The sequence below is a fragment of the Haliotis rubra genome, unplaced genomic scaffold (genome assembly GCF_003918875.1).
Source record: "Haliotis rubra isolate DU_JTF1 unplaced genomic scaffold, ASM391887v1 Scf985, whole genome shotgun sequence".
Lineage (NCBI taxonomy): Eukaryota > Metazoa > Mollusca > Gastropoda > Lepetellida > Haliotidae > Haliotis > Haliotis rubra.
The window spans coordinates 292,715-353,928 of NW_025767729.1; the positions used below are offsets into that span (position 1 = coordinate 292,715).

Here is a 61,214-nt window from a genome sequence, read left to right on the forward strand (position 1 = left end):
ATGCTAAATAATGACGTTGATCGACTCGGTAAGAAGAATGTGTGGTGAAATAGTCAAATCATATTATTTAAAGAGTTAAATCGGTAATCTTCTGTCATAACATATAAAAAGCTCGCGACTGTGAAATATCAACAAAACATTAGAAAAATAGCTCACATCCAAGCCTACTCCGAGTACTCACCGCCAGCGAAGGTTTTCCGTCTTGAAATGTAGCAATCCACTTTTTCGTGTAAGCCCGATAGGTTGCAAAACTTTATATTTTGATAGTACTGAGGGCTTGCTCAACCTTTTTAGCAACAGTCATGTGTAAGCCCGGGCGCTTTTTTTATAATGGGAGCAATGCCTCTGAATGTCGAACGCCTCACTAGTTGAGACATAGCTGAAAAGATCTAGATCATTAACAAGGTTTTTTTTATGTAACGCGTAGATTATTTACTATTTGTTGTTTGTGTACACAAAAAAGATTGGACTACACCTGCTCACGACCTTATAATCCGGACATCCCGCTTCCATGTTCCGCGAACCTATTCACTGCGCATGCGCCATGAGCGCCGTGTAACGCGGCGCAGCACAGCTGTTGAAACCACTTTTCACCCCAGCTGGGGTGAATTTAGTGAATTGTTGGAACTCCGATTTCGCGGGTTTTTTTCTATCGCGTTATTTTTCAACTTTATAAGTTGAATTTGCATTTTTGATCATTTTTTACTGTAAGTCCATACCGAAAGGTATCAGAATCTGCAAAGTTGTGTTTTACGTTGCATGTGACCTTTAAGTTATACATTTAAAGTCTCTGGTACTTTCGTTTCATGTTAATCAGCGTGTCACCAAACATCACTGCTGATGTCCACATTGTGATTGTATAAAATGTAATTGTTATATGTCAGCTCATTTATCCTGTATACCTCTTCAGAATGGCAGATATTTTGCTATGATCATGAAAATGTTTGTGTTCATTAGACAAGATGCTGCATTGTACAGTAAGTGATACCACCTGGATAAAACCGGAAAATAGACATGGTACGTTGACAAAGATGTTCAGGAATGATTGCGAACTTCACGTTGTGGGACCGAACAATCAACAAGGTATGGTAGCGGAAGTAATGAGTGAGTGAGTTAATATGTATCGTCACATCGGCAATATTTCAGCCCTAACATGACGAGAACAATTAAGTATCAGTAAAGATCAGACATACATACAGACCGACAGTTTATTCAGTATTTCAGGCCAAACGACTCATAGCACACTTACATACTTATCACGTTTTACATATATATATGAATACATTTTTAAGAAAACGAGCAACAGAGGTAATAACATCTTCATTCGTTGAACTTAATAGATTTATCATCCAATGTTGATCGTTTTACAGTGTACATACGTTTGAAAGATATTTATTTCGCAGGTCTCGATAGTGCTTACACACAAGTGACACATGACATTCATCTTCGACCTGGTTGATATTGCATTTTACACATAAAATTTCACTTGGATTCAAATATTTACTTTTTCTCTCAGAGTTTACATTGACATCATGCAAGGATATTCTCAGTTTACAAAAAGCTCATGTAATACAATTAAATATATTTCTGGCTCTAATACCGATTTTACAAGAGCATAATGAGAAAGATATTTGGATGAGTGTACATGAGAATGCCAATCTTGGTAAAATATATCTATTAGTCTTTGTTTAAGAATGAAATTAAACATATTTTTATCACCGACATCCTGTAATATCCAAACATGAGAAAACCACACATGAAAAATGTTTTATAATATCAGACACCCAGCTATTTTTACCTTTGTCATCTAATTGTTTTAACATAACATAACACTGATATGGGTATCTATAAGCATCCACACGTATTAACTTTATCCAATAGCTGACTGCTCTTAATTGTGTTGGAACAAAAAAAGAATATCTACCTGTTTCGCCAAAAATCGCTTTGTTGGAAGCATGATATTAACGACACGTAAGTATTTCTTAAAATATAAAGTTTGAATTTTCTCTATAGAGTCATGATATTTTACACCCTATATTTCAGAACCATATACAAAGGGAAGTAACTCGGTGCATATACTGTGGTTTCAGCAGTACGAACGTTCACTATCGGAACGGGTTTTTTTAAAACAAAGTGTTCGTATTAACGAGGTCTGACTGTAATAGAATGGGTGCAATAGAAGAAGCTACATTAAATGATATAAGGTCATTTTGCTTGAACAAATTATAAGCAGGCATTATTGCTTTAGATGCGGGAAGTGCTAATGGCTTACATGCTGTAGACCATACTAGTCTAGAAGACATCATAAATCCTAAATACTTATATGAAACTTTCTTTATAGTTGTATTACAATACGTCCATTTTCAAATCCATTTACAATACCACCATTTCTATAAACACTCACATTAGATTTATCTAAGTTCACCGTTAAGCCCTATGTGGAACAATAAGACTGTAATACATTTAATTGTTTCTGTAAGCCACTAACTCAATAAGATAGCAAAGCAATATCATCTGTAAAAAGAAGCATTATGTCTACAATTTCCCGAGAAACAAATACACCATGATCACAATGAAACAACGAGTTGTGAGATATATATGGTTTATGTTCAACCAAGCCTGTAGAAATCTGTTTCTTACATCGCACCATTTCAAAATCAAATCGATGTGTATTTTCCCAATTCTCATAATCATGAGACATGTGTTATACATCCAAATGTCTGACGTGATATGCTGGTGAAGTGGTGCCTCACTCGGAACGTGAGGGTTCGAATCCCATATGGGACTGATAGTACCAGCATTTGTACTTGAGTAAGAATAATCATGTGTTAATTCATGTGTTACGTTTTACGTGTAAAAGCTTTGTCTATCATACAGTCATTCCATGTTTAAATGGATGATAATTGATATGTAGTACATATTTGGTGTGCAAAATACCATAGCACTTAAATAAGGGTACATGTATATTGTGTGTATATACGACATCGCGACCTTTAATGATGACATTCCTCCTATTATTTTAATGAAAAATTATGTTGTATATGTCCAACAAATGTTCACAACTCGAGGTTAAGTACGATTTCCCATAGGTCACAATGGGTCAATCTCACTTACTCACCACCCTAAAGTTATGATGCTTGGCATTTAACATATGTTCCTCTTTTATAGGTCTCAGAGTGACGAATCCAGACATATGAATTCACGATTGTGCAATCTTAAACAGCAGTTTTTGGCTGGCAACATGAATGTGTATGCATATTGTGACGCAGTTTCTCATTTAACTGAGTATTGAATTGTATGAAATGTATGAAATGTGTTAAATGTGTGAAATGTATGAAAATGTATTTTCTACATGTATTTGTCACACCTTCTGAGAATCACAATGATGGAGGGGATCTTATTTCACGGGGAGCAAAATCTAAGGGACATCTCTTGTGTAGCAGCTTATTCTGCTTCAGTGATTTGCCCACCTTGAACAATAGGTGGTGGGTAAACGAGAAGACCCCGTCAGAATTTGGTTATATTTAATTTATGTTTTTGTTTAAGGGCGCATTACCACTACAGTATACACCAGCCTTAGTTTCGATAATGTTACGCACTGATTATGCGGGATACCAAGTGCTATGATTCAGGTATGATACAGTGTTTGGTTAATTGCTGATATTTGACCACGTACCACGAACATGCAGTTTGGGTGAATGTTGTGAAGAAAACATCGTTAACTTAAATGCTTTTCTTTGTTAATGGATGCATTCCCTAGTAGCATGCATTTAGCCGTGTTGAGTTAAGAGCCTTGTATTTGCTTGTGGCTGTGCATGCCAGTTTCAATGGGGGTGGAATAGCAACACCTCATCAATATTTGTCAGTTTCACCGAAGTAAAGTTTGCATTATTTCATTGTTTTCTCCCTTATTAAAGTGACATCAAGTATGACTGAAATATTAGTCTAAGCGCCGTTAATCATAGTCCCTCACCTCCATGTATTGTCCAAACTACTGGAATAACGTTACTGTGCATTATTAGATGTTATGCCATTTGTAATGCAAAAAGTGGCATGGTTTGTCGTATTTTCCTGTTATTCCCTGTTGACTGCTGACAGGATAATAGCAAAATCTGTATGATTTGACACAAGGCTTCGTGACAATGAACGGCTGCACATGAGGTGTCTCAGACCTGTCAAGTTGGGTCCGACAATGAGATGCGATATCTCCACATACCATAACACTCTCGCCACCAAACTGTCGACGTTGAACACTGCAAGTGTCAACATATCGTTTACATCGCCGCCTGTACACCCTTGCTCTGCCATCTGAGCTGTCCAGTTGAAATCGCGACTCGACAGTAAACAAAACATCATTCCAGTCTTGTCCCCTGTACCGTAGACGCTGTCTGCACCAGGCAAGACGTGCCTGTCGGTTACGTTGGAGCAAAAGTATTGCGTGGCCCATGTCGTTCCCCCTCAGTCGGTTCTGTACAGTCCTGGAACTGATTGGATTTAAGCCAGGAATGGTCCGGGCAGTCAAACTGGCAATCTGGAAACTATTCTTTAGATGGGTCAGCCGAATGTGGTTGTCTTGCTGACGTGACGTCACGCGTGGCAAATCTCTCATGTTCCCATTTTGTTGAACTAGAGATGAGATCGTGTTTCGATGGACACCAGAATGTCTCCAGCATACCTACGGCGCATAGACGCTGATTTTCCGTAAGCCGTGGCATGCTGTACACGCAGTTTAGGTTGAAATTAACGTGTTTTCTAGTTTAACAGATATTTCAAACTTTCACATCTTAACTACATAAAATGTAGATATAAATGTAAAAAACAAACAGTTATTTTTCTATTTCCGACAGTATTTAAATATGAATGAGGCTTAAGACAAGGGGGATATCCCCAAACTTCCCTGACTCCTTAAATGTAAGGTGAGTTAAAGCATGTAATCGCCTGTATTAACAATCTGACTAACATTAAACAAGATATGTATGACATTTCAAAACATATTTACATTATTCACTCAACGCTACACATGTATATATACACGAAAGATATCAACTGACAGTTAGAGGTGTAGAACAAATATGACCTTCTCCCCTTGCCCTACATTGCTACAGTTCCCTGTCTCTTTCAGTGAATATATATCATGGCCGACGACAAGAAGACCTCACTGCGGAATATTGACAGTGTTCTACAACTACTGGGAACATTGGGTCGCTATCAGCTGTTTCAAGCTACCCTGCTAGGTATTGGAAACCTTTCAATTTGTTTCCACCTCCTCAACTTCGTCTTTATAGGTATGTTTATATCATGAATTTGAGAATGGGTACACTGAGCTTTAAGCTGTCGTCATGATCACTTGTAGTGCATCTTTACAAATGTGGACAAAGCGATAGTAGCCGTACGAGTGTCATAAGTGCATGTTAAAGTATGGTCACACTGAAACTAATGTATCCAGTACAACCCATGCAAGTATAGATTTCTGACATCGCAGGTGTCTGAAAATAACGTGAACCACTTTACCCATTTTTATGTATTTTACATGATGTTTAAATAATTTAACATAACATAACATATTTTCTCTTCAAAGTCTATGGAACGTAAAGAAGTATTGGTTTATGTGTTACGCAAACAACAAGTGACACATATTTAAACCATTAAATGTTATCGTATTACGTTCAGATTTTAAATAATGTGAGTGTACATTGAGGTATGTAGGAATACTTTGGAGAAAATGCACTATTTCTTACCACGATGATGGGATTACCAGGTTCTGATATTTAACTTTGAAAAGGATGTGCACTTGCCCAATGTGTCATTATGTCTTCTCTCATTTGTATTTTGTCTTGAGCTATGTCGTGCATGTATAACCTGTACATTGCTAACCAGAGATGACTGCAGATTCTATCCCAGGCTGACTTTGAAATAACCCTTATATTATACCACGTGAGTATCGTATCCATTACGGTGTAAATACACATGTGACACTTTGTTGACTTTGAACGAAATGTAATATATCATATGAATAGAAAACACGTGTGTCTTTTTGTGGGTACTTTTTTCAACAGCTCAGCCCGTGAAACAACAATGTGCTGTGGCGCCGCTTTATGGCCACGACACCAACACCGACTACGGCAAATGTGACGTGTTAGCACGGAACACCACCACCAATGACACGTCAACACGTGCATGCAGTAACTGGACATATGATGTGCCGAAAGATCATTCCATTGTGTCGGAAGCAAGTGATATTATGTTTCTTAAAATATGTTATGATATCAGTTTCGTTTATACATGACCGTAGCTATTTACGACCTCTGTATAAACGAAACATGGCCCATTCTAGTTCCGTGAAAGAAATTAAGTAGTTGAATAGGATAGGAATTGAAAGTGAAAAAATAATAATTCTACATGTCGTTTGGTAATAAGTCTTCATTCCTACAGGGGTTGTGTAAACGGTTCTGAGTGTAACTACTAACAGTGGATAGTACACCCATAACAGTTTGCATGCTCACCGACTGCATCATGCCCATATACATATATGCATATACCACAAAGCAGTACATTGCTGCTGGCATCAAGTTGTACGAATCCAATTAGATCATGACCTTGCGTTTATATATCACAATCAAACAATACCAGGTCCAAGACATACCTGACATTCAAGTGAAACTTTGTGACCAATTTTGCTTGGTTTGAATGTGCCAATACGAGATAAATTCTGAATGATATGGATAGAGACAGTGATGGGACATTACAGGAGCAGACTCGGTCCCCGAAATGATGCCTATATCTTGCTTTACTCTCCTATCACCAAATTGCACACATATGTTTTCTATGAGGAAGCAGACAGTCCACCTGAGTTATCCTCAGATGACAGCTTTCAATTTCTTGATTCTTTTTTATTTCATTTCTTGGCCATAAATGTCACAACATCGTGTCCTGTTAGATGTCTCATGAAAACAACAGATATGTCAGTTATGAAATCTCGCAAATAAAAACAAGATACTTTTCACATTAACTAACTGCAACAAATAAGGTATTATGAACAAAACATTGTTCGCTTATAAACTTAAACTACTCGTGTGAGAGTAGAATATTAAATTATTTTGTTTCAGTGGGATCTTGTCTGTGGGAATGTCTACCTCGGTCGCCTCCCGCAGTCACTCTTCATCGTAGGACAAGGAGTTGGCGCAGCCACGGTTTCGGTGATGTCGGACAAATTCGGGAGGAAGCCTTTCCTTGTCATGTCACACGTGTTGACGGCCGGTGCAGGTCTTGCTTTAGCGTTCGCTCCTAATATTGCAGCTTTTTCTGGTCTGAGGTTGGTGAATGGAATGTTCCAACAGGTAATATTCATATATTCACTTACTCTCCACAAAGAAAGTGCTGATGGTATTATCACTGGTATTATAAACGGGTTTAGATTAACACACAGGAACATCCGCATTACATGTCTATATCCTCAGGTGTCGACCAGTACACTGCAAGTTCTCTTACAATAATTTGTCAAGTGTACTTTACCTTCAGTCACTCCAAGCCTGTGTTTATCAGGTTCATGGAGAGTTCAACGGGAATGTGGTCGGTGGTCATTAATACAAGCTAAGTCAACTTGTTCAAGTAGAGAGAAAGGCAGCAAACCATATCATAATTACCTTAAATTCCGTATCCACATTTACTGCTGTAGGGGGGCCACTAAGGGATCGGGTTGTCTGTCTGTCTGGTTGGCTGGCTTGGCTGATTCCTATCATGGTATCCATTTGACGGTCACATTTTACATATGTGTTCCCAAGTGAAATATGTTTTCAAAAGACAAAATAAAATTACTTCCAAAGTCTATACCTTTGCCTTTTCTTCCCTGTTGTTTGCTTAATGTCAGAAGAAATACTGCCGACTAGACTTACATTAAACTCACTCACTTAAAGTCCAAAGAGTATCAGCTTGATTGCTTATCTGGTAAATAAGATTCAAATATCAAGAGGGTAACAATAACGATATTGCGCTGAATCATATCCAAAAATGTTTGCTTGACTGAAACGGCGTATAAAATATGAAAACACTACTGACAAAGCAAGCTGATAGCAGTCTGACTGACTGAGTTTGGTTTTACGCCGCTTTTAGCAATATTCCAGCTACATCACGGCGGGGGGACACCAGAAATGGGCTTCACACATTGTACCCATATGGGGATTCGAACCCGGGTCTTCGGCGTGACGAGCCTACGCTTATAAGCACTAGGCTACCCCACCGCCCCTGATAGCAGTCACCGCATTAGCTGGGGACATGTGGATATCCGGGCTAGAATTGGGTTTCAGCAACCCATGCTTATCTTAAGAGGCGACTGACGGGATCGGGTGGTCAGGTTGACGCATGGCATTGTATCCCAATTTGGTAAATCGATGCTCAAACTGGAATATTGGAATATTGCTGAGTGCGTCGTTAAGCAACAAACACACAAAGGAAAAGCATTTACTGTGTATGGGAGTATGTGAGGTAGATAATAACTGCTCAAGGTAGTATCCATGTAGAGTGAATTCGAAGCCTATAGCACTTTTCTGTACAAACTGAATAACCTGTAGGGATTATTTCTTAAATGAAGTTCGTATAAAGAAAGGTTGTAGGCTCGCTGTTTCTACAAATCTCATTTTCTTTGTTGATCCAGGGCATTGTTGTGACAACATTCACAATGATTATGGAGGAGTTCCCGATGAACCGGCGGGTAGAAGTATCGACAGTGTTAGCTTTGGTGTGGAGTTTCTGCACAATACTCCTCACAGGGACCGCCTACTTGTTTCGTGATATGGACTGGAGAACTCTGCAGCTCTGTTTCGTGTCGGTGTCCATCAGTGTCCTTCTTCAAATCTTGTGAGTTCAGGTTGAGTCATATCCGGGGAATTATCAGTCTATTTAATTCGGCGACATAACACTCACAAAGGCAAACAATGCTGCGTCCCTAATTATATCTGCTGACGGTGGAAAGGTGTATTTGTTTTGTGGAGCACAGGGATTAACTATCCATGTGATGTATGTTATCGTTCATTTGAGGCCTTTTCGTTGTCCATTGGATACCTAAAACTAGGCCATTTAGTAACGACACATAAACAAAAAACCCAAACCAACCTGGTATAGATATCTCCTTGCGGATTAGAACAGTGAAAACCAAACAAGTTTATTGGGAGGACTAAATAAAGCTATATGAACAAGATACATGTATAGTGCTAAGAATGGTTTTCATTCATATATTGTTGTCCTTTGGATGTACAAGCTGAATCGCCTGTGAATGCGTGTGCTGCTCATTAACATTCTAAGTATTTCTTACAATCGTCTATCAATAAAGAAATATTTGTTTGGGTTTATTCTGAGGCTAAATTCGGACAATAACCAAGTTCCAAGGGAAAGGTGTGAATTCTTCTGGGTTTCATGTAGGTGGAAGAGGTACCATAAGTTCAAACCGTCCCTGGAGTGTTAAACTTACCTTTGTTACTGGAGAAGTCTTATCAAACCGTCCCTGGAGTGTTAAACTGGATTTGATTGATACCTGTCTTGTTACTGAGATGATACAATGGGTTGGCAGAAAAGTCGAGGAATTCCGTCACCGATCATGAAACCTGATTACTGTGTCATAGAAATTTTAATCATTGCCAGATAAGTTCTGTGTCTGTTTCCTAATACACTGAAATTCTGGTGAAAAACATTTGTATCAGTGCCCAAAGTACAGTCCGAAATTTAACGTGTGGGGTGGCATATCTGTGTTAGGGGCAACGCCCCTCTGTGTATTTGAAGGGAATATGAACAGTGAGCGGTACACAGATATTCTCGAGGGACATTTACTTCCATCTGCTCACCTGTTCTATGGAAAGTTTTGGATTTTCCAGCAGGACAACGACCCAAACCATCGTTCAAAGCATTCACAGGCCTGGTTTCGGACCCAAATTATGACATTATTAGATTGGTCAAGCTATAGCCCTGACCTAAATCCAATAGAAAATGTTTGGGGACTTCTGAAGGAAAGTGTCATTAAGAAAAATCTGCCAAATATTGCTGAAATGAACGAAGAGGTGGTCTGATATTGGGACAGCATGGACCACAACTTTCTAACTACTTTGATCAGTAGTATGCCCCGCCGCATTTAAGCCATTGCTGCCCATGGTGGGTGAAATACTGCCAACGTGCCTCAAATTTAAATTCTGCTTAATTCCTCTTGATTTTTAAAAATTATTTAACCGATCTACGGCATCGTCCATAAAGACAGCATGCACCAGACTGATTGATGTACTCAACGAATGAACCAATAATGGTTGGTTGGTTCGTTGTTTAACGCCGCATATAACAATACAACAGCAAGTTGTATTTGAGTGAAATAATTTATTTTGCCAAGGTAACATATTGGGCTGCTTAAAAACCAACGGGAATTCAACAAGAATTGGCAGTTTTTGAAAATATAACAAGTTAACAAGATAGGTACACTCTTAGAGAATCATAATACTGAAATGCTCGTTATAACAAGGGATAAATCACCTAAGCCGATAAAATAACACGCACCTAGAAAGCAGTCATGGCCCTTATAAGCTAGCTTGTGAGACCATGTTTCCTAAAAATTGTAACTGTGTTCTTGCGAGGTAGACTTACTCATTCCCAGCAAGTTCACGGCAGGATAAAACATACTGAACTTGCAAACATTGACCAAGCTGTGTGAAAACAAACTTTATGAACGCAGGATACACATGAAACAAAATGCTATGAAGAAACAAATACTTTCAAATCCTCTGAAATTTCAATCATAAAACATATGTGTCATCTATTTAAGGAGGAAACATGACTTAATAGTTTCCCAACCACTGTATATAAACCACTATATGAGTAACGAACATTTTAGGCAACGTCATGTCTTCAGAAACTCTGGCTTGTCTTCAGATAGATATTGAAACCTGAAAACAGTCATATAAAGATTTAATAAGCATGTTTGGGAGCTATTTCGCATGTAAAATTATGTATGCCACTTTCAATGATATAGCTTTCTGGGAGAGTCCCTGCGATGGCTGATTACAAACAAGAAGGCCAAGAAGGCCTTGTCGACATTCAACAGAGCAGCCAAGATCAACAACATCGACGTGTCAAATGTAGCATTACCCGGTATTGGAACTGAACAAGCACCTGTTGAATTGACCCGTACGGGCAGCAAATATGTGGAACTACCATCAGAGAAGTCGACAGAAGTCGTGAAATACAACTGCCTTGATTTGGTGCGGACCAAGTTTATGCTGAAGATAAGTGGTGTTGTATGGTTCTCCTGGTGAGTATATCAAATATATTTCGTGTTGCACTCACCGTTCCCATTCAGAGAGTGCTGCACTCATTTGTGCTATTCGAAACGTGTGTCTACATATAAAACATTAACGCCATTGCGTACATGGTCCCAATTATCTGCTGAGATTTCACATTATATAAAAGGCACTGAAAATCAGAAAAGAATATAACAATACAATACTTTTGTATCACATTCTCATTGCATCAGTGTATCCGTGTGCGAGTTAGTCATTTTCATCCAGTGCTTATATAAATTTTAATATCCAGTTGACCCCAGGCATGAAACAAAATGCTGCTTGTTGTAACGGTAAGGGGAGACTAATTTGGATCGAGTGGTCTGGCTGAGTGATGTTGTTTCTTTAAATACGCCATGACATCAAAATAGGATCTGATCGTGATATGTAAGATATTTGATATATGCACAGGACACATATATGTGTGTTTGTATTTGTTGTTTACCGGCACACACAACGATAGCACTGGTATATGAAGACAAATATTCGAATCTGGATAAGACATTCCAGTGATTGATATTGTGATCAACGAGCCACACTGTCAGCAATCCGATCCACTTTACCTCCTGAAGTATATTTTCCCAGGGACTAATTCTAAGCTTTTCTAATCCTGAAATCCAAACTGGGTGTATGGTATGTAAGATATGTGGTAGTTGGTGTTTACGTATAATATTTTACTATCTTATTTCGTTTTAAAACATAAAAAAGCACACCACATGAATCATAACTTTTACACACCATCATACCGGTTTTAAGTTCAACGGTCTAACGCATTAAATGGGCTACTAAACCGTCCAAATTATGACAGATGAAAGGTGAAAATGTTGCAGGTTGGTTGACAGCTTGACGTACTTCAGCCTCTATCTGACATCTTCATCCCTGCATGATGACTTCTACTTAAACTTCTTCCTCAACTCTCTGGCTGAAGTACCAGCAGGGCCACTCTACTGGTATGTCGGAAGAAGGTACATATCTTGTTTGGAGTCACTCTTCTGACTATCATTATCATGACAATCCATTACACGTCTTCTTGAAAGACTGGAAGCATAATGTCTCGCGATTTGTTGTGCCTTTTAGCAGTTTCATTGGTCGCCGGTTCGATTCCAGTTTCATCACGCTTATGTTTTCTCAGCTTTATTACCGTGATAATGTTCATACTAATGTGGCCAAAACCTGCAATCCAGACACACGTCCTCTATCAATCCGGCTCTCCTGTTAAACTGACCCAGAAACTTCTTTGAAACAGTTGACTGGTATATTGAACTGATGTCTTTCTGCACCTTGTTGATTACAACATTGTCTGTGTTATCATTTTCATATTGCAAATAATCACTCTGAGTGGAAATAGCATTGCTTTAGAAATATTGCTCACTCTATGCAGATGGGGAAGAAGAATCTTCTTCATGAGTTTCCATACTCTCGCTGGGATATGTCTTCTCATCGCTACAGTAGTTAAAGACTTGGCTGGTGAGAGTGATTGATAGCTCGACATGTATGCAGAAAGAGCAACAATTTGTCCTCAAGAATATATTATAATAACTATGTTATAAATTATCAAATACTGACCTCAACATTATATTTTGTCTCAACTTACTTGCATGTACGTATCCGAGTTGCACCAGACTCATTTGCCCAAACCCCTCTCCTCCATGCAAAACGACCTCTGGAAACACAAACCCTTGATCAACACTTCACATGTTTCAGTCGGCCCAGTCGCACTGACATCAGCTACTATCTTGGCCTTTATTGGAAAAGTCGGCAACGCCGCATGTTTTAACGGGATGTTTTCGTACGCACCGGAGATCTACCCAACGAATCTCAGGTTGTTGTTTTAAACAAATAAAAAGCTAGCATACATGGTTTTAGACATAATAATGCATTTGACCTTATGAAAGTTGTGAGACTGTTTGTGCACAACAGCATGATATGGGGTTCTATTGTGGTTTATTTCATAAAAGTAATATAGGCCATAGGCCCAGGTTACACTTTGAGAAAATATGTTATAATGAAGACTGTCTCAGTGACATAGCTTGATATATATATGCTGATACATGTTTTAAGATGCTTGCATTTGATGATTGCAGAAGCGTATTAAAGTTTTGGATTGTTGGATATTCATAAAAGTGTAAAGGGATATACAGTCGCCGCAATGCTTGATATTTATTACAAATAAGTAAGAAGTGATATTCATCTTCTATACATGGCAATTTACAGATATTACATAATCTGTCATTTCTAGCCTCACTAATATACCTGCCAGTTTCTATTTGTAGTTTATGAGACCCCGATATGGTAAAAGTGTTGTGATATTGTGAATAATTCGTAGAGCTTTCTATCGGCAGATCTGTTGGCATGGGATCGGGATCGACAGCTGCCAGGGTTGGAGGAATGATCGCACCTTTTGTATCTCTGCTTGTAAGAACTAATGAAAAACTTCTTTAAGTGGCATTTTAGAATTTTGACTGATGAAGAGGAACAAGTTTTATGGAAATATATTGACTTCAAGAACAAAGAAGTTGTCAATCAATATAACTTGTTCCTCTTCAATGAAAAACTGTTATACAATTATGTTACATTTTCCCACATTTCAATTAATCTTGATCAATAATCAATGTCTGTATATTCCAAAGAATGTAACGTTTTCATACCCGCAGTATATACAACTGCAACGCAATATACATAAAATGCATATGAATGGATTGATTCCTACTGTCATGATTGTGGTATAATTCAGTATGTTTTATTTCAGGCAGAACAAATACCCTGGGCCCCTGGGACAATTTTCGGGATAGCGTGTCTGGTAACAGCTGCACTCAATTATCAGCTCCCAGAACCAGAGGGACGAGAACTTCCCCAGACAATAGAGGACGTCAAGGCATGGGATAAAACTCCTGCAAGAGGTTAACACTACCCCGGAAAATCAATGCGTTTTCAAATATTTTATCTCTAACGAGAATAGTGTAAACATCGTCAAAGGATCACCAGCATGAACAATATTCAGACATACACAGTGTTATTCAATTACTAGTTTCCGATGAAATGTGATAAATGACATCGGTAGTCAAAAGGAAATGTATACCTAAACCGACATGTACCCACAAGTATATCAGTTATGGTTACAACGTTATAGTCTGTTCCTCAAAGCAGCCTTCAACTAAAAAATGGGGACATTTCTGAGGGAAAAGGAACGAATTCAATATGACATTTTATGTTTGCTTCAACAAGTGTATTAAGCGTAAAGTTTGTTCCGCTTAACGCAAATATGATTTTCTCCTCTTATATTAATATTCACTGTAGATGATGATTATGTCGATGTTATGTGTATTTTCGCATTTCCAAGGCTTTTTTTCCATCTATCTGCCTCTCTGTATGTCTCTGTCTGTCTGAATATTTTCTTATTTTTTTCTCCAACGTTTTTTGTTGTGAAGAATTAAGAAATATACTTTTATGTCAATTTTCACATGCCAGCATTAATATACACACACGATGTTTTTATCGAACATCGAAAGGGAGGTTATAACAATCAGTATATTGCACACATTATTTCACAAAAAAACGATATCATCATTCTCTGCATGCATTAAAGTTTCAATACAAGTCTAATTAGTCTATATGTACTACACAAATATTTTTTTAAGAAATTGCGATTCTTTCATATTACGTATACTATACTGAGCAGCAAAAAAACGTCAATACGAATTCAAAATTAGATAGGCACTGTAATCAAGTCATTACAGAAATGGACATAATAAGCGGATCAAAAACATTTTTTGTGTACAATATCTTGACACATCAATGAATAACACATTTCAAGACATTACGTGAACGTTTGCAGTCCATTCAAATAACGGCAATAACTGCAGCACAGCGTCTATGCATAGAGTGCACCAATCGATTGATGAAGGCCATTGGCACCTTGAACCACACCTTGAAAGGCCTGGCGCAATAAATCGGCTGTGTTCGGCCTTGGTATGACATTATTCAGTCTCCTCTAAATTTCATCCCAAAGATGTTCCATTGGGTTTACATCAGGACTATGGGCTGGACACGGCATAATGATGACACCGTTCTGCTGTAGGAAATCCCGTGAAGCTCTGGCAGTATGGGCCCGGGCGTTATCATGCTGGGAAATGTTGTTCCGGTGACGTGCGAAATGTGGTATGACGTGGGGTCTGAGAGCTTGGTCGATGTAGCGCACCGCTGTGATGCCGCCTCCTCTCCCTGGACCAAGGTTCTGGAACACCACAGGACCCACTCTCTGGTTCAGGGCCCGTGAAGATCCGGGGTAGAATAGGTCTTCAGCAACCCATGCTTGCCGTACAAGGCGACTATGCTTGTCGTAAGAGGCGACTAACGGGATCGGGTGGTCAGGCTCGCTGACTTGGTTGACACATGTCATCGGTTCCCAATTGCGCAGATCAATGCTCATGCTGTTGATCACTGGATTGTCTGGTCCATACTCGATTATTTACAGACCGCCGCCATATAGTTGGAATATTGCTGAGTGCGGCGTAAGACTAAACTCACTCACTTACTCACTCACTCTCTGGTTCAGGTCTATTCCACCCCATACCATGATGCTTGCACCTCCCCATGAGTCTCCTGCCATAACACATCGGTCTGAGTAACGCTGGCCACGTCGTCGCCATATTCTTGTTCTGCCATCTGCAGTCACTACAAAAATGACTTGGTTTCCTGAAATCTGGAAACCATCCGTATACTGGGTAAATGGGGAATCCAGTTGGTTTCCATTCACTGAAACTGAGTAACTGAGTTTCCAACTAGATTCCATTTTGGATTCTTTGATTTTTGCATTTCAGTAAATGGAAACCAACAAGAAACTAAGGCTATAGGTTTCTTGGTGGTTTCCATTCCTGGAATTTGCAATTGAAGGATTCATGAAATGGAAACCAACATAAAACCAGAAAATGTAGTAACTTAAAATTTGCAAGTATCGTCGCCATATTCCTGCACTGCCACCTGCTGTTGATCATTAGTACCGACTCTCATCTGTGACCAGAACAGGTCTCCATTGCCTGTATCGCCAGTTTTGATGTAGTGAGGCACACTGTAGACGTTCACGGCGATGACGAGGGGTGAGGATAGGTCCACGGTAAGGTCTACGGCAATGGAGGTTCCCGCTGTTAAGACGTCGGCATACTGTATCAGTACTGATTGGTCTTCCGTGTGTTCCCACTGTCTGGCGTGCTGTGTCGGATGCCTGCATGAAGGGATTCTGTACATGCTGTCGCACAACATGGCGGTCTTGTCGTCTTGTGGTCACCCTTGGTCTGCCAGTACGGGGGCGATTATTTGTGGTGTTGGTGGCCCGGAAACGTTGCTTCAGCCTGTAGATGGTCCGAAGGTTGACCTGGAAGTGATTGGCAACGGCTTGTGCAGTGGTGCCAGCTTCAAGTCTTCCTAGCGCCTGCTTCCGCTGAGTTGTCGTGAGTCGGGGCATCCTGCTGACGTTGTAATGTGAATGTTTCAACCAGGATTGGGGGTGCATTTTATAGGGCTGGTCCTTAAGAACAGCACGTGCAGCATGACTTGCATGAAAAACATGGAGAACACCGTACCATCTCCGTGATCAGGTTGCGTTTTTCAGACCATTTCCTGAATTCCATTCTGAGTTTGGGAAGGAATGTCTTTGCTCAGGTACAGTTGGAGATGTCGTCAAAAATATTACAATCAAAACATTAAATGAGTTTACAGTTATCCGTTTCTGCAAAAATGAAATTACAAACTGACGTTTCTTTTGCTGCTTAATATATGTACTAGGTAATCTGTTGTGCCTTATTAACTACTGTAAGAGTAAGTGAGTTTAATTTAACGTCACCTCGGCAATATTTCAGCCATATACTGACGAGAAATGTTTTACATAAACAATAAATTAAAGTTGCTAAATGATAAGTCATCAAGGACTGTAAAATAACTAGAGTATCACAGATGGAGTCTAAAACTAGCATGAACATGTAAAACTATTTGATTTACGAAGACAATACAATATAAAAACGGGCTAAAGATCGCCAACAACTGAAGGTAGATCACTATACTAGGAACCATGGGGACTTACATTACTTTTGCTACCTGCATGGACCCTAGCTGGACTTACACCATCCCTTCAGCTTTGGCGATTGTAGGAAAATTAAGCCACAAATTAAAATGGCAAGAATACTACGTTTAAAAACACAGGACGTGAAAATTTTACTTTGAAAGTTTTTGGGACTTACGTACCTAACTACTGTAAGAAAAGAGAATCGAATGGCCCTCATCATTTTAGTGTTTTTGACACACAAGTCCATGCTAGAGCAATCCGCACCCGACAGTTGCTAGCACGTGGATCACCTTGGACCAGGGTATGTTGCATCACACTTCTTTCAGCTTAAACTCGGAATGAAATGGTATTGTTTGTTTTCGTTTTGTTTGGTTGTTGTTTAACGCCGAGCTCAACAATATTCAAGCTACATGAGAGCGGTCTGTAAACATTTATTCCAGTGACTGACATTCTGTGATCTGTTCTACGCAGTTTCGAAACGATGGCATGCATTAACCAACTAAGCGAGAATGACCAAACGATCCTAAAAGGTCGGGTCTAGCAACAAGCATGGGTTGCTGAATTTCTAACCTGGATTATCACGAAAGGGCATTCGACTTGATTGTATTGTGAATCGCCATTACGACCGATAGCCTTTTTACGTAATAATTTCGTAATGCACTATTTGTGTTTTCAAAGTGATCAATCATGTTGAAGATTTTCAGGAGCAAAATTCACCAAATTACAAGTCAATATTCAAACGTGAAACATAACGATGTGTTATGTGCTAATGCTGGTCACAGTAACCGATGTGGTCTAATAAAGGACACCACCTTTTTACTTCCAAAGACAGAAGATGCACAGAATCAGGTACATTTTTTTAAATTTTTATTTTATTTTATTTATTTGTTTATTATTATTTTTATTTTATTTTATTTTATTTTATTTTATTTTTTTTTTGGGGGAGGAGGCTGCCCCACAAAAATAAGAACATTTAAATGGAGCGCTAACATTTGCCTTATTCAATCTACCCTTTTGTCTGGGTACCAAACTGGTGTGCGTGCGTGCGTGCGTGCGTGCATGCGTGCCTTTGTGTGCCAAACATCCATTTTGCCGCACATACGGCAAGACAGTAAGACTATGAGGCGTAGGGAACTGTAATCAATAGATACATCAGGAATACATGACGTGTCCTGAGTAAGATTCATTTCTAAACATGACGCATCAGCGACAAAAACGATATCCGATGCTATTCACTATTTGTGGCCTGGGCCATACATTCCCGACGTTTTTCAGCGGAATAATTTACTCGCCTTTGCATATGTTTATGCTAGTGGATGTGCAGGATACTGTCACCATTACACGTTTTTAAGAGGAAAAAGTCTTCGACCGGTGTCCCCCCATTACGCAGCCAGGCAGTTCGACCAACATCTCTCGGGAATATGTTTCTTTTAAAGTCAAGCCAAATCTCTGGGCATTCTAATTAAGAACCTGTATGGATCTGCTTCATACAGAGCTAGCTTAGCATTTGCATATTGCATTTTTCAGTAGCTGTCAGAAGCGAACGAACCAACATTTGCTTCAGGTTATGTGAAGATGGAAATGTACCGAACTAACAATATCCATTGGCCTCTGTATAGTTACCTCATCATTATTGTTTGGATGATTCATGGTGTTGCAGAAATCACAGGCCTTCCTGGATTGGTGTCGGCTAAAAGGTTCTGATTTACATGATAAAAGTCTCCAACCACTCTTTCTGGGTGGCATAAGAAGGGGTGTCCTATAGTGTTAATATTTTCATGGGTGTATTTCTGCTGTGCTAGGGCCTGTTTTGCAGGTACTTGATCAGTGCCGTTCCTCACATCTATCCAATCTCCTGACTTATCAAAGCAAATTGAGTATTGAGTATTTGTTGATATATCTTCATGAAATTATGCAGTTTGTCAACAAAAGACCCCGTAATACGTAGTTTCAGTCCTCCCCCATGCTGTTTATACGACGTTTAACCAAACTCCCTCACTTACTTACGACATATGGACTATGTCAACCAGAACAAAGGATGAAATATTCAGTTTCTGTTTTCGCTAACTGGTAAACAGAGCCTCTGTCCGGATATGAACAAGTCGGTTGTCATGCCTTCTAGTTACGTCTTACCAAGATATGTATACAAGCTCCGCTTGCTCTTACCCTGCGTGTCGCCATTTTTTAACAGGTCTCTTGGATAAAAGAAGAACTGCTTGGTCTGTTGGTTGGTTTCTGTTTAACACCGCACTCAGCAGTATCCCAGCTAAACGGCGGCGGTCTGCAAACAATCGAATCTGGACCAGACAACCCAGTGATCAACAACTTGAGCATAGATCTACGTAATTGGGAACCGATGACATATGTTGACCATGTCAGCGAGCCTGACCACTCGATACCGTTACTCGCCTCTTGGGTTGCTGAAGATCAGTTTTAACCCAGATCGTCACGGGTAAAAACACACAGAACTGGCTGGCTGTGGGACCATAATGCTTGAATAGGGACATGCTATACTGTGGCACTGTGTCCGAGCTGGCTAACTAACAGCGACAAATACGTGCACACAATGAAATAATATTAAATGTGACGTGAAACCCTATCGCAACTCACGTTACCTATAAATTCGCCAACTCGGTAAAATACACGTGCCGAACCTACACATGTGAGATTTTATTGGTCCGCGTGATCCTCATAACAAAACACATTTCTGAAGAGAGAAAATTCTTTTATATTCGGCCACGAAGGAAACAATCTGGGTTTCTGACTGGGAACAATAACTTTCATGCAACCCGCTACGCAACAAAAAGTGCACTGATTTTTCGAGTGGAATTTTCGAATTACGTGACACGGCGAGGGAAAACCCGGCTCAATCAAACATGCTTTTTATCAATCTATAGCTTGTTGTGTTTCTTTTGCAACAGCAGTTTGAAACACGAAACTTTACGCTTGACACATAAAACCAGACATACTCTTTGTCGTACTCACCTTAGCCTGCAGCAGTTCAGAACATCTTTAAAAATATACGAAATTTTTTCACAGTGGAGCTGTTTTACGCCGGCGCCTACGTATGTATGCATGTGCAACTGCATTATCAGTTGCATCTACAGGATAATGTGTGAACAGACTAAACGCTGCTTACAGTCCTTAGGCATGTGATATTCAAACATTTAAGGTCACGTTGGGCTGTTTACCTTCCAAGTCAACACGACCTGTGTGGTTGTGGCCTTATGTAGCCACAAGACCGCCGTGTACAGTGCATAGGTATTGTCTCAGGACTTGTCTGTGTATCCGTTCGTTCTTTCACAGTCAGCTGTCTGCACGGACCAGGTATATCATATTTTCTTTTTTTCATATTCTACATATATTACTCTCTGAATTATGGTCTATATTAGATATACATATAGCGATACGATAAAAAACATTCGCCATAAGAGTTGCTTTCAAGACTTAAGGCAAGTTAGTTTTGAGACAACGAGTTGTGAGTTATATATGGTTTATGTTCAACCAAGCCTGTAGAAATATGTTTTTACATCGTGCCATTTCAGAATTAAATCGGGGCGGTGGGGTAGCCTAGTGGTTCAAGCGTTGGCTCGGGTTCGATTCCCCACATGGGCACAATGTGTGAAGCCCATTTCTGGTGTCCCCCGCCGTGATATTGCTGGAATATTGCTAAAAGCGGCGTGAAACTAAACTCAGTCAGTCAGTCAGAATTAAATCAATGTATATTTTCTCTATTCTCATGATCACGAGACATCTGCTATACAATGTGTGACGGTCATGTGTGTGTCAGATAACTGACGTGATATGCTGGTGAATTGGTGCCTCACTCTGAACGTGAGGGTTCGAATCCCAGCATTTGTACTTTAGAAAGAAAGCGTAGTCAAAAATGATTCACGTGTTTCGTTTTACATTAATTACGTTTTACGTGTAAAATGTTTGTCTATTATACAGTCATTCCCTGTTTAAATGGATGACAATTGATATGCAATACATGTTTGATGTGTTAAATACCAAGGGTATATTGTGTGTATATATACGTCTTCATGGCCTTTGATAATGACATGCCACATATTATTTTATTGATATTTGTACATGTCCAACAAATGATCCCAACAGTTCTGATTTGAGGTTGAACACGATTCATAATTTGATTTTTAAAGTTCATTTTTGTGTTCAGGTGCACATTATCGCTTCTGTATACATGGGCTTGAATTTCCACAATGGTATGCACTGATGATGCGAAATAAGTGTCATAATTCTGGTATATTTCAGTTTTTGGTTAAATGCTGATATTTTGCACTTGCCTGCTTATATTCAAACATGAATAGCCCCCACCTTCAATTTCAATGAATATGCATTTTGGGTGAATGTTGTGAAGGCAACACGGTTACTTTAAATGCGTTTCTCTGTCAATGGACGCATTTCCCAGCACCCTTTATGTGCCTGGGACTGTCATGTCGGTATTAATCACCTCTCTGTGTTTGGCAGTTTTAATGAAGTAAAGTTTGCATTATGTCATTGTTTTCTCTGGCATTAAACTGACATCCAGTTGAGTGACTCAAATAATACTCTAAACACCTAATTCTGTTTCTTTAAAATTCAAACTTCACGTCCACCATGGCAGTAATAGGACATGACGTTACATTGCATTGTTTTTGTACGATTGTTCTTGTTCAGTTTGATTGTTTATGATAGCAGAGAAACATGTACGGACCTGTTACTATGATCACTACACTGTGCAGCAAAACAGCTGTTGTGACCTGGACCCGGTTGTATCAAACTTTAATGAAGCATTAACGTGCCATTAAACGTTCATTAACTAATGTATCATTAAATTCTGTTGTACTAACGTTTTAATGATGCTCTGTTGTCATTAGTGCGTCATTAACTTAATGAAGGTCCTGTGGTATCATTAGAGCATCATTAAACGTCCTGGAAAAGTGAACATTGCGCCAGAATTTTGTTTGCGCCGCACTGGATCTACCTACAGCTATAAAATTACACAGAAATGTAGAGTATTCAACGTACTATCTCATGGTATAAACTCAGTTTGAAAAGTAGACATTGCTAAATGTTACGCCTAATTTTGTTTTGCGTTAAAAACAGTAGATTTCTCTGCTGTTTATCGTGCACTGATAAAAGTACTGTGCTACTATATTTTCAATTGGCATCTTTACGGAAAGTGTGAGCGAACAAAATTCTACCTGATACCTGAATGACATAGGTATGTATTAAATTAGTTTGTGTGCTTATGTATAACGTTATACGCTCAATCTTAAAAGTGACTCGCAATATGTGTTGAAAATGGAATTTCCCCTATGACGTCAAATAAAGGTCACACGCTTATAAAGATAAGGGGGCCTCACTCCGGTATGCTTAATACTAAGTCATTGTAACTCAGATCACTTGGCGAGAATTTGCTGACAACTTTGTTATAGTGACAAAGACCACTTCGGCATTCGTGTTCGTGTATTTTCCAAAACATCCCAACCGATTCTAGGTTTATCGGCGACGTTTCAGAATTATTTAGACGTGTTTCTTCACAGCAGTCGAAATGTTTGTTTTTGTCCCGAGGTTTAGCCCGCAAAGATGCCATTTTGACAGACGACGGAGAGCAACACTTACATGTTTACAGCGCGGAATTGTGGGAAAATATTAGGGGAATTCCCGGATTTAATGAAAATATTTACATTAGGACGTCATTAGATAATGATACGCTAATAAGTGTTTGATACAACCGTTTTTAATGATGCCATTAACTAATGATGCATTAAGGATTTAATGTATCATTAGGGTTTAATGTTGACATTAGTTAATGAAGCAATGATACAACCGGATCCAGGTCTGAGAGGCAGCCATGGCGTGGCCTTCACGCTATTGTACAATCGTTTTCTTTAGACGTTATACCCGTGAAGGTCCGGGTTGCAATATTGATCTTCAGTAATCCATGCTTGTCGTAAGAGGCAACTAACGGGATCGGGTGGTCAGGCCCGCTGACTTGGTTGACACTCGCTGACTCGGTTCCCAATTGCGCAGATCGATGCTCATGCTGTTGATCACTGGATTGTCTGGTCCAGACTCGATCATTTACAGACCGCCGCCATATAGCTGGAATATTACTGAGTGCGGCGTAAAACTAAACTCGCTCACTCATTTTAGACCTTAATTGCATGTCGTACATTTTCACTGACTATATACAGTAAAACGTTTAGTTCCGGGTTAAATTGGTCTCCAGCAACCAACTGTCTCACTGACCGGGTTGACACGTGTCACCGTATCCCAATTGCGTAGGCCAATGCACATACTGTTGCTCACTGGATTGTCTTGTCCAGATGCGATTATTTACTGGTTTGTCTGGTCAAGAACCGCCGCCGTGTAGCTCGAATATTGCTCAGTACGGCGTTCAAAAAGACGTTTTGGCTACTTACATGTACCAGTATTCGTCCATCAATCAGCAGCGACTACTAAATACAAACTTCCGGCATTGATGGTTCGTTTCACCATGCTCTTTAAGCGTATTATCATTTCAGCTATATTGAGCTCCTGGTAAAATGTACGATTAGGTAAATGTCCATAATTTTAAGAATTTATGGGACGCAAATAATACTTCTTGGCAATGCTTACAATATCCAAATGTAGTATTCATAACCGCGTAAAAATTCTCATACACTCTGGTGATTACACATATGAACATATCTGCCTTTACAGCATATGTATGTCTCATATGTACGCATTCACAACATACTCAAAATAGTAAGGTGTTCGTGTTACTATCAACCGTCTACATCAAGACATCAAGTGGAAACAGTGTGTCAGTTTTTTGATCGCCCTGTCATACAAACAGATGTTAAACCATGGCACTCCTTGTGACCCTGAATGGTGCCCGGCATTAAGTGGATAAAACATTGTATTGCCAGATCGGAGTCCGTATACTATAGCTGAGTGGGGACCGATGATGTCTAACTGCGGACTAGCACTATAAATGTCCCACACATACACGTGCATGCACGTCGCTATAGAAGTGTTACAACATCAATCCAATACCTCACAACTCATATTTCTACCAGCTCGTTATCTTTTTATCGAAACATGAACCCTGCGCATATCTCAGTTGCATGTGTATTGCCCAATATAACATGTCACCTGGTAAAAGACGTTGGAAAAGGAAGGTTTAATTCTTCAACAACACCATCAATAACACTGTAACATAGGAGGCAATTTATGCCAAAATACGCGGGCACTCCTGTAAAGGCGAGGACAATGAATAATCACTGCCCTCAAGGCAGAAAGGAATAATGAATGAGGCTTAAGACAAGGGTGGTAATCTCAAACTTCACGGACTCGTTAACGGTAAGGTAAGGTTGAAACACATATCCATTTACATTGTGTTTGACATTGTACAAGATTTGTATGACGCTGCAAAACGTATTTACATTATTCACTCGACTCTACACATTTAGATGTACAAAGACATTTAATGGCAGTTAGTATTGTATAATAACTATGACCTTCTCCCCTTGCTCTACATTGCCACACGTGAATGTCCCATGTCTCTTTCAGTGAAGGGTGATGGGGGTAGTCTAGTAGTTAAGCGTTCGTCACGCCGAGAACCCGGGTTCGATTCCCCACATGGGTACAATGTGTGAAACCCATTTTTGGTGTGCCCCGCCATGATATTGCTGGAATATTGCTAAAACCGGCGTGAAACTAAACTCACTACCTCACTTTTCAGTGAATAAATATTATGGCCGACGACAAGAAGACCTCACTACGGACTATAGACAGTGTCCTACAACTGCTGGGCACATTGGGTCGGTATCAGCTACTCCAAGCTGTCCTGCTCGGTATTGGAAACCTAACAGTTTGCTTCCACCTCCTCAACTTCGTGTTCATAGGTATGTCTATGTTGTAGATGTAGTTGTTATTTAAGAAATTGTTTAACAAAATTTAGATGCGGTAAATTTAAACTTAGTTCTGAGACCGGTAGATATAACAATGTCCCTTATTATTCAAGATTCTGTCTTTTTTGCTACAAAAATAATCTTAATTTAATTGAAGATGAAATACATGTTTTACTTTATTGTAAAGCCTACTTAGATATAAGGAATAAATTTCTGGGTAAATATTTGAAACATCCTATTTCACAACACAGTTTTATAAACATAATGACTTCAACAAACATAAATGTTGTAAATAATTTGTGCCTATATTTATATAATGTTGGGAAAATAAGAGATTCTGATGTTTTTATGTAAAACCAGGGATAATCTACAACGTTATATAGTCTCCCTGGTAAAACGCATGTAACTTCATATCATATTTATGAATGTATTTTGGGCCAGTGGCCTATTACTGAATAAAATGTCTGTATGTCTGTATGTCCGTCTGTTTGTCTATGTTGTAGTCAACGTGAATTTGAGAGAAAGAGTTCACTGCGCCTAAAGCCGTCTTCATGATCACTTGTAGAGCATCTTTACACATGCATCCCGACGACCGTTGTACAAAGCGATCTAGTGCTACAGGTGTCATAACTATATATGTGTTCCAGTATGGGAGTTACCATCACCCAAGCCCTAGAACCCATGAAGATCTGGATTAGAATTGGTCTCCAGAAACTCATGCTTGTCATGAAAGGCGACTAACGGGATCGGCTGGTCAGGCTCACTGACTTGGTTGACACATACCAGGTGCGCAGATCGATGCTGATGCTGTTGATCACCGGATTGTTTGGTCCAGACTCGACAAAACTCCATTCCATAGTCATAAGAACGAATACATGCATGTTAAGTGAAACATTTAAATTTAATGGTAAAACTATTTGTGATAACAAATAATAGGTGAATGTTTGTTGAAAATTATAAAATCATCGTTTACCCAAGTAAATATGCAGAGCTGCCCCCACATGCAGTATATAATCTGCTGTTGTAGATAGAGACAACTGTTGGGTACCATATGATGCGATTTCTATGCAATCCCTGCGAAATTCACTGGAGTATATATCTCTGTGGCGTTGTTCGTCAGAAGTGAACTCATTCGCCAGATGAAAAAAAGTGTGCTTGCCCAATATGTCATTACGTTTTCTCATTTGTGCTTTATCCTGGAGTCCCTAGTATGGTGATCTACCTTCAGTTGTTGGCGATCTATAGCCTATTTTTATATTGTGTTTTCCTCTATAGTTAAAATGTTTTAGATTTAATTACTAGTTTTACATTTATATCTGTGATATTCTGGTTGTTTTACTGTCCTTCGTTGACAGGATTTAGAATTTATCTTTAATTATTGTAAATCTATAACTTGTTTTAGTCACGATATGGCTGAAATATTGCCAAAGTGACTTTGAATTTTAACTCACTCACACACTTTATCCTGGACTATGTCGCGGTGTCGTGCACCTATAGCCTGTATATAGCTCCTCAGGCTACAGATTCCACCCCGACTTTTGCAATGGCTCTTACATTGTGCTACTATATTCCTGTGTCCATAACGGTTGTTATTCGTGGTGCATGCATACAAACATATACATGCATACGTGTATCCATATCAATGCACATGTGCACATGTTCATCGATACATTTCGACATTGTACATACGCACTTGCTGACCGTAAATGTAATATATTACATGCTGAAGGAACACTCGTGCTTTTTCAACAGCTCAGCCCGTGAAACAACAATGTGCTGTCACGCCACTTTATGGCAACGACACCAACACCGACTACGGCAAATGCGACGTGTCTGTACGGAACACCACAGCCAATGTCACGTCAACACATGCATGCAATGCCTGGACATATGACATGGAGAGAGATCATTCCATTGTGTCGGAGGTAAGTAATATTATGTTTCTTAAAATATGTTATTATACCACTTTCGATTATACATGACTGTAGCTATTTACGACCTCTGGACAAACAAAACAAGACCCTACAGTAACATGCTCTGATTACACAATGCCATTTAGAAAGTGGTCAAATGTAACATATGTTATATTTGGGATTACACTTTCTTAGTAAAGTACAGATTGTAGTACTTATTTTATTATTTTTTTTATTTTTTTATTTATTATTATTATTATTATTTTTTTTTGGGGGAGTCCCATCCGGGATTCGAACCCACACCCTCAGAGTCAGGCACCTAATCGCCAGCACATAAAGTCGCGGTGGCAGCGCGGGCTAGGCGGCTGACTTTGTGTGCTGGCGAATATCTGCCTGAATCTAAAGGGTGTGGGTTCGAATCCCGGATGGGACTCAAACCCCCCCCCCCCAAAAGTACTAGAATCTGTACTTTACTAAAACAGTGTAATCCCAAATATTACATATGTTACAGTAACATTCTCGTTCCGTGAAAAAAAATGAGTGGTTGAAAAGGATAAGAATTTAAAGTGACCAGTAATGGGTAGAAACAGTTTGTCTTTCTATTTTGGGATACGTTTTCATTCCTGGATAAACAAAGTTAAACGAGTGTAACTGCGAGCGGTGTACAGTGCACCAATAACACTTTGCATGCTCACGGACAACATCTTAACTATATACACATTGGATCAGTACGTTTCTGCTGGTCTCAAAAGTAGAATCGTTGTACAACTCCGATTAGATCATGAGCATCCGTTCATGAATCATTATTAACCAACATAAGATCTTAGATATACCTCATTTTCAAGTTAACCTTCGTGACCAAATTTGTTTGTTAAGAATGTGTCAGTCCGAGATGAAATCTGAATTGTATGGATAGGCACACTGATCGGCAAGGACAGGAGCAGAAACGGTAACCAAACCTATGCTTATGTCTTGCTTAAATGTCCTATCCCCAAATTTCACACAGATGTTTTGGATGAGGAAACAAATATTCCATCCGAATTATCCTCAGATAGCAGTAGCGTTCAGTTTTCACAAGGGGTCCTAAACCTCTTGAACTGTAAACGCAAGCAGAACTGTGGTCGTCACGTTAACTTAAAAATATCCTGAGTATTGATTAAAGAAGCATTATCAAGTAATATCACGTAAACAACAAGTTATTAAAAAAAGTGATGAGACTATCAGTTCATGTGGAGGAAGTCCTACCCTCAAAAGGCCTAGAGCGATTGGTTGTGGAACTCACTCGTTTCCATACCAAGATCTCCACCGCCTCAGTCCACATGCCAGTGAATAAGTGAGGAAATGATGCCCTCAAATGTAGGTGCTGATAAGGAAATAAGAAGGAGAATTTATGATATTGTTGATCTTCATGTGTTTCATTCTTTGGTTACAAATATCACAATGTTGTGTCCTTTAAGATGTCATATAAAAACAATATATATGATGGCTATAAAATCTCCAAAGTAAAAATACTTTTTCCACTTACTAAGTGCAGCAAATACGGTATTAGAGACAAAACACGATTATGGACATGCTCGTTGATAGTGAGTGGGTGAGTTAAAGTTATAGTCACATCGGTAATATTTCAACCATATCGTGACTAAACACAAGATTTCATAATAAATAGAGAGTAAATGTTCGTTGATGACCTGAAACTACCCCTTCAGAGACTGACATTTATTTGTTTAAGTGGGATCTCGTGTGTGGGGATGTCTTCCTCGGTCGCCTCCCGCAGTCACTCTTCATCGTAGGACAAGGGATTGGCGCAGCCACGGTCTCGGTGATGTCGGACAAATTCGGGAGGAAACCTTTCCTTGTCATGTCACACGTGTTGACGGCCGGTGCAGGTCTTGCTTTAGCGTTCGCTCCGAATATCGCAGCTTTTTCTGGTCTGAGATTGGTGAATGGAATTTTCCAACAGGTAATGTTCATATATTTGCTTACTCTTCAAAAAGAAATTGCAGCAGTTTAAGCTGGTATTATAAACAGCTTCAGATAAGCATACACGAACCTATACATGTAAACGTCCTTACGTAAAGATGACATGACACCTGTCGGCAGGCACACAGTAAGTTCTCTTACAATACTTTGTTAAGTGTACTTTACCTTCAGTCACTCCAAGCGTGTGGAGAGGCACCTGCATAATCTTTATAGGTTCATGGAGAGTTCATCTGGAATTAGGGCGGTGGTCATCATTGCAAGCTCAGTAAACTTGTTCAAGTAGAGAGGTGTCCACACTTACTGCTGTGAGAGGCAAATAACGGGATCCCATTGACTGCCACTGGAGTGTCTGGTTCAGACTGAAATATTTAAAGACCACCTTAATGGCTATGATCTTCAATATGTGTGTGTGTGTGTGTGTGTGTTTGTGTTTGTGTGTTTGTGTGTGTATACGCACATAGATAAATAAAAAACAGAATGCCTTTTTCTCCAACATTTTTCGTTCTTTACTCTTCAGGGATATTGTAGCAGTTACTGTAACTGCTACAATCTCCCTGAAGAGTAAAGAACGAACCATATATATATCCTCATGGAAATCATGTCATCAACTGAGGACAAACAAACATTACAGTTATCACATCAATTAATCACTTAGAACTTAATCACAGGATGCAAAAAAAACTCATGGTCCTCGTTTGTGGACACTATCAGACTGTCAACTGACACTTTCAAGGGAGGTGATTTTGGAGTTCTCCATACTGGAAGTAAAAAAGAAGATGGCCCACGTGGTTGTAGCAGACAGCAGGTCCACCTCACCAGGTATTCGCTTTATTTTACAAAAAATCTGAATTATCTCAGAAAATTTGACATGACCAAACTACTTTTGAATATACATGGTTTCTAATTTCATTAATACAAAAGTTTTGCCAATTGTATATGTGAGTGAAATTTGCAGTTAAATTCTATGTACCTCGATGGGGACATTGGGTTTCAGATCAGAAAAATGATGTCCTTGTATGTGGACATCAGGTCGAAATGAATCCTGATCAAACTTGAAAATGAGATGCAAATCATTTGTTCAGAAATTATTTTCTTTCATCTTAAACAAAATTTACTATCTTTCATTTTGACAGTTTTAATTTGCTGTTTCAGTTAAGCCAAAGAGACTTGCAAAGCGACTCAATACAGAAGATGTCCTGCAAATGTTGGATGATTCTGACTTAAGTTTGTCTGATGGTGACTCTTCAGAGGCCGAAAGTTTTGAGGATTCTGATAGTGATCGTACGTTTTCAGTATCAAAAAATGAATCAGATTCAGAATCAGAACTGGAACCTGATCATGATATACAACCAGCAATGGAACAAGTTGAGAACTCTGACTCAGAACATTCATCAAGTTCTGAAGAAGATATGGATATTGCTTCCGTCCAGAGCTGGCAAGGGGCAGAGGAAGAGGTCGTGGGAGACCGTTAGGGAGACGAGCTCGTGGCATTGGTGGACGAGGCAGACAGATGCAATGGTAAAGATCAGACAACTTTACTGGGAGTGGACATCAACTACATCCAGAGGATGCCAACGATTCAGATTTTCTGAAATATCTAACTTATGTGTTCACAGAATACTTTAATGATGATATGTTTTAAATGATTGCCAGGAACACCAATGTGACATATCTCCAAAAGCACGGTCGTCCACTGAACACAATTCCTGCAGAAATTCGACATCATCATGGGGAGTTTACGCTATCATAGAGCACAGATGTATTGGGCAAGAGCAACAGCAGGTTCAAGCAATTGTGCAAGCAATGAGTCGAGATCTATATTTTAGGATAAGGGCATATAAAGATTGTTAATGATCTTGATGTGTCAGACTAAGCTCGGCGCAGTGATAAATTGTGGAAAATACGCCCACTTTTGGAACAGGTGAAACATGAGTGTTTACAACTTCCTAGACCGATGACAGTATGTGTGGATGAGCAGATGATTCCATTCACAGGACACAATGGAATGCATATCACAGGAAAGCCAAATCCAACTGGACTCAAGAACTTTGTCATTGCATCTTGATCTGGATTAGTCCTTGCTATTTAGATATATCAAGGCAAAGAGCAGACTGTTGCTCCAGATAATTCAAATAAGCCAGTTGATGGTCTTGTTGTCCTACGGCTAATTTCATCCCTCCCAGAAGGCTCATCTGTGTATATGGACAGGTATTTCACAAACATGCCTTTGTTTGATAACTTGATGGAGCTACACATCAACGGAACAGGAACCATCATGAAAAGATCTGTCCCTGCAGCTGCTCGTCAGCAGCTTCTCGCTGATGGAGTGTTGGCTAGACAAGGGCGTGGTTCATCAAATCAGCTTGTTCGTGAAGATGGAAAAATTGCACTTGTGCAATGGTATGATAATAAATCAGGTTTGATGGCTTCAACTGAACTTGGTCTCGACCCTGAAGGAGACTGCAGGCGTTGGTCTAAACCAGAATGACAGGATGATATCTCTGTACAGGATTTCAGCACGCACAAGCAAATGGACTGTAAGAACAATCGTCCACGTGCTTGACATGAGTTTGGTCAACTCATGAATTTTGAACAGAGGAAAAAGCTCTAGCAATTGCAGTTTCTTGATTTCCGTATGGCTGTTGGTGAATGCCTCGTTTACACTGAAGATATGTACTGCAGCTCCAGCTGATGTGCTAGATGAGCCTCTCCGGAAGAGAGTCCCATTGCCTCCAGAAGCAAAACATTTGCCCAGGTTTGTTGAGTTGAAGAATGAGGCTCGTTGTCGACATCCTGGATGCAAAGCTGGCAAATCTCGACTGATGTGCACAGAGTGCAAGGTCTTTCTTTGCATGCGTGAATGTTTTGAAAACTTCCATCTGTGAAGCAACTCACATGTTCTAAAAGGGGCAACACAAAATTAACGTTTTACAGTATTGAAGTTAAAGTTTGAGAGTTCTGAAGTTATAATTGAAGTTCTTTTTGTGTCATGTTTATTGTCCATTGATGTTGCATCAGTTCTTCTTCAGACATGTGCAACACCCTGGTGAAGTCAATTTCAGTATTAAACGTTTATGTTTTGATCCGTGTTAAGTTTTGACTTCATGATAATTATTTTCCAGAACAAGGGGCAAAATTTGTAAAAGAAGGATTTTCAGTGACGTTTTTTTCCAAATAAAGAACACTTATTGCTTCACTTACAGATTGGTTGTCATGACAACTGTTTAATTTAGCATGCTATCTTGTTTTGTACTGCATATCTCTTTGAACATGGCATTCTTATATTGTCCACGTGCATGGACATTGGAAATATTTTTGGCAAGCTTGGACCCCGTTTCCACATAATATGAGGACCCCTTAAATTAGCATGGGGGATATCAATGGATTCAAACTGGGTCTATCACCTTCATAAGTGATCAATATTTGACAATAAAACCAGGCCTGTCTAAGTTGTAGGAAAAAATGTCATTGCTGGGTCCCAGGAGGATATATATATTGGGTGGACCGAAGGGAAATGGGTTTTCAAAAGTCCAAACAGAGATACGTCAAAAGGCTTTATCCAGCCTCATGTAAGAATGTCGAGTTTTGATTGGTTCACGTGACTCTGATAAAATACCATGTACCCCCGTCACGATCCGCTAGCAGGGAGTACAAAAGTCACATTATCCCGCCACGCCTCGGTGACCACGCGAAGTGAGAAAAGCGTGCATCGCCAAGCCTTTAGTAACGTGCGCTGCATTGAGGTCAATCGATCAGTTGTTGTCTGACTGGCTGACTGACTGAGTTTGGTTTTACGCCGCTTTTAGCAATATTCCAGCAACATCACGGCGGGGGACACCAGAAATGGGCTTCACACATTGTACCCATGTGGGGATTCGAACCCGGGTCTTCGGCGTGACGAGTAAACGCTTTAACCACTAGGCTACACCACCGCCCTCGATCAGTTGTTGTCAACATGGCAGCAAGGAAACGTTTTGCCACAACAACTGAGAATGAAATTGAAGCAAAACGTTGTTTGATTTAGTAAAAACTTTCGGCTAGATAAATGCGTTATCACATCGTGTCTCGGGAAATACGGGGTTGTATCAGTCCCTCGTAAGGCTCGGGGAGTACAACCTTACTCGGGACTGATAAAACCTCGTATTTCCCGAGACACGGTGTGATAACTTATATTACTACTCTCTTGTTTTCCCTGTTTTTAGCTTTAAAGTGATTGAGTATCAGCTTAATATGTTATCTGATTGACTCAATCAGCAAGATTCAAATACCAAGAGGGTAACAATAACAATAAATATATTGCGCTATAAACATGTCCAAATTATTTCATTGCCATAAACGGCGTATGAAATATGGAATACTACTGAAAAATCTAGCTGATATTAGTGCTTCAGAAGTATGTGAGGTAAATAGAACTGCTCAAGGCAGTATCCATGTGTAATGAATTTGAAGCTAATAACACCTTTTCTGTACAAACTAAATAACATGTGTGGATTACTTTTTAAAGGCTCGCTGTTCCTAGAAATCTCCTTTTCTTTGTTGATCCAGGGCATTGTTGTGACAACATGCACAATGGGTATGGAGGAGTTCCCGATGAACCGGCGGATAGAAGTATCTACAATGTTCACCTTGGGGTGGAGTGTCTGCACAATGCTCCTCACAGGCACCGCCTACCTGTTGCGTGATATGGACTGGAGAACCCTACAGCTCTGTTTTGTATCTGTTTCCACCCTTGTAATTTTCCAGATTATGTAAGTCTAAGGTGCTTGCTATTTCCAAAACGTGCATGTAATACAAGGACACATGATCACGAACGTAAGCATTATATTTCGCACTTATGCATCTTTTTGGCAGTGACCTTGTTATAAGGAAAGGGGGAATTTTCATTTCATTCCGTTTGGCGACATAATACTCCCAATATCAATCATTGATACATCAGTCATTATATCTGCTGACGCACGGTGATTTGAGGCCTTTATGTCGTCCATTGGAGACCTAACACTGGGACATGCATATGTCATTGTCTCTAGATGTCAAATCTGTTGGTAAGAATACATGTTCTGTTCTTGTAGCAGCGTTCAGAAGAAACTCTGACAACAGAAAACGTTCTCTGTCTTTCTCTGTTTTAAGAAGGGAATATTTGTGTGGTTTTATTCTCCTGCTAAATCACCAAGTTGCAAGGGAAAGGTGTGAATTGTTCTGGTATTCATGTAGGTGGAAGAGGTACCATAAGTTCCTACTGTCCTTTGAGTGTTAACCTTGGATTTGTTGCTTGAGATCTGGAGTCGTGATTATGTAACGTATCATTGCCTGATTTACTAAACATATGTTCATCTTCCACATATTGTTATTTATCATGTTGCTCTTCTTTTATATAAAAATATAGCATAACTATGACTTGATCAAGGTACATGGTGGTTGAAATACTGCCGACGTGACTCACAGTTCAAATTATTCCTCAATGTTTTATGATTTTAACCCTCCTATGGCATCGTCCATAAAGACAACATTCACCAGACTGATAGATCGACCCTACGAAAGCATGCAGAAACCAAAAATGGTTGGTTGGTTGGTTGGTTTAAGAAAGATCCCAGCTATATAGCGGGGTGTCTGTAGATAATCGAAGTTGGACTAGACCATCCAGGGATCATCAGTATGAGCGTCAATCTACGCAATTTGGACATGTGTCAACCAAGACTGACCACCAGATCCCATTAGTCGCCTTTAACAAACATGGGTTGCTGAAGTCCAATTCTAACCCGGATTTTCATGGGTTCCAAAAATAGTAACCCATTGTATGCTACTATTTATATCCTTTAGAATGGAGAGACTAATTCAAATTCCTCAGTTACATGTTTTAATACTATATTTAGATGTATCTACCACAGTGCATATGGCTCTCAAAAATACTATAACGCTAAAAAATAGCATTTATAATTTTGTATGCCACTTTCAATTACATAGCTTTCTGGGAGAGTCCCTGCGATGGCTAATTACAAACAAGAAGGCCAAGAAGGCCTTTGCGGTATTCAAGAGGGCAGCCAAGATCAGCAACATCGACGTGTCAAATGTAGCATTGCCCGGTATTGGAACTGAACAAGCGTCTGTTGAATTGAACCGTACGGAAAGCAAATATGTGGAAACACCATCAGACAAACAGACAGACGTCGTGAAATACAACTGCCTTGATTTGGTGCGGACCAAGTTTATGCTGAAGATAAGTGGTGTCGTGTGGTTCTCCTGGTGAGTATATCAAATACAGTACGTGATGTACTTTGGATGCTAGGACCTGGCTGAGTGATCTCGTTGTTTGTTTACATACTCCGACTACGTATCCGCCACTGTATGAACGATTTGTATGTGATATCTAAGATTTTAATATATCAAATTCTTTATTCGCAGAGTGTATGTTGGCCATCGGCCCATAATACAAATATTAAATGTTTGCAGCCATATATGATTGGCGGTGCTTTACAGCATAATAAACAAACATTGCTACATTTCTGATGACAAAGGTGTTGTTTGAGGTCATCAATATATTGTAATTTGACAAAGAAGGGTATGTGTAAAACTTGGCAGGAATATATATAGTGCGCAAGGAACTGTATACAGTACACACTAAAAGGAAATGATACTCGTTTTCTATATATCCATTGTCGCACATGTTACATAACCTGTGATGTCTGGGCTTATTTGTGTATCTACCTGTCTCAATATTTAATTGATGGGAACCACAGCGAAACTGTGCGAGTGCAATGCGAAATTTACTAACGTTAATAACACTTACTTATGGTTCCATAGATAGATTACACTTGAAAAGAGAATATGAATAAGTTTTAGAACTTATATGCACGTGACACATGTATTTGTGTGTTTGCATTTGTTGTTCACCGGTGGTCACAACGATAGCACTGCTATATGAACAAGTTCTGCAAATAGTCAAATCTAGATAAGACATTCCAGCCATCGATATTGTGATCAACGAGCCACACTGTCAGCCATACGGTCCATTAAGTCACGTTTAACCTCCAACATATTTTCGCCAGGGACTAATTACAAGTTTTTCTAATCCAGAATGCCCTCTGGGGGTATGATATGTAAGATATGTGGTAGTATATGTTTAGTATAATTTCACTACCATGTTTTGTTGTAAAACATAAAAGCACATCGTCAATTATTGAATAACGTTTACACACCATCATCTCCGGTTTTAAATGTGACGCTTTAAATAGGCTACTAAACCGTCCAAATTATGACAGATGAAAGATGACAAACATGTTGCAGGTTGGTTGACAGTTTGACGTACTTCAGCCTCTATCTGACATCTTCATCCCTGCATGATGACTTCTACTTAAACTTCTTCCTCAACTCTCTGGCTGAAGTACCAGCAGGGCCACTCTACTGGTATGTCGGAAGAAGGTACATATCTTGTTTGGAGTCACTCTTCTGACTATCATTATCATGACAATTCATTACACGTCTTCTTAATAGACTGGAAGCATAATGCCTCCCGATTTGTTGTTCAGTGGTATATGCCTCTTAGCAGTTTCATTGGTCGCTCGTTCGATTCCAACTTTCACCACATGCTTTACAGGGTTATAACCGTTGTAGTGTTCATAATAATGTGGTCAAAGCCTGCAATCCAGACACACGTCCTCTATCAATCCGGCTCTCCTGCTAAATTGACCCAGAAACTGCTCTAAAAATGCTCATTGGTTTTATTGGACTGATGATTGAAATGTCTTTCTGCATCTTGTTGATTAAACATTGTCAGTGTTCTTATCTTCATAACCGTTCTGAGCGGAAATAGCATTGTTTTACATATACTGCTCACTCTATGCAGATGGGGAAGAAGAATCTTCTTCATGACTTTCCATACTCTCGCTGGCATATGTCTTCTCATGGCTACAGTAATCAAGGGATTGGCGGGTGAGAGTGATTGATAGCTCGATATATATTCACAAAGAGCAGTGCTTTGTCTTTAAGAATACATTACAATACCTCTGTTATAAATGATCAAATACTGGCATATGCTCTCCAGTGGACCGTCACCTCTCTGTCCATGTTTCATATAAAATATTCAGTGTCACCACTTAACGTGTATGCTTCATCTTCGCTTTTTGTCCCTATCTTACACTGTGGTATATATCTGGAAACGATTTCAGTATTTCTTTTAACATCATTACAAGTTTTACATACCAATTAAAATCAAAAGTTAAATGTTGAATAAAGTATATATATTTGTTTCAACTTATTTTACATGTACATAGCCGAGTTGCACCTGTCCAGAACGCATTTGCCCAAAACATAATCCTCTCCATACAAAACGACCTCTGGAAACAGAAACCTATGATCAACACTTCACATGTTTCAGTCGGACCAGTCGCACTCACATCAGCTACTATCTTGGCCTTTATTGGAAAAGTCGGCAACACCGCATGTTTTAACGCGATGTTTGCGTACGCACCGGAGATCTACCCAACGAATCTCAGGTTGTTGTTTTAAACAAATAGAAAACTAGCGTAAATGCTTTAGGATATGTAAATGCATTTGACGTAATGAAACTTGTGAGACTGTTTGTGTACAACAGTATGATATGGTAAATGTGTTGTGATATTGTGAATATATCGTAGAGCTTTCTATCAACAGATCTGTCGGCATGGGATCGGGATCGACAGCTGCCAGGGTTGGAGGAATGATCGCCCCTTTTGTATCTCTGCTTGTAAGAACCAATGAAACACCTTCTCTCAGTCGCATTTTAGAAGTTGGTATGATGAAGAGGAACAAGTTATTGGGAAATATATTGACAACTTCAAGAACAAAGAAGTTGTAAATCCGTATAACTTGTTCCTTATCAGTGAAAAAACTGTTATACCGTTTTGTAACATTTTCAATTTCAATTAATCTTGATCAAAACTAAATATTCTGTATATTCCAAAGAATGTAATTTTAAATACCATTAGTATGATCAACTGCAACGCAATCCGATTGAATATACGTATGGATGGATTGATTCCTACTGTCATGATTGTGATATAATCCAGAAGTTTTTATTTCAGGCAGCAGAAATATCTTGGGCTCCTGGTACAATTTTCGGGATAGCGTGTTTGATAACAGCTGCACTCAATTATCAGCTACCAGAACCGGAGGGACGAGAACTTCCTCAGACAATAGAGGACGTCAAGGCATGGGATAAAACTCCTGCAAGAGGTTAACACTACCCCGGGAAAACAAAGCTGGACGCGTTTTGAATAATAATATCTCCAGATATATCCCTGACGCAAATACTGAAGTATGAACAATCTTCAGCCGTACACACAATGGAATTCAATTATTAGTTAATGACATCGGTAATCAAATGGAAATTTAATTCGTAAATCTTCATGTGTATCAGTTATGGTTACAACGACATGTTCGTATTGTCAGCCTTAAAGAAAGCTTTAGATCACATACTACCCATCAAAAGTTTAGACTCACTGGTTTAAATGTAGCCACTTACTTCATTCAACTGTTCTGAACTAGATTTTACAAAATATTCCATACTGTTTAAAGGTACTGTTTACACATGAACTGATTTATTGTAAAACAAATTCGTACCTTTGAAAAGATTATTGTCATGAGTTCAATAAATGATGAAACTCAGTGAAAATTGGCGAATTCGTAACAAACCTTTACACCAAAACGCAGCTGTGCACATGCAAGATATTTGCACATGCTTTTTAGCAATTTGATGCATGATCCTCATGCAATTCATCTGGACAAGGTTTGCAGTTGGTTCCCCCAAGTTAGGGGAGAAATTCATCTTCAGTCTAACCACATATATATACATAATGCTTTAAGTGAGTCTAAATTTTATTATCAGAAACATGATATATACCTATCAATAGTAGATTTAGTATTTGGTCTAATAAATCAAATTGTTACAGTCAACCAAATATTATCAGAAAGTGATCGGTCTGTTGTCAACAGTACGAATAGTCCTGATCCCTCTTTGTTGTCACGCTTTGATTGATGGAACTCAAACAGGAGGGGCACATGTCTGGGGACAAGGGAAATAATTCAATATTGCATTTTATGTGTGTTTCAACAAGTTTATTAAGCATGACGTGTGTTGTATTGATTTTGTTGCGAGATTATAGAGTTCCATTTATCTAAAATATGCTCTGCTCCTTCGATTATCATTGGCTCTATGTGAGTTGATATGTTTTCCTGTTTTTTTGTATTTTGTTTGTTGCTTTGTTTTTGTATATTTTATTGGATGCTCATGATTATTAACACGAGCCATATCAACTATCCACAATCCAGTTTATATTGTAGATGTACTGTCCCTAATCTGAGACAATATAATGAGCACGTTTTTAGATTTTCCCTATTGATTTTCTTTTTTGTTGTTTTGTTCGACTTTTCTTCTTTTTCTCTTACACAAACAAACACTATGACAATTCTCTGCATGCATTATATTTTCAATACCAGTGTATACATACTGCACATAAAACTTTCAGGAATTACGAGACATTCTAATTAATATACTTGGTAATACTTGACTATTGCTGAGTGCAGCGAAAAACTAAGCTCACTCACTCACTCGCTGCTCTACTAGGTAATATTTTGTGACTGTTTAGCTACAGTATTATGATATGAACGAAAGGTCCTCATCATTTAGTGCTATAAGACACACAGAGCAATCCACACCCTCTTGTCGCTGGCACATTCTGTGTTCATCCATCACACGTTACACCAAGTGTATGTTTCACACTTCTTTCAACTTAGACTTAGAAATGATATTATTTGCTTTCGTTTTCTTTCAAATTTGTTGGTTTGTTGTTTAACGACGTGTTCAACAATATCCCAACTACATGAGGGCGGTCTGTAAACATTCAAATCTGGACTAGAAAATCCAGTTATTCCTGCAATTCACATTATAACCATCGATCTGCGCAATTTGGATACGACGACATGTATTATGGGGCGCGGTGGGCGAGCTGGCTAAGGCGCCAGGATAGTGATCCAGAGAGGTTGAGGTGTCGGGATCGAGCCCACCTGTGACCGGGTGTAAAAACCTTGGAGTCAACTTTGTGTGCAGACTCTTTCAGCGTTGTCACAACTCCTAGTGTACAGTACACAACCCTGCGCACTTAAAAGAACCCACGAATTCGTTGGTATTTGACCAGATGGTGGCCACATGAATACGTGCAAACACCTAGTTGCGGGTACAGCAACGTGCAGTGAACATGAACATGGACAAAGTACTGTGACTATGTGTCCCAGTCCACCCAGCTGTGAATGGGTACCTCGTTAGGATGAGAAAGCCACAATAACTCGGTGCGCCTAGTGGCTGCACTAGTTGTATACTCCCCAGGGAGTTGAGATTGCTCATACGATGTGCCCTTGAGATTGACATCCAATGATCGGGGGGAAAAATACCAGCGCCTTGAGCATGCACCAGTGCGTGGATATGTGCGCTATATAAAAATATCCTATAATAAAAAACAAACAAAACATGTATCAGGAAACTCATGAAGATCATGGCTTCACGCTTCTGTTAGTCGCCTCTTAAGACACACATGGGTTAAAGAAGATAACATGGGTTATATTTCCAACCTGGATTTTCACAGGTGTGCTTTCAACTCGATTGTTTTATGAATCGTCATTACGGCAGACAGTATTTTTACGTGACAGTTTCGTAATGATCTCTTTGTTTTTTGGAGTGTTGATTTGCGATGAGGATTTTCATGAGCAAAGTTCAACAAAGTACAAGTCAGTGTTCAAATGTGATGCAGCTGTCTTTGTTTCGTCTTCTCATGGCTCTATATTTGTATTTTCTCGTTGTTCCTACACGCTACCATGAACACACACACTCTCACACACACACTCACACACACACTGGTTACAATGCACGTGGTGTATTACTTGTTAGAAACTGACTCACGTCGACAGCCTTTAGAGCTTTTCTTTATGGCAATACATTACAGGCTATGAACACACCGACGTTCTAGCTGCACAATGCAGGTTGCACGTGACATGCATGTATGTAATACATCGTGGCCTATTTCAGTCTGTAACATTCCGTTTGAAGAGATCGATGTAAGATCATTCACAGCATTTTAAGAGTATTGGCGCAGCGGGTAGCCTCGTGGTTGAAGCATTCGCTCGATGATAACCGTGGTTCGATTCCCCACATGTTTTTGAGGCTCATTTCTAGGGTCCCCAGCCGTGATATTGCTTGGATATTGCAGATATCGGTGTAAAACCCCACTCACTCACTTGACACAATGTCACACATTTTCGACAATGTTTTGGCCTATATTACTAATATTTGGGTATATGCACTAACTTTAGTTTCCTTTTGATGCAATAAAAGACTTATTATCCCTTACGACTTGCCTGAACTCGATAATTGAAACTTCGAGGCGAACAGCTTCCAAACAGCAAACACTTGCCATATATGGAATGTAAACTGTTTGCCGAACTGGTTTCAATCACAAGTTGTGCGTAAGATATTCGTAAAGAGCTCTCAAAGAGACATACCTCTATGGGGTTCGCTTAAAAAATGTTCTGCCGATAGAGGGCTCGAGAGTATATTTAATGCAACGTTGCATTAATTCATTCGAACTTTTTAATTTAATATTGTAATCTGAATGCCTAATTCTTTTTGAAAAAAATTATATGGTAGCTTCTCTGAGGGCTGTTAGTTAGCATTATTGAGTGAAATGCATTATTTATTTTTTTACAAATGTGATGTGACACAGTGCCTTTAAGGCATTGACATGGAACTTTATATTCCTGTGAAATATGACGTCCATGCATTTCCAGTATCAAGAAACGCGTATCAAATTTCACTCAGGATTTGATCAGATTGAACAGCTGCAAGGTCACAATGATGAAACAAGGGGTTATGTCCAGATGACACACGGTCTAAAACTGGAAACTGTATGTCTGGATTACCGCTGGGGTATAAAGTGAGTGGGTGAGTTTACTTTTACGCCGCCTTTGGCAATATTCCAGCAACATCACGACCAGAAGTGGGCTTGGGTATAAAGGAAAACGGAAATAGCTGTACATGTTTTTTATGCCACAACAAGTTTCAGTATGTTATGTTAAATATATGAAATTAACTAATGAATGCCAATTAATTCATATATGATTGCGTAATAATGTTTCTATGTATTTGTGTTATTTGAAACGAGTATTGTGTCGTCTGCTGTTTGTGAAATGGATTAATTATATTTCTTATTCGCTAGATTTTGTACACTAAAATATGTGATGAGTTATTTATAGAGTCATAGTGTTGAAATCCGTACGTTATCAAACAACATGTAACTAGATTTATCGTTATTCACATACCCTCTCCTGATCACAAAGGCTGTGATGTGACAGTCTGTACCAACACAAGGAGTGTTAACACAGTCCGATTTTTAAATAGAATAGCCCTTATTCAATCGACAAGGAAGTTGTCCCTCCGCAGTAGAGCCAGTTATGCCCTTCGCTCCCAGCTGAACAACACGAACCTCTCGTCCCATGAAACGTTTATTGAATTATATGTTCCGACAACACTGGATTGTCTGGTTCAAAACTCTTTTGTTCGCAGACCGCAGTCGTGGCCAGTATTGCTGTTACATATGTTACATTACCAATGGGTGTTACCCATACGAAGGTAAATTGAGTAGCCCCATTCACACCTCACTTGTACGATACAGTACTACACAAATAAGACAAAAGATCTGACTTAAAATTGCATTTTATAATTTATTTGCTCCATATCCAGGCCTACCAAAGACAACTTTCCCACTGTGCAGAAAACGTAGAAAAGCCCACATTAATCGTGAAAATAGCAACATAAACACATTACCTCGCTACTGAAACAGTAAAAACGGCAACGAAAAACTATGAAACTGCAACATTTTTATATCAGCGAACTTTGACCTTTACTGCGCATGCGCATTCCGATCCGGGCTTCTTTCAAATTTCCGAGCAACCGTGAATCGTTTTGCGTAGAAAAAGTATTAAATATTTCAAAATAATTGCTGTCAACCGTTTAATACGAATGGAAAGTAAACTAAACAAGTGTGCCCACAAGTATCATGATGATAAATGCCAAATAACACAACAGAAATACTTAAAAAGGAATGTATCTTTTGTCCAAGCTGGAAAATGTCAACATGCGGTAGAGATTTCCTCTTCCATGTGCGCATGCGCAAAATCGAAGTTGCGGGGTCCTCGTTTTATGATGCAGTGTAGCGATTTCAATTTGCCGTATTTGCTGTTTCAGTAGCGAGGTATTATGTTTATGTTGCTATTTCCACGATTAATGTGGGTTTTCTGCGTTTTTCTGCACAGTGGGAAAGTTTTTTTTGGTAGGCCTGATATCCTTCAGCACAAAACTAAAGCACATGTGTATAAATATACCAAAGCACCATCATTAGTCATCAAAACACGAAAATATAGCTTCAGAAGTCACACTAATTTGGTACAAATGTTCACATATTCAACGTCTGCATTAACGTCAACGGAACCTCACGTTTCCAAACAGCGTCCAGATACTGCAATAGAATCTTGCTGCCTTGCTCCAACTATTCTTTTAGTCTGACAAGACGGTTGTTGGCATCGCAATAAATTCTTGCGTGAGGAGGAGGAGCAGCACAGAAGTGGACCTTAATCCGCTGTGCTTTCTCTGTTTGTTTTCCATTAGAGCAATGAGGCGAGTTATGCCTAAATGAAAGACGACTGATGAAGCCCTTGATACAGTTGATAGTCCTTGGGGTCTCGAGGTTGGTTCCACGGTGATATGTGAAACAGTTATTATCCACCCAGTAAGCAACGTTATCTTTGAACCTCACAGAAGGGAGCACATCTTAAAAAGTATTCCTGGCCTCTATCAACATATCTCGAACTTAATGAGAAGGAAGAAGGAGTTAGACAGCGTCACGATGAATCCTAGAGGCCTTTTATCAACCTCTGGATCTTCCCGATAATTGTCGACTAGCCCAACGGCCTGGGCATTTCGGCATGTGGCTTTCCCTTTGCTTTCCAGGGGAAGTCACATTCATCTTGAAACCTAAGAAAATCTAAGACCACATAGTTTTAATAAACTGAACACTTGCCTTTGCTTACGTTTGTGAATACCTGTTACCAAAATACAAACATTAATAACTCCCAAAAGCTTTTCCTTGTTCGATTGTAGTCGATTGTGCGTGACACAATTGTGTTCACGAATCGTGATTAAATAGTGAGACCAGGTGTTCTCTCGCAAAATGGCGAGCATTTCCTGTTCTATCGGTGGCCCTAGTTTCGAGCACCTGCAAAGGCTGGCCATGTGTTCACTTGAGAACAGGCGCCTTGTGGTAGCCTACTAGTAAAAAGCATCCGCTCGTCACACCGAAGACCTGGGTTCGATTTCTTACATGGGCACAATTGGTGAAGCCCATTTCTAGTGTCCCCCGCCGTGATATTACTGGAATATTACTAAAAGCGGCATAAAACCATACTCGCTTATTAACTCCCTTGAGTACATAAACGCGGGAACATTAGACTACAGGTCAAAATAGTGAGTTCCGATTTGGTCATTTTTGTCGCTGGGGCGTCAGTGTTTGAAATGTGCTTAATGGGGCCTTGAATGAGTCTTCGGTGTCTTTGATGACAAAGGAAAAGCCTGAGCTCTGAGTCGTATTACGTTCTTTCAAATCTTTGTGTAAAGAACATGATCAATTACAACTCTAAAGTTGACGCCCCAAAATGCAAAGATTCATGGTTAACACTTTGTTCACCCGAGCTATTGTAAATGATCACCTTTACGGATCACTGCTTTGCTTTGCATACCACCCAGACATATTACGCAATCGAAAACGAGTCACAAGAAGGAAGTGTATTAAAGCAATGTGTGCATATACCTATATTCACGGACATCCTCCATCAACTACTCAGAAACATGACATCCTTATACTATTTATTGTTTGGAATTGTGTGCTTTCTTCCCAAGATGGCTGCACAAGGTAAGCGTTGTCTAATTTATTCAACAGGTTTGTAAATCTTCAACGTAAAAGCTACTAATCACTGTTTTCTTTATGATTATGTCCAGAAACGACAGAGCCCAATACCCACCATTTTATGCTAACTGCTTACATTATTGAATGCGTCAAACGGTGTTACATGTTCAGAAATGTATGTCACTATAAAATGTAGACGTAGTAAGTCAGAGAAGATGTTGGTGCATTAGGATAACGTTTAAATGTGCTATATTTGCTCAGGGAATATGTTCATTTCAGAGGAAGTTGGTTAGCGGATTCGTTGAATTCTCATCCATGTGCTTAAATACGCTTTATAGCCTATATAAATCCTACACATATATATTTGTTACTCACTGAACACCATGGTACAGAAGGTTTCGTGCACATCTTTAGTCTTTATCATTTGAACTTTGAATAACCATAAAATCCACTTCTTGAATTACTATTGGGTTGAAATCGTGAGGAAACAAAGCATTTTGTAAGAAAATACTAAGATGAATGCATTGGCATCTGTTATAAGTATATGAACTACTTGTCAAGTTTATGGAAAAACGAAGATTGAAATGCCAAATCCTACTCACAATAAGATTCAAACCTGGACCACAGTTTAAAGGAAAACATGTGGCATGCCATGAGCCGTACGTTTCATTGCAAAACAGTGTTGTGACATAATGATTGTTGTTCTCAGTAGGGGGTAGTGATGTACATGTTACTATATTTAGCCTGAGAGTAAAGGCTGTTTTGGAAGCTTCTAGAGCATACGAAATATTCCGGCGCAGTCGGAGGCTTAAATATTGCAGTGCCAAATATGTTTAATAAGGATGATACTTACTTACTTCAAATGAAAAGTCATGCATTGAAGCGGCAAGATGTTTTTACCAAGGTATACTTGACCAGGTAGAATACCACTCCTGTAAGGTGTTTGCCAAAGCGTTTAGCAGCCGGCGGACGTATCGAGTAATCTGGAACCATCATCTTGCCAGTTGACAGAACTGATTTTGCTGTCTTCGATTAGGAATTGTATGACTTTGAAGCCCATGACTTAAAGCTGTGAACTTAAAACTAAGGATTACACTTCACTGATAAAAATATGGTTGTTCCGCTTCACATGAGAGATACAACCAACCTACATCGTTTCCGATTTGGAAAGATATTCCGATGACGGAAAGATATTTTCGCAGAGGTGCTCTTGTCATTGTAGAAAAGCACACCTTTAAGGAGTTTGCCAAGACGTTTAGCCACCAGCGGGTGTCCCCTGAAATTCAAGAATACCCAAGCCATCACCATGTCAGTTGACAGAACTGACTTGGAGATGTAAGATGTTTGACCGCGGTTTAGTCCATGACAGAACTGAGGATTTTACATTGAACAAAGTCAGGTTTTTCACACTCTTCACTGCACATGAGAGATAACGAACCTGGAGCGTTTCTATCAGGTGACCGAAGTATTGGATCATATCGCGACGGATTCCTTTGTCATGTCCAGTTCATGCCTCAAAATATTCTCTTGTATGAGAGATGTGTTGGTTATGTGACGTATTGTGCTTTGGCCATCATCAATAATGTCACGTATTTATTCAATATTATCCTTAGTTGTATTAATTAATAGTCTCCCTGGTTATAGGTACTTCTCGTGGCTCCCTTTCCCACGTCACACGTAACCTCTATAATCAGTAGTGGTGTTAGATACGAAAATCTCATTCTGACGTTTGATAGAGTATACAAACGACAGAATATGACGTAATATTGTGAAGCTATATCAACGTGCATGACCATCCAAATTTGCCTTTAATTTGATTGAACTTGTTACATGAATGAAACTGTTGTTTATTTACATTTAAGAACATAATCAGCATGGAGTGAAGGGTATTTCTTAAGTCTGTGCATATAGTTACACCGCCGAAGTGGGTTTCAAGATACAATTCCAAACAAGTTGGTGAATACACACCGGCAGCGTACATTGAAACAAAAGATGACCCCAATCCCTTCAGAATAAAGAAAATACAAAATGAAATGTTGCTGAAATATGTGGCCCAAATACAACCAGGTGTACCCGATAACCTAAAGCCAGTAAAGGTGTGAATAGCCCAAAATGGTCATAATGACGGTTACACACTTGGAGGGAAATGAACATGTAACACGGAGTATAAACATAACACTCATGAAACGTGCCAGCCAAGACAACAAGTTATCGAAGCAAGTCGACCCAACCGGGAAGTGGTATTAACACACCATGAGATCGAGTCTTCCTTGTTTGGTTATCATGGTCATTAGTGACAACCTTTATTGCACAGGATGAAGGTTTGCGTCACGTACTTCTGCTATTTCAGAGGGCAAATCAGTCAGGCTTACACCAAGAACAGCCAATCTTGGGGTTTTGAAGCAAACCTTTCAAGCAAATGACATCGGCTTTCCTCTAACCACATTCGGCTCACGTCATCTGTCGGCGACGTGCTGGACTCACTACTACTTCAGTTTGTACCGTTTTGGCACAGGGTTTACAGAACTTTGTTCTGACAATGACGTTAGACATGTCCAACTATCACATCAAAACGCAACGCATAAACTCGCTATAGGTTGGGAAAATGGAAACTGTATACAACGCAAAAGTAAATTGACATTTAAGTCAGTGTTGACATTATATTCGTTTCAAAACACATTTCTTTCCATTACCAGTTTGTCTCTATTTGCATGATTTGCTATTTGTGTATGTCATAATGTTCATGAGGCTGTGGCAGCAGGAGGAAACAACCAGTTAAAATGATTGCATAGAAGATAAGGCCGGTCACATTGACATTACTTCCTTGTGTAGTTATGTTACAACGTTTTATTAAATACATTACACACACAGACCTCTCGTTCAACAAATACACAGACAAACAGTGACATAATGTAACTACTTCAATTTATATGCAAGTTTACACACTGTCCCCACATGATAAACATTGCAAGTAGATAATGATTCATTCGCATAACACAACCAATAGTTTAACAATTAGGAGATAAACGTCATGTGTTGGCCAATTTCCGGGTGGTATTGAGTATTTGAAGCACGGGTCAGCCGGAGGTTTCAAATGAAGTATTCCCGTGCTTCAAATACTCAATAATGGCTTGATGACAAATGCCATCACATCCTAATTGCGTAGATAGATGCTTATGCTGTTGATGACTAGATTATCTGGTCCATATTCCACTATATACACCCCGTCGGCATATAACTGGAATATTGCTGAGTGTGGCGTTAGATAACAAACAAACAACAAGGTGCTGAAGGTATCCACCGTTTGACTCCACGTTTCTTCTAGTCAACTTTCCCCGCTATTCCACCAGCTCCAGCTTTTGTTATCATAATCTCACAACGTTTAAATCGAGCATTCTAGTTCTACACCGACAAAGTGTGACACATAACACTTAATTCAGTGCCACAATTTTCAAGTGCTCAGAGCGGCTTTCAAAAGGCTCAACATGTGCAGATGATAGATATCTCTTTCTTAAAGCACCGATTTCATGTGAGATTGAATTCGTCGTATTATATGAAATGTCGAAGTTCCAATTGTCATTCTCTGTCATAGAAATATCATCTTCATTGTCATGATAATTTACTGACGGTTGAAATGGTTTTAGAAATGCAACACCTTTTGTGAGGTCACTTATGCTTCAGGGGATATTGGGGCCCCTTTCATATTATGAAAAGAATATATTTAGAGTACAGGGAAGTAGTTTACGGTAGACCTCTTGTACAACACAGTATCTTTAATACCTTCAAAATGTACAATCAAGTCATTCAATCAAAATGAACTTGAACTTAAAGCGAGTGTACAAACGTTCCCCTATCATGTATTCCAACTGAGGCTAAATAGTCGCAGTTAACGACCCTCAACAATTATATGACGAAATAATGAAGGACAATGGACAAGAAGAATATACATGAAATACATTTCTGAACGTTATCAAGATTTTCAGGTTATGACATTTCATAGAAGAGAATCAACTCATAGTACTCATTAAACAGGGAAGACGTCCGCTATGGAAGCACTGTTGTACGCCCAATATCTTTGAAAAGGTTATCATTCAATCAGACTAAACATACGCATATGATATCTCAAAATATAACGAAAACCACATTGGCATTCTAGATCTCGATCCAGTGAAATAAGTGTTTGTTTGTTGTTGTTTAACGCCGCACTCAGCAATATTCGAGCTTTATGGCGGTGGTCCGTAAATAATCAAGTATGGACAAGACGATGCATTGGTTAACATCATCAGCATCCATCGACGCAGTTTGGATAAAATGATATGTGTCAACCAAGTCAACAGTCGGACAACCGGATCGCGTCAGTCGCCTCATACGACAAGCATGGATTTCTGAAGACAAGTTCTAACGCGCATCTTCAAAGGTATCCTGTGAAATGACGTAAGCAATCTTGATGCGATTGTACAAATTTTCAGCTTCAATTCAATTGCACATGGCAAACTTCATTATTCTATGAGCCTATAATTAAGAAAAAATATAGATAAACATGTACATGTGCGTATTTCATTCACCCCAACATTTTGAGACTGAATCGTGGCTTCTGTTGAGAAAGAGAAAGATGACATCAATTTTATCAAAATTGGCCAAGTGCAGCTGCAACAGACTTCAAAGTATTTTGCAACAAGTATTAAAGACACATATCTAGTTTTCAAAAGTATTCTTGCTGCCTAAAACAGTGTCATGGCCAAACCAGCCAAATGTTGGAACTGTTTCAGTGTCGTTGTAGTGATTTTGCGTCATCGGGACTGTCATAAGAAGTGATCAGTACATCACAAAAGACGTCTACTCATGAGTCAACACCTTGTCGTTTAGGTTATCTATTATTTACTCAATCTCTATAAGCCTGAAGGCACTTTGAACTCTTAAGTTGAAATTGTGTTATGCTGTGATTGTATATCATGGCCATGAGATTGCTGAAATGCAAATTATGGAAATGAATCTCTTGACAGGTGATCCTGAACTGACTATACTTCTGTCGAACTGGAATCCCGGGCGAATATTTCAGTTCAAGTTCCCAGTATCGACCATACAAAGTGTATCCGTAATCAACCCTGTGGCCATCGACTATGACCCTGTAGAGAACACGCTGTACTGGACAAATGATCAGCTCAAGCATATAAGCGTCACAAACCTCGCCACAGGCACATCTCGGATCATCCTGTCTTTGAATTCAAGTATGTTCTACCCATTCATATACTCCTCACAAAAATTAAGCAACAAGTATTTTCTTTGTAATATCTTTATCAATCTCAATAGCGATTTTTGCCGGCATGTTACTGAAAGGTACATGTTCAAAATACATAACCTTTAGTGACTGTCAAATTGACTTATCTGATAACATTGGCAACGTCACCCGCGAACACAACCACCCTCAGGAACAACATTTAAAAAGTGTAGCATATATGTGCTCCACTCTTCACACATGCACCCTGATCGGTGTTAAACCTACCTGTAATCATTCTGACTTCATTTTTTATGGATGATAATGCCCGTCCCTGGATGATAATGCCTGAGAAAGAGTTGTTAACGATGTTGTTTAGATCAACAACATCGCACAAAATGACTGGCCTGCAAGATCACTTGATCCTAATCCCATTGAAAATGCTTGGGACATTATTGGAAGTCGTGTTTACGGTCTCCGTGTTCACCCCCAGACTCTGGATGACCTTGAGCAGGCGTTACAGAGAGAATGGCAGAAAAATCCAAAAGGCTCATTTGGGCAATGCCAAGACGTGTAGAAACTGGCATTTGTGCTCATGGTGGTCATACGCGTTACTGAACACTGCTTCACTGTCCAAAACTGACTTGAATCTTAATGTTAACATTTTGCTCCATCAATGCAGCACATTTGGCACGACTATTTCACGGGTACATGCTTTTGATGATTTGTAAGTCTATTATTGCTCAATACCATTTCATTTCATTTTGCTTATCGTGTGTACATATGTTTCACCTTTCTATTGCATCATTCCATGATTTGCAATTTCAATAGATGAAAATGTAATGCGACTAACAATTTGTATTGCTTAACTTTTTGTGAGGAGTATATTTACCAATTTCCAGAGGAGACTCATTCATACAATTTTCACCGATATCTTTCGCCATTTGAATCTGTATTTAACTGATAATTCTGACTGGTTATTCTTTGACAATCACTTGTATTATTGCTGTTAGGGAAAAGAGTGGATTTCGGAATCTGGTATTAGTATACAACAGCGCCCGTGGTAGTTACTAGTATATATGAATGTTTGCAACAGGTGCAGTTCCTGACGGGATCTCCGTCGATTCATCTGCAAGAAAAATATTTTACACGGACTCTGGAAATGACATAATCGCTGTCAGGACATGAATAGCAGTAACCACGAAATCATCCTCACACAGGATCTTGACGAGCCCAGGGACATTGTTGTTCATGAGGCAAGAAGGTAGGTTACCATATCTTTTCTTTCCAATCGTCTTGTAAATCGAAAGAAATATACATGTATGTAATATTTACAATTAACTATTTTTTCAGGAGGATGTACTGGACAGACAGGGGAGCAAGTCCTCACATTTCCACAGCTAATTATGACGGAACTAACATAAGAAAAATAGTCTCAACCGGTCTGACGTGGCCAAATGGGTTTACAATTGACAAGAAAAGTTAGTTCTTCACTGTTTCACTAATTCATATAGTATCTATACTTCAAGAAGAATGCGTATCTGTCGTGTTTCTAATTTATTTATGTCATGAAAGTATATAATTGAGAAATACAATTGTTTAAGTGCATAAGAGTAGGAACCTTCTCAGAGTCAACGACACATTTTCTGACGGTGAAGGTTTAGGTTGAAAGTAACGTGTTTCCACAATATTCAGAATGAATGATCAATCATTCTTCAGTATCAGGTGTTTAAGTTTCAGGAGTCAAAATCAATTGCTGGACTTCTATAGACCATTTCTATCCTCCCGGCATGTAATGCGGGGAGTGTGTGTATTATTGTGTGGGGATATTGTCGACGCCTTGACCGTCTGTCCATCCGTCCGTAATCATTTTGTTTTCGGAGCATAACTCAAAAACCGTTCAATATTTTTTCAACAAAGCGTGGTAAAAACGTTTTGGACTTAGTCTTAAAAAATCATGTTCAACTTTAAGTAACTGTCAGATCATTTGCTGTTTTATGTTTGTTGGGGCCTTGGGGATTTGTCATCTTCTGATGACTGTTGTTACAATGTGTTGTTGTTTACTAATCTATTCTTTTAAATGATATCAACTCGTTTTAACGTTTACCTGCGATACTCGATACGTTCTACGCGATACGTGCATCACATTTATGCAAAGTGCTTTGCTACATTTTTATTTAGGGTTGATTTTATAATTCTTCAAATAGCTTTTAAAAGTTTTGTTTTATGCAATTTTATGTTATGCACAGTTACTTTTTTGCGCCAAATCCAGCTAGGCTGCTCACAAACGCTTTACATGTTCATAAAAGGACACGGACACTTCACAGCTATCCCAAATGGTATCTTCTTCACGTATATAGGCGGCCAATGGTGTTTACACTGAACTACATACAGTCACTGTTTTCAAATGCGCCCATAGTTGACATGTTTCGGCTAATAATTTCCCTTCAGCCTATGTATAACTTTATCAATGATCAGCTGTCCACGTTTCCCTTTCCACATCAGATGGAATTCTGTACTGGTGCGACGCCAAGACTCACACGGTAGAGTCCGTGTCTGTCGATGGAGCACAGAGAAAAATACTGGTGTATGAACCTGATGCTCACTACTTCAGGATAACCTACCATGATGGAGCACTCTATTTCACCGATTGGAGTAGAAGGTAGGAAAGACCAGTTGCATCCACGATATTGAAGTAACACGCAAGTGTTTTGACTGACGGTACGTGTTATCATTAGGAGCACTGTTACATTTTCATTGATAATTAGTTGTGGCAATGACACTATCGATAATAGGTATCACCATAACGTATTAGGATTGTAGAAAGGAACAGCGTAGATGAACTTGTCTTCATTTATTTTGGTGTTTTTCCACAGGGCAGTTCTCAACATGCCTGCTACAGGAGGCATTGTTGGACTCATGACCATAGGTCCTTTTACACAGCTTGCTGGCATCCGTGTCTTTTCAAACAGAAATTCCACAGGTAATACTGGCATTCTTGATATGATTATTCTGTATGTTTACGTTGAAATGAAATTTCAAAGCATGCAAGTTATGACACAAAGGTCCAACTATATGTTCCTGTCGACAACTGTTACATCGTTCAACAAATTCAACACACTGAAAAAATTGCAACTACAAAGGCAAGGAGGAATTATGAATGTATCACTTTAAGTGACACTCCATTGTCTTTTGAAGTGTTATAATGACGAATATGGAATCAATGCAAAGTACATTTATTATTCATAATCTTTGGGTGTTTTTGGGCACATATCGGCTGAGAAGACAGGTCTACATGTGCTATTGCGTTGGATGTCTTAACTATTATTGTTTATTTTTGTCTGTCTGTTTGTATTGTGCTCTCTGTTTTAACATGCCCTTTACCTCTGATGTACACACAAGTCCCTCTTGGGTAATGAAGTATTATCTTATCTTATCTTATCTTAAACTGTTGGTTTGGGGTGGTTTTTTAGAAGATGTAATGGTGATCGAGTGAGTTAAGGTTTATAGTCACGTCAGCAATATTTCAGCCATACTGTGACGTTAAAAAGTTCATATTCATAATGAACACAACTGAAGCACAAAACCCTGTCAACGAAGGACAGTAAAATAACTAGATTATCACAGATAGAGAATTAGCATATAACTGTAAAATTAAACAAACTGTTATGGACAATACAATATAAAAAACGAGCAAGAGATCACGAGCAATGTGAGATAGGTCGCCATACTAGGAACCATGGGGACTTACAGTACCTTTGCTACCTGCATGGACCCTAGCTTATAGCTTGAGAACTTTTAATATAATACTATGGTAAGTGTTGAGTCCCATCTGTAGTCAAACTACCGGTTGTCCGACTTCCATTTTGTGGAAGCCGCGGATGATTTTGTGTGCTGGCGATTAGGTGCCTGACTCTGAGGGTGTGGATTCGAATCCCTGATGGGACTAAACCAAACAAAAGTACTAGAATCTGTACTTCACTGAATAAGTGTAGTGGCAAATATAACAAATGTCAGATTTGACCACTTTCTGGCATTGTGTATTCACAACAAATCGCTTGCGATATCCAGCGATTCCCCGAACAACCTGTCGCTAACTTTCTGTTACCTTGCTCAAAGTAACAAATGGCGTGTCTTTGTGTGTGTTAGTGACTGATGTCATCAAGGTAACATTGTAAGCACCTGGACTCATTAATATTTGGATTTATAACGTTCGATGTTTATCGTACCATGAAATTTTAGGTGAAATTGCTTAATGAGGTTTTTGATGGTCGCTTGTATTTGGTGGATTTCTTTTTCACAAGAACCACACAAGGTCAAAAGTCAAGTATTGGACTCTCATCCTCTTTACTAAGGTTTTGACAGCATTGTGATCGATGTCTCACGTATCAGAAACTAATTCATCAAATGCGGTCAAATTTAAATGATGGCTAAAGATTTCAGCTGCGGCTACACTCAGTTGTACATGGTGATGAACAGTGCATCAAAGATCAATTTCTGTTTTAGGATGTCCTTCGGGCCAGTACGGCGAGGACTGTAGAGATTGTGGAAACTGCCAGAAAAGATCCGTCTGTGAAAAGACTACTGGCTGGTGCATCGGTGGATGTGCCACTGGTTACCAAGGGAACAACTGCTCGCAAAGTATGAAATTGTACCACCAAATTTACTCAGTTCCAACAAAGTATTTTCCAACAAGATCTGCTATTTTAATGGATATGTATTGAGATTGAACATAATGGAAAAACGAAATGTTCCAAAACTCAAACAAATTTTATCCTGATCCAGAATACATTTGATACTCACAACTCATGTTCTATATTTGCAAATAAATTGAAGTGCCTCTACATACACCATAACACAGTATTCCACTAATTGAAAGTATTCTAACAAGAACAAACATATTTTAACTTAATTCAGCTTGCTCATAGTACTATCAAAATATCGTGGGCAAAAGGGTTTTATTTCCAATGTACAAAGGTCATGGGTTTTTAATTTGCAAATACATGGGAATGTCAAGCATCCCAAGTAGGTGAAACCGATAGTTGGTTGCAGGGAATGTAATGTATTTATACCTATTTGGGTGTTCACTTCTTTTGCATCAGACCATGGATGTGAGATCTAATTGGTGTATGGGAGAGTGGGCGAGTGAGTTTAGTTTTACGCTGCACTCAGCAATAGCCCAGCCATATGGCGGCGGTCTGTAAATAATCGAGTCTGGACCAGACAATCCAGTGATCATCGATCTGCGCAATTGGGAACCTATGACATGTGTCAACCAAGTCAGCGAGCCTGACAACCCGATCCCGTTAGTCGCCTCTTACGACAAGCATGGGTTACTGAAGATCAATTCTAACCTGGACCTTTACGGGTTAATCGGTGTATGGGAGGAGAAGTGGCGTCACAGATTTGTTGAGAGCTGCTTTGGCTGCACCACCAACCATTGTGTTACTAACGATTACAACATAACTTAACAAACACAAGACGATGTCATACTGGACCCGGTTGTATCAAACGTTAATGAAGCATTAACGTGCCATTAAACGTTCATTAACTAATGTATCATTAAATTCTGTTGTACTAACGTAATGACGCTCTAATGACAACAGAGCATCTTTAAACTTCCTGGAAAAGTGAACATTGCTCCAGAATTTCGTTTGCGCCGCACTGGATCTACCTGCAGCTATAAAATTACACAGAAATGTAGAGTATTAAATGTCGTATCTCATGGTATAAACTCAGTTTGAAAAGTAGACACTACTGAATGTTACTCCTAATTTTGTAATGCGTTAAAACAGTCAATTTCTCTGCTTTTATCGTGCACTGATAAAAGTACTGTGCTACTATATTTTCAATTTGTCATCTTTACGGAAAAATTCTGCCTGATACCTGAATGACATAGGTATGTGTTAAATTAGCTTATAGTTTGTGTGCTTATGTATAACGTTATACACTCAATCTTAAAAGTGACTCGCAATATGTGTTGAAAATGGATTTTCCCCTATGACGTCAAATGGTTACATAAAGGTCACACGCTTATAAAGATAAGGGGCCTCACTCCGGTATGCTTAATACTAAGTCATTGTAACTCAGATCACTTGGCGAGAATTTGCTGTGAATAAGGACACAATATTTTCGTGATGTTTTGTTCACGGAATTATCATAAACAATGATACTCAAAACATTTGTGACAAACGCGCACCTGGCCAATGATTATACGCCATTGTTTTGTCTATAACACAACATAAACAAATTCAATGAACAAGACATATCCTTTAAAAACGTGTGCATATACACATTTCATGAAATAAATAAATCATTTTTATTTATTATGTCAGTTTTACTTAGGTTTAAAATACTAACTGTTGATAATGAAATTAGTTTCACGAAACCATATGTGAACGATACGCAAAGTATACATTAATAATACAAGTATAATCCGCAGGACAGTGTGATTGTGTTTACCGACCTTCACCTCAAAGAAATTGCCACATATGTCCAACAATGTTGATGTATGACATCACTACCGATGACCGATTTCTCATGAAATGGCGGCTTTGTGGATATGGGTGCCCACGATTTTGCGAGGGAACCTTTATCCATAAATGTATGATGTAAGTAATCGGAAACATTCTGACTATCTGCGTATGGTTTTGTTTTATTGTTTTCATTGAAAAAAGTCAGAAATGCCGATAATTGCCTATGTCGTTCTCCATGATTTTGCGTCTCGCATGGCCTCACGCCACACAGAACTTTCGTATGAACATATCAAATTTCAGTATTGTATCTGTTTGGAATTTGATTCTAAAATGTATTAGGAATTCAGCGATGCATTTGTCACAACTGAATATGAAATATACATGATGTAATAGGCGTCCTATGACTGGCCTTAGCGAAACTTGATTTTGTAAACACTATCCAATATGGCGGAAAGCTCACTTCGTGTTCGTGTATATTCCAAAACATCCCAACCGATTCTAGGTTTATCGGCGACGTTTCAGAATTATTTAGACGTGTTTCTTCACAGCAGTCGAAATGTTTGTTTTTGTTCCGAGGTTTAGCCCTAAAGATGCCATTTTGACAGACGACAGGTAATAACACTTACATGTTTACAGCGCAGAATTGTGGGGAAAAAATAGGGGAATCCCCGGATTTAATGAAAATATTTACATTAGGACGTCATTAGATAATGATACGCTAATAAGTGTTTGAAACAACCGTTTTTAATGATACCATTAACTAATGATGCATTAAGGATTTAATGTATCATTAGGGTTTAATGTTGACATTAGTTAATGAAGCAATGATACAACCGGATCCGTGTCAATAGCAAGGGTGTTCTATGATTCAATGTTGTCAAGTAAAACTGGATGCTGACACGAATTGATGTTAGAAGCCTGGAGACAGGAGATGTAGTCTGAAAACATATTGAATTCCTTATGTTTAGACTGTTTACTTATATTACATTGTAACCCTATCTATATATGTTTTGCATATGATCTTTATGTCAGTTTATCATTTAATGATATCCGTTGCATTGTTGTTAGTTTGTTCTTCCGGAACCTACGGCGAAAGGTGTGCGTTGACGTGCGGCAACTGCACGGAAACAACATGTAATCATGTCAATGGTACCTGTCCGCTGGGGTGTAACGCCGGATGGACTGGACACGACTGTAAAACAGGTTTGACCACTCCTACTGATAGCTAACTGAAACATCGCAGTATTATGCGATACTTGGTAACCACATTAAATTTTCATGATCATAAACGTCCCAATTGTTACCACAGGCCCTCGTGTCCTTGCGAAGATTAACGATTTAAAAATGTTTTTTAGATGATCCCCGACTCGAAATGCTACACAGTACAATCTGTATTGTACTGTGAAGCATTCGAGTCGAGATCATCTCAAATGTTATATGTTTTTTAACATGTTTAATCCTCGCAAAGACACGAGGGCCTGTGATTGTTACGGCTGACTCCAAAGTACACACAAGAATTTCATGAAAACTTCTACAATGATTAATCAAAACTATTTAAAAAACAAAACAAAGGCTTCCAATTACCACATAATAATTGTCATGCACTTATGTAGCACACAAAGACAATAATATTTCTTAAAACGATTGTAAAAGGGTAATTGTGTTTACTTATCTAGCGTTGCCAAGATGCCCGACCAATACCTATGGTCCCGGGTGTTCTGCCTGTGGGAAGTGTGCTGGAGGTGTCTCTTGTAACACAGTGTCAGGCGTATGTCCAGCTGGATGTGAGCTAGGTTGGAAAGGGGACACCTGTGAGATAGGTAAATACGGTGCCATACATAGCACAATTCACGCTCGCCCATTTCACCTGTTTAACATCGATACACAATTTAGCGTAACGTCCAAAAGTTTTAAGGTTTCTGCTAATTTAATTGATATGCTGTTGTTGCTGATTTGATTTTGGTGTTTGAAATATATTTGTTTCATTTTGAATGATACACATTTTTCTCTGGTCAGCGTGTCTTCCGAATACCTACGACGCCTCCTGTGACTCCTGTGGTCAGTGTGCAGCTGCTGTACCCTGTGACAATAGCTCCGGAGTCTGTCCGGCTGGTTGTCAAGATGGCTGGACAGGCTCCCTGTGCAAAACAAGTAGGTAAACATACTTGTAAAGGTCAATTGTGTATTTTATAGTGTACAAAGGAGTGCCTAACACCAACGTATAGTCTGTGACGTGCATACTGGATATCGGCACTTATTTCAAGACTATGAACATTTGCACCTCGACCGAATGTTGTCCATTCAAAAGCGTCTTCAATATTACTAGGTTTGGTCCAAAGAAAAGATATTCACGAGGGACTATATCTTCATGAACAAACGTTTGCAATCGAGTCACAATAAGTACTGAACGCCATAAAAGTGCATGTCGTCTTAATAATGTATTCGTTATCCCGATTCATAAGCGTTGCCCTATCATGAATAGGAAAGATGATCGTTGAGATCTTGTATTGATCCATCTGTTGGGTTTGTAACCAAAGAAAAGAGGGTGCTGCTTATTCGAACAAATTCATTCTGCAGTGACATCGCAGCAAGCTCTTCCGCTCTGGTATGTCTCATAACAGGTTATAACGGTTCGTAGAGCACAACTGTCGCTTACAAACTGTTGCAGCAGCATTGTTCCTCATCATTGTTGTAACATGTCCATCTACTTGGGCTCAATTGAAAGTGAACAGCGTATGTAAACGCCATGTCACCATGGAGCTGAAAGATTTTGATGACAGAGTTTCTACTCATCCAGTTTTAGTCTACTCCCGGTTGTCCAAGTCTTAACATTAGAGGCACGTTAATTACCCTCAAATGCAATATCAAGAGTTAATGTCATTCACAAGCAGAAATATATTGGATAATACTCTGTCTTACGTTTCTGCCAAAATATTGAGCAACGGCATATCTTCTTATTGGCCTTCGATGCCTGTAGAGTAAACAACAGAGGTCCCAGGGCAGACTTGCACGACAGGCAATTTCATGAATGCACAACTACATATCTTGCGTTATGGATAGGAAGGAACATGTTGCACATCTATCCCAGTGTAAAACAATGCGATCTTTTCCATTCCGATTCTGTCGCATTGAAGGTCGCAGATCAGACTGTTTATATGTGTAAGTGTTCTTGGTTAAGTAATAGATTTTAAAAGTTACTAATAACAGTCTATAACATTGCCACTCTCTACAGGGAATTCCAGCCTGCATCATAGGCATTTTTGGATTGCTTGTTATTCTGGAAACAAAAAGGCCCCTTCCACGTAACTGTGTTTTACTCAAAAACATGCAATCGAAATAATTACACATACAGTCAGCTTTGTTTCCTTTTTTATCCATATATATATAGTGATTCAATACATGTGTGTGACGTGCAGTTATATGAAAAGGCCTGCTTCACCATCAACAAACAACTGTACACTTCATTCCTAGGAAGTTGTCTCCCTTGATTCGTCTGCTGACAACCTCTCTCTCAGTGACCTATGCGAGCAGGGCGAGGTTGTACAAAGAGGTCTTAGCACTAAGATGGCCATAACTCTCATACCTTAACATAGACTTAAGTTAGTCTGAAGCGCTAAAAGGTTGTTTTGTACATCGGCACTATGGCCATGAAGATACCAAAGCTCAGGTAACCAGCAGGCATATTTGTTTCCATCTATCGTATGGCGTCAATATATGACGGTGTGGAGCTGTTCACTTATCTACTGGAAAAAAAGTCCATGTTTACAAGCTTGGAAATGTCTTGGAAAGATGATGTTTCCAGACATTTCCAATTTTGTAAAGATGATGTTTCCAAGACATTTTGGTTCTGGAAAGATGATGTTTCAAAATTTACAATTCAGAAGGGAGATAACTTTGGTGGGTGATGGTAGAATTGTTGTTATTTGCACGCCCAGGACCTAATCCTTTGGCTGATTGATGAGTGAATCAAAGGCGGTTAATAGTCACCAATTAACAAGGCCTACTGCTTTGTTAAGTTTCAAGTTTATGCCTCTTAAAGCCCCTGGAAATTGAGTTAAAATGCTTTGATGGGCATTAAGAAGTGGAATGCATTACTGTGACCTGATTTTCTGCATGATGAAGGAGCAAGCATATGCTCTCCGAGCTTCGTGTTATTCACAATAAAGAAGTTGACATCCATAAATCTTGCTTTTCTTGTATTAAAAATGGAAGTTATTAAAATCTGCTGAGCTGTAGGCTTGTTAATCATGTCACTGATGTGATTATCGCTCTAACACGCCTAGAGAGATTTAAATCAACAGTGTGGTATGCACAGGCAATGAAACTTGTATTGTATTACATTGGGTTGAAGTTTGCATATTGTTTTGCCAATGCACGTAGCG

The 61,214-nt window shown here is 39.2% G+C and overlaps 3 protein-coding genes and 1 long non-coding RNA gene across 5 annotated transcripts; 3 read left to right on the forward strand and 1 right to left on the reverse strand.

Annotated features, from left to right (window-relative positions):
• The first annotated feature begins 5,128 nt into the window (after positions 1 to 5,128).
• On the forward strand, positions 5,129 to 14,765 carry LOC124265579 (solute carrier family 22 member 6-B-like). The gene is made up of 10 exons (XM_046700366.1): positions 5,129 to 5,285; positions 6,057 to 6,229; positions 7,107 to 7,337; positions 8,651 to 8,853; positions 11,003 to 11,281; positions 12,140 to 12,274; positions 12,691 to 12,776; positions 13,014 to 13,131; positions 13,652 to 13,724; positions 14,059 to 14,765. Exons 1-10 carry the CDS (start codon positions 5,135 to 5,137, stop codon positions 14,212 to 14,214), a joined length of 1,605 nt encoding a protein of 534 aa, XP_046556322.1. The 5' UTR covers positions 5,129 to 5,134; the 3' UTR covers positions 14,215 to 14,765.
• A 5,666-nt stretch (positions 14,766 to 20,431) lies between these two features.
• Positions 20,432 to 38,384, forward strand: LOC124265582 (solute carrier family 22 member 6-B-like). Its single transcript, XM_046700369.1, has 11 exons — positions 20,432 to 20,694; positions 25,100 to 25,262; positions 27,021 to 27,193; positions 28,911 to 29,141; positions 33,707 to 33,909; positions 35,123 to 35,401; positions 36,443 to 36,577; positions 37,002 to 37,087; positions 37,533 to 37,650; positions 37,808 to 37,880; positions 38,218 to 38,384. Exons 2-11 carry the CDS (start codon positions 25,112 to 25,114, stop codon positions 38,371 to 38,373), a joined length of 1,605 nt encoding a protein of 534 aa, XP_046556325.1. The 5' UTR covers positions 20,432 to 20,694; positions 25,100 to 25,111; the 3' UTR covers positions 38,374 to 38,384.
• Positions 29,800 to 35,858, reverse strand: LOC124265583. The gene is made up of 3 exons (XR_006895487.1): positions 35,670 to 35,858; positions 31,952 to 31,954; positions 29,800 to 29,811 (listed from the first exon to the last, which is right to left on the reverse strand). It is a non-coding gene; the product is annotated as an uncharacterized LOC124265583 (long non-coding RNA).
• Positions 38,385 to 45,003: 6,619 nt separating the features above from the next.
• On the forward strand, positions 45,004 to 59,016 carry LOC124265575 (multiple epidermal growth factor-like domains protein 11). Of its 2 annotated transcripts, XM_046700360.1 has the most exons (10): positions 45,004 to 45,147; positions 50,145 to 50,369; positions 51,453 to 51,620; positions 51,710 to 51,837; positions 52,862 to 53,018; positions 53,233 to 53,339; positions 54,863 to 54,997; positions 57,901 to 58,035; positions 58,509 to 58,652; positions 58,849 to 59,016. In XM_046700360.1, the coding sequence occupies exons 3-10, from the start codon at positions 51,541 to 51,543 to the stop codon at positions 58,989 to 58,991; spliced, it is 1,029 nt and encodes a 342-aa protein (XP_046556316.1). In that variant the 5' UTR covers positions 45,004 to 45,147; positions 50,145 to 50,369; positions 51,453 to 51,540; the 3' UTR covers positions 58,992 to 59,016. The 2 variants fall into 2 exon arrangements, with proteins under 2 accessions (XP_046556316.1, XP_046556317.1); XM_046700361.1 differs by lacking the exon at positions 50,145 to 50,369.
• The last annotated feature ends 2,198 nt before the right edge of the window (positions 59,017 to 61,214 follow it).

Bases quoted from the DNA above. Each gene is read 5' to 3' on its own strand.
- LOC124265579 (XM_046700366.1), top strand. From the start codon at position 5,135: ATGGCCGACGACAAGAAGACCTCACTGCGGAATATTGACAGTGTTCTA. The intron at 6,230-7,106 runs GCAAGTGATATT...ATTTTGTTTCAG, and splicing joins ATCATTCCATTGTGTCGGAA to TGGGATCTTGTCTGTGGGAA. The intron at 12,777-13,013 runs GTGAGAGTGATT...CACATGTTTCAG, and splicing joins AGTAGTTAAAGACTTGGCTG to TCGGCCCAGTCGCACTGACA.
- LOC124265582 (XM_046700369.1), top strand. From the start codon at position 25,112: ATGGCCGACGACAAGAAGACCTCACTACGGACTATAGACAGTGTCCTA. The intron at 27,194-28,910 runs GTAAGTAATATT...TATTTGTTTAAG, and splicing joins ATCATTCCATTGTGTCGGAG to TGGGATCTCGTGTGTGGGGA. The intron at 37,881-38,217 runs GTAAGAACCAAT...TTTTTATTTCAG, and splicing joins CCCCTTTTGTATCTCTGCTT to GCAGCAGAAATATCTTGGGC.
- LOC124265575 (XM_046700360.1), top strand. From the start codon at position 51,541: ATGAATAGCAGTAACCACGAAATCATCCTCACACAGGATCTTGACGAG. The intron at 53,340-54,862 runs GTAATACTGGCA...TTTCTGTTTTAG, and splicing joins TTCAAACAGAAATTCCACAG to GATGTCCTTCGGGCCAGTAC. The intron at 58,653-58,848 runs GTAAATACGGTG...TTCTCTGGTCAG, and splicing joins AGGGGACACCTGTGAGATAG to CGTGTCTTCCGAATACCTAC.